The following is a 72,089-nucleotide window of genomic DNA, read 5'->3' as shown; positions in this document are numbered from 1 at the left end:
TCTATGTTTCAGGGTGGTTGTGTCGGAGGTAATCCTTTTAACTCTTGCCATCTGAGAGTACGGTAGATTCCTTATCAAGTTCGGTTCGTGGTGACTTGAGTGTAATAGCATATTGTTCCTGTCGGTAGGTTTGACATAAAGGTCCGTGCTGAATCCATGTGGGGTTACTGTTACTTTTACATCTAGAAAATTGACCGACCTGTCTGAAATATCCCAGGTTAGTTGGATACGTTGGTCAATTGCGTTGAACTTGGTGAGTTCAGTCCTTAATGTCTCTTCCGTGTCGGTCCAAATGATGAAGTAATCATCAATGTATCGGGTTATCATTTTCAAGTGGTCAGTCCATGTTGTCTTCTTAAGAATGTGTTGGGTTTCATACCATTGCATAAAGATGTTAGCATACACAGGTGCAGCTGAATTGCCCATAGCCATCCCGGTAAGCTGTTGGTATCAATCTTCTTTGACTCTGAAGTAGCTATGGTACAAGGTGAAATGCATTAGTTCCATAAGGAACAACTGTAGGTCTTGGTCTAGGTCTGTGTTTAAAAGGGCTGATTCCATAGCTTCAATCCCCATGTCGTGGGGTATGCTAGTATATAGACTACATACATCCGCAGTGCATAAGATCACTTTTTCTGTGGGGTTCAATGAGATTTGTTGTAGTTTAATTAGAAATTGTGTCGTATCCTTGGTGTACGTTTTCATGGATTGTACTGCTGGTTGTAAATATTTGTCAATCAGTTGTCCAATCGGTTGATGTAGACTTCCTTGGGTGGAGACGATTGGCCTCATGGGTGGATTCATGATGTTTTTGTGAATCTTTGGTACCATTCTTAGTGTCGGGCTTCTAGGATTGGTGGTTATGAGGAAGTTTTTTGTCCTCTCTGTGATAGTACCTTGTTTGAATGCTCGGTCAATGGTGGTCTTTAAAATCTTGAGATACTCCATGGTGGGATTGAAGTCTAGTTTGATGTAGGTTGTCGTGTCCATGATGTGTTCTGTTACTTTGTTGTCATACATGTTGGTATTCATGATGACGATCGCTCCCCCTTTATCCGCTTTGGTAAATGTTATTCGTTCGTTGGCTGCCATTTTTCGTAGTGTGTCAAGATCTTTTTGTGTCATATTTCTTGCTTTGGGTCTGGTATGTTTGATTTTGCTGAGGTCCTGTTTGACTATATTTTCAAATAAGTCCAATGTCTTATGGCTTATGGGTGCTTGAAATGAGCTATGAGGACGAAGTCCCAACAGTTGATCTTTCTCTTGCGTTGGGCGATCCGGTATAACATCATCGAAAAAGTGTCTGAGCCTGAGCTTTCGCATGAATTTGAAAAAGCTTACTTCGAGTTCTAGATGATCGCTAGAAGTAGTAGGTACAAACGAAGTCCCTTTCTGCAGTAATTCCAGTTCATAAGAGCTGAACTCGTGGTCACTAATGTTAATGACTAGTTGTTCTGAGGTTGGTTTTTCTTGGTTTTTTTTTCTTTCTCCTTGGTTGTAGCTGTCGTGCTCCGAGTATTTGGAGGATCTCTTTCTTTTTCCTTTTCTTTTCCCTCTCCTGGGTCTCCTTTTTGGGCTTGGCCCTGGTCTAAAAAAGGACTGCTGTCGGATGTTTTGCTGGTAGTTGGTTCCTCAGTTAATACTTGGTCTTGTGGAGTTCGTGTGGGTTGTGCCTTGCGTGGTTTTTGGCTGGCTTCACTATCCGTGGATGAGGTATCTGTGTTGGAATTGTAGGGACGATTTCTACGTTTTTGGGCATAGATGTCTGCCCATGAGTAGACCTCTCCTAATCTGTAATCCAAGGTGTCCCGCTTGAATTTACGGATCTTGCGATCATTGATCTCTCTGGATGGCGTTCAATTTGAGTTTTGATGTCTTCCAATCAAGAGTTAAAAGGATTACCTCCGACACAACCACCCTGAAACATAGACTTACAGAGATGACCAACAAATTCACAAACAGAGGTTATCCAAAATCCTTAATTGAAGAAACCAAAAACAGAATTGAAAACATGGACAGAGCTAAACTCTTAACTCCCACAACAAAAACGGAACAATCACGGATAGTGATGGTGTCAAAATATTCCACAACCAGTACAAAATTCAAACAAATCATTAAGAAACACTGGACAATCCTAAACATTGAACCGGATTTTAGAAATTCATTCAGCCAACCTCCGCTATTTGCTTACACTAGTGCAAAGAACTTGGGAGAAATCCTACAACAAAAACCCGATGAAACTGCAACATACACCGGCACTAAACCTTGTCTTAATTGCGGTAATTGCAATAACATAATAAGAGGGAACATCATCCACCATCCAAGACAAGGTAACCCTATCAAACTCAAGGTGAACGCAACCTGCGACAGCAGCAATTTGATATATGGCATAAAATGTCCCTGCGGGATGATGTACATTGGTAAAACTGAACGACGAATTAAGGTGCGCCTTACGGAACACAAGTCTAACATCCGACTCAAAAACTTAAAATCGGCTCTATCTGCACATTTCGTTGAAACTCAACATAATGTCTCCCAAATCAAATTTATCATTCTTGAGACTGTAGCAAAACAAGAAGGAAGAGACAACAACAAATACCTCTTAATGAGAGAGAACCACTGGATACAGAAGTTATCAACCCAAAAACCGATGGGTTTAAATGAAAGAATTGAACTGTCGTGCTATCTTTAAACTAAATTGTTCCTCACACTGATTTTGCTGTTATTGTGCACGTTCCTATTACCTAGATCACACATACCCCTGGTTTCTAATCATGTTTCAGACAATACGATCACCAGCTACATTACTAACTCACTGCGCTTTCTATCCCTCACCCTCCGAGTTCGATCCTGCACTACCATTCACATTTTTCAACCGCATCGACCTTCCTCGATATTATTATTCTCCCGCACACTTTACCGGTTTTTGCACCCTTATATTAATGCCAGCACCCGACTGTCTAAACTTATTTTTAACCCCCAGCCTCGTCGCGACCCCCCGGCACTTTCGTTGCCTATAGTCTTTCTTCCATGTCCTCTAGACGTGATAGACCACGTGATACCCTTTTTTTGAAATATCTAGACGCGGCAAACCATTGTGGATGCCGGCGTTCTGCGAAGACGAGTACCGGACCAGGAACATTTCATCAAACCGACCTTCAGGTTAGTTTATACCATCACCCAGCCCCCATTTCCGAGTGCGCTACACTGCACCCGGAATACACGTGCTAACCGCTCTGCTTTTGCACGATTTTTTTAGATCCCAGATCAGCCTTCCGCGATAGGCACGTAAGTGACACGCCTCCCTATTCTTTTTCACTTGTGCATGTAAACACCACGGATCACCCGTCCACACGTGGAATACTAACATGTAAACCTCGTATTTTACACTCGAGTTCGAACAGCTAATTCACCTGACAAAATGGGCTACATGTAGCATATGTATTGTTTTTATGGACACAGCGATTATTGAAACTAACATTTGTTTATATTATTGTTTGTAGTGTGATTTCCCTGATGAAGGGCATGCCATCTAATGCCCGAAATGCATTGGACACGTTTGAAATACAGTGCCTGATTTATATATTATTGACAATGATTCTGAAGATATAACAATTACACAATTATGAACTTGATCTTGAAATAAAACAATACACACAAATGAAGAACATTGAATGAAAGTCATTGAGAGAAACCATGTCATTACCTGCACACACGGGTTGCAAATTTATATTAGCAGTGTTGGCATTAACCATAGTTATAGTAACAGTAGGCTTACTAGTGAGTCTTAGCTCTTCTGTCAAGTATGCTTCAACCAAGATTGAAGCTAAATATTTAGATGAAAATGCACCATTCTAGAAGCCCTGCAACACAAATTAATGTTACTAATCAAATTAACTTTAAAGCTTCATGTAAATTGATCAGGACTGAGAAATAGTTTATAAAAGAGTTGTATGAAAGAAGGGCAAGGACGGAGAAGAGGGTAAAGAAAGGAAAAAAAGGATTGGCTGAGGGAAAGATGAAGAAGCAGTAAAAAAGTCAAGAAGACACCCGAAACTTAGTCTGATTTTACAAAGCAAGGGAAATGTATGTGTGATAAAGAAGAAAGATCAGGTGCAAAGGCCAGAAATGGTTGGATGGGGTGACTGTACAAAAACTCAGTTATGGGTGAACAGGTTTTGTCAAAGAGATAACCTATTATTAGAGGAGTATACTATGTGTGTGGGAGAGCACTTATTTTCAGGTTTGCAAAATAGAGTAGGTCATTGCTATTTAACTTTAGTATTTCCTAAAGTGAATCAAAAAGATGATGTAGATGATTAAAGAGTAGTAGTTCCTGGAAAGTCTAAGTGCAGTGCTTCAAAAATAGTAGGCAATATATTAGGAGCTATGATACTTTCTATCGGTGCAATTTTAAATGACTTGAAGATAAGAAAGCTGTCTACCTTGGTAGATAGTTTTGCTACTCACTTTAACCACAGTAAATATTGCGCTTATAAAACCAAGGGTTTTACAGAATAGGCTTGCTTTAGACATCTTATTAGCTGCATGATTCACATTCAAAAATACTGCAAGTATGTGCTTGACAAGTAATAAAATCAACAAGCTCATAAATGACATGACAGACATTTCTCATGAGGTGAAGGGTTTAGAGGTGACAGCTGCCTGGGAAGCAATAGACAAACAATTTCCAAAGATTGACAAGTCGTTTATTGGTATCGGTGGAAGAATAATTAATACTATATTAACTCCTATACTAATCCTTTTGATTTGTGTGATAGGCATATTTCTTTTTATAAGAAGGAGTACATTTATTTCAGCAAAGGATGGGTCATATTACAATGGAGAGAAGCAGCTGACAGCAATGAGAGGGAAGAAGAGGAATTGCACGGGGTGTGAACGGGATGACATTCAGTCTATTGTGAGCTTAAAGTGTAGGAGGAACCCAGTAACAAACTGAGAAAAATCGCTCATTTCTTTCTAAAGGGAGATTTCAATTTAGAGGAAATGTGGTTAGTGGTGATTTTCAGAATCATCACCAGAGCGAGAATGGGTGATTTTTTTTATATATATTAAATGTTTATTTAATTCAATATTAACACACAGACATGTTAACCCTGTTTGTAGATTTCTTTTAACGTTTAGATTGATCATAGCTAATGTAGGTCTGCATTCTAAAATGGCTACTGTATTTTTCCATCTTGCTTTGTGATACGTCCTAATTTTACCGCAATGTGAAGAAATGTTTTCTTTTCTTTGTGATACTCATGGAAAGTTGTAATGAATAGCACATTCAAGAGACATCTGGATGACACAGGCTGGCTCCAGTATCTTGTCCTTGTGCAGATAATGTAAGTTTGAAGGGCACCGAAGAAGCCTGTATTGTGAAAGGCCCTGAGAACTGAACAAGCACATAATGTATCATCTAGTTTAATCTGAATGGACCATGTCAGGAGAACTGGGTGTATCAAATGTTAGGATTGTGTGATATCAGTTAGTTCAGAGTAGTTTTATAGTACAGACAGGCTTATAGCAGAGTAGGAGAGTTTCAGGGTACTCTCTTAGATTTTTTTTGTAATCATCCCCTTCATAAATTAGCTAAAGTCAGTCAAGCTTATCTTGGGTTTGCCTGAACTGGACTCCCTCAAGCAGCATCCTTCTTAATTCTGTCAGAAACAGCCCCATTAGGGATTCAGAGAAGGTCTTGCAAATGGGCCTCAGAAGGAGCTCCATCAGACTCGTTATGTAATCATTGGACAGGCTCCTCTTGTACAAACTAAACTTTGCCAGAGGCTATTGCATCCATCATAGGTTTCCAAAATGTTGATTTTCTCTTACCCAGGTGTAAATTATCATAAGGAGGGGGTCTGCATGGTCAGCTGGAACCTTTACCCTACTTGTGTGCGCCACTTGGTCATGACGTGCAATTGACGTGTAACTGGGGGAAGCTGGGGGAAGCTGACTTTCGTTCTAGTAGAGAAACCTTCAGTGCCAGGACGACCTGCATGTCTGGTATTATCTGATATCTTAGGTTTGGAGGATGTATTGTCTGAAGTAAAGGTCGCTCAAGCAAAGGTTGCTCATCACCAAGAGCCAGTGTAGGCATATATTTCTTCGTGCATTGCGTGGGGGCCATGGGCTTTCTATGGATGCGAGCTCTGCAAATCACTTAAACTGAGACAGAAAGGCTAGGCCCTATCTCTGCAGACGGGTTCTGTTTACCTTCTTCACTAGGCAGGAATGTGAGTCTATGGAGCAAGCAGATAACTGTGTGCAAAATACTGTCTTGGCACATCGGGCTGGGCCCCTCTCGGCTGAGCCAGAAGTATGCGAGAGGTCAGGGATACGTAGCTGAGCTGCAGCTTTCAGAGTGTCTGGAGGCATGAAAATACAATTCGGGTCCTGGCTCAGGCTGAGCCACAAAACGGGTTCATCTCGATGTTAAACGCGCGCAATGCAAATACATTGACAACATGGGCCTCAGTGCAGAATTAACGTTTCTTTCATGGGGGATTTGGTAACTGACATTCTAATGCGGGACGGAAATGCAGAGGCATTATTATTGAAGGCCATAGAGGGAAAATGCATGGGTGACATGCACATACACTAAACGTGGGGTACAAGCAGGGGACACATTGACCATGTAAAATTTCATTTTCCTCACCACTGGTTCTCTTCACCAGGACAACCTACTTACCCACCTTAGGAGGATGTGCTTTTAACCATTTATTACATATTATGTGTCTTGCCAAGACCATCAGCCCAAAAAAAAATATCCTTCTGGTTTTCTCCTCTTTCAACACAGCTATCGACACTCAGTACCTAGTGCTACTGTGATTGCTTTACTCATATCCTCTCCTAAACTTTCAGGTCTGGGCAGAAAACAAACATGTGCAAATCATCCTAATTTATAAAGTGACACTTCTTACATGAAAGCTCCTGGAATTCATCCTGTCGTGCGACCTTCTTCGGTGTTCAGTAAGCTGTGTAGTGTAAAAAGATGGTTTATTTTACACATAGCTAGGATAACAGTAGCATATACCACCTCAAATTATGCTTTTCATTATACCCCCACATCCTCATTTGGGAAAGCATCAACCCATTTCACATAGGCTGTGGTGGACCCTTTATCCTCTGTCTTGCATAGTGGATCATACCATTTTGCCACTACTTTCTAAAATATCCTGCTGCTCTCTTTACAAATCCAGATCTATAAGGATACCATACTGCCTTGATGAACTATACCATGAGGCTAGCTGTATATACCTAAACCAAGATAGCCTACCTCCTGTTCTGCTTCAAACCATCCTCATAAATCAGATCACTCCAGCTAGCTGGAGTGGAGCACTTGGAGTATCGTTTAAACAAAAGGGGATGGTGGCAATTCCCATGTTGGTGCCTGGCCTGAATAGTATGCAATTAACTATTTATTTCTGATCCTAAACCAAAGCCCAGCTCCATTTTTTTAAACTTTCAGCCGATCCTTTTTTTTAAATTTGGGAGCACAGAACTTATATTTAAAAAACCATCAGGGCAATTTAGGCTCCTAGTCAGGGCTAAAAGCAATAGCTCCACACCAGTACCGTCTAAAGTCCTAAGTAACGCCCTGAATGCTTTTAACTATGCAGCCCAACAATATTGTTGCAGCCTGTCTTCAGCCTGTACCCCACCCTTCTTCAGCTTAGGCGTCAGTTTTCTCCAAGCTATCCTCACTCCTTTTCCAGCCCAGATAAAGCTACTAAAATCCCCTTGAATTTTCGGCAGTGACCCCGGGTCAAACCATAATGGGATATAACAAAAATATTAGCTTGGGAAGGATGCACATCTTTGCAGTGGTAACCCTGCCAAAGATAGAGAGTGGGAGATTTAATCACTTGTAAACCTTTTGATCTCCATCCCAACCTTTTTCAAGATTCTTCTGAACCACTACTCCCTGATCCTGATATGTTTCAATCCCCAGACATTTGATTTGTGATTTTACTGGTCTTTTCAAAATGGGTACATTCACGGCCATAATCGCAATCTTATCTTGGTTAATATAATAACCTGCCAAAGACCCCAAATGGTGAGCCAAGCTTTGGAAGGTACAGGAAGCTGTCTCCGATTGGGAAGTAAAAATAACTAAAGCATCCTTTTTCTGATAACCACCATGTACAAAGGGGACTATATTTTTTGGACTCTAATAGCCGGTACTAGAGGCTCTATACACAGGTCAAAATGAAGAGGGCACATGGGACATGCTTGCCTTGTACCTCTCCTAATCACAATCTTATCCACAAGCATATTGTTGATCAATACCCCAGCGTAGAGAGTCTCATACACGGTCTTAATTAGTCCGATGATATTATGAGGGAACCCGAATTTCTCCAAACATGTCCATGTTAAAGTGGAAACGGATAAAACGACATGGCTTACCGACATCAGGGCTAACCCCCTCCACTTTATCACCATACGATGAATCTTTGCCGTTGTATTAGAGAAAAAGAGGGTTACACCATTTCAACAATAATAACCACATGACTGTTCTAATGATTTTAAATCAATAACGAGAGTTGTTAAAGATTTGAAGAGTTTTATTAATTATACCTTTCAGCAGACCATTTTTATTGAAAATCACAACTTAGATTCAGATTAATCGCAATAATTAATATATGACAGCAATATAAAATCAATAATGGTTAATAAATTCAGCAAAATATTGCAACAAAGGGCATTCTATAAAGGAATGAATCCCAAGTGTAAGAATCAGGTAGAAAATGGAGTTAGTCTGAGCCTATGAAGGTTTCTAAATTGAGAGCGGGGGAGAAAGCAGAAAGCGTCGGCATTTAAATCAGCTCAATAGATAAAATATATAAAAGCAAGAACTACCCATAAAGAGCAGTTCAGCAAACTCAGTACAGTCTCAATGCAATAAGGTCTGGTTCTATCTTTATGGGAAATCAGGCAAAAAGAAAGTGGTATGCCTACTCTAGGAACACGCACTATTATAGACTTCACATTTCATAAATTTGTAAAATGTTTCACACCTCGTCTTCCCTCATCCAAATAGCCTTCGATGATCTCCTAAGAAAAGGATCACTCCTCATCTTATCATGTGAATGCAATAGTCCTTTAATGATAATGTAGTACTCTCAACAATATGTTATCAACTACTCTTTCACATAGAGTCTGCTTCCTCCGGGCTGGTATGATGGTATTTAATTAGCTAATATCAGCTTCTAACCAGTAAACTATGTAAAAATTGAAACATCTAAAAGGAAAACACTTCTGCAGGATAAACATGAAGGGAAAAGTAAGTAAATTAGAAAGTCAAATTCACATTTTAAACTTTGCAATTAAATGCTTGAACCAATAATTACCTCTTTAACGAGCACAAATTACTTATATGTAGCAGGGATCTTTATGCAAGTGGAAACATTCCAGAAGAATACTTGAAACTACATAAGCAACTTATTTGTACATTTATACAAACGTTCATGGTGTGGTCAAGAAGCAAACTTTTTATGTGCATTCCGCATTTTCTATTCAAGCTTGTTTTTCACACATCATTGCTTTAGCCATTAATGAAGCCTTGTATGAGTAAATAAACATTTCACAGTTTTAGGTATTCTTAATACTTTATTTCATCAAATAATGTACATTTATTCTGTGCATAAATAAAAGACTGACATTATTTTCTTGTTAGTTTTTAATCTGTTTTCCTACCCATAAGTATTCTAAGGTCACCTGGTTGATTAGTTTGGCTGCATCCCAAGTTATCAAAGCCAATGAAACTTGGTATGCACTGGCCAGACCAATGACACCGATAACTTGGTGAACTAGGTGACTCAGTTGTCTCCCAGGTACAAAGCCCTTCTGCTCTTTAGCAACAAATTTACCCAATACCGTAGTCAGCCTCTTAGTCGATTTCGAAGCAAATATTTTACAAGAATATAAATTGGGTTGTTTTGGTGAAAGGTCATTATAGTGTTTAATTGTGTAAGTGGATTTTACGCTGACAATTTCAATATACAGTTTTAGAGTTTTGCACGTGAGTAAAGATAAATTATTGAATGCATTTGAATTGTCTGTGTTTAATTCATTCCATATGATGCTGTGATAAGTTGATTGGAATTTCACATTAAGTGCCAGAGTTGGTGTTGGGAGTTTGATATTAGATTGGATATAGTGTTTTTAAAGATGAATATATTTTAAATAATTTATAAATATATTCTTGTAGCCCTGAAGAAGTCCTAAGTGGGGCAAAACATGTTGGCTATAGCTACAATCAAAACAAGTGAATGAAAAGATAGAAGTGGTCAGGCCAACTAACATGGGCCGACCCCACACCTTTGTTGAGAACCTCCTTATCGACCTATTTGGCAGGTCCAGTTTTACAGACATGGCCATGGTAAAAAGGGCATGCAGATTGCTGTGACCACCTCCGCCGCCAGTGGCCCCATCAGGTTCCCACCAAGGCCCATTATAGCCAGATTGCTGATTTATGGCAATCGGGCTGACGTCATGACTGAGCAGGGAGAAGGTTCCTTTGCGATATCAAAAACATGCTGTCTTTATACCTTAACTTCACCCAAGCAGTCCAAGAGGCACGAAGCAAGTTCCAGGAAGTGAAACATATTCTACGTCACAAAGGTGTATGCAAGGGTATGTTGGATCCTGCTCGGCTAAAAATTGGCTATGACAGGAACTTCAAAATCTTCTCCAATCTTGCAGACCCCGTAAAGTTTTGCAAAGCTCTTCACTACGGAAAGGGGTCACCAACGCAGAAGTCCAAGGCTGCCTCACCCAGGCACTCAAATGCACAAGCACAATACATTGTCTTTGAAATGACTATTGTCATTGCCTTCTAGAAGATGCAACCTCATCAGATGCACTCTATGCACAGCAGCTCTCCTCTCAGGGGCTAAGTTACAAAGTGTTTCCAACCCTATGGTGTGTATCACCACTGTGATTGTTTGTGGAATTGAGCAGGGGACAACACTGGGAGTTGGGGAGCTCCATGAAGTTGGTTATGTAGATAGAAATGTTTCTCTTGTTTTACACATTGTCCAGCAAAGATCACTATTATATATGATTGATGCATATACCCTACCAGTTTTTGATTGACCTTACCACACACAAGAGAGAGAAAGGGACATACCACAAGGCGGTCTGTATGGTAACACTCGTAGCTGTGAGTCACTGTTAAAAGCCTATTATTGTTTTTAACTCAATTTTTTCTGTTGCTAGAATCTTTTATGCAGTGTTACTCATTTTAAACATTACCTGATTCGTACCTGTTGAATTGTAATTATTTTTTCTTTCAAACTTGCCTGCACTTACTTGAATTCGATTTGGTTTCCTTTCAAACGGGCTTGCATTCACTGCCTTTCGCCGATAACCGGCATTGAAAGACTTTGCACTTCCGCTTGGTCATACGCAGTCTAGTGCTTGGGGGGGGGGGCAACAGCTGCTGCACAACAGAGCTGATTGACTGGTAGGCGGAGGGAAGTTGCCTAAGGGACACGCTGGTGCGTACGCACAGCCAGAGAAAGTGACACGCCACAGGGCGGTCTGTATGGTAACGCTCGTAGCTGTGAGACACGGTTAAAAGCCTATCATTGTTTTTAAATCAATTGTTTATGTTGCTAGTTTTTTTACGCAATTTTACTCATTTTAAACATAACCTAATTCGTACCTGTTGAATTGTAATTGTTTTCGCTCTCAAACTAGCCTGCACTTACTTGAATTCGAATTGTTTTAGCTTTCAAACAGGCCTGCATTCACTGCCTTTCGCCGATAACCGGCATTGCAAGACTTTGCTCTTCCACTTAGTCGTACACGGTCTAGTGCTTGGGGGGCAACAGCTGCTGCAGAGCTGATTGGTTGGTGGGCGGAGGGAAGTTGCCTAAGGGACACGCTGGCCCTAACGGAAACCTGGTTAGGGGACTTGTCAGCCCCATACAATATTGCTGCTCTTCCAGAGGATTTTGATGCCCTCTGGCAAAATAGACCAGGGGATACTAGAGGAGGAGGCGGTAGCCATCTTTTTTAAGAAACGCTTGATGGTCACTAAGGCAACGGCCGAGAATTTTGATAATGCAAACATTCTAGGGGCTAAAATCTCTTTTAAATCCTCTTGCATTCTTCTCCTGGTAGTATATCGCCCCACGCAGACCACACCCAGTTTTAACGACCTCTTCCTGGAGCTCATCTCTGATTTATGCTCTAGATATAGACGTCTCCTAGTAGTTGGTGACTTTAATTACCACTGGGACAAAGCACAAAAAGAGGCACCTGCTAGTCAATTAGAGACTGCAATGCTATCAATGGACCTCCACATATTGGTCAATAACCCCACCCACGAAAGGGGCCATACCCTTGACCTTATCTGGACATCGCAGCCTTGGGTGGCTATAACCGACAGTAGTCCCTGGGCTTGATCCGATCATTCATTAGATGTTGGGTCCCGAGTGACAGTCAACCGTTGCAATCTCCACCGGTGTGGAGAAAAGTGAGGAACTGGAGAAAAATGGAGGCAGATCATTTAGTAGCCACCCTGCTCGCACTTGCTCCCTTAAAAACTTCAATAATGAATTTCGATCAGGAGAGGGAAGCTTTCTCGGCACACTTATGTGAAGCCAAAGACAAAGTAGCACCAGTACGGAGGTAGAAAGTCAGAGACAAGAGTTAGGGTGCCCCATGGTTTACCGAATCTCTAAGGGAAAGGAAACAAAATCTCCGTCAAGCTGAGAGGCGGTGGCACAAAAGGTATGACTCGGCTGAGTTGATTACCTATAAAGCCATCCTTACCTCTTACAAGCAAGCTATCCTAAATAGGAAAGCAGAGTACTATGAGAGAAGGATTACAGAGGCAGCCAATATACAGAAAGAGACGTTCATAATTCTGAAACAATTCATCCAAAAGTCTGAGAAAATATCTATGGTCGCACCCATTGATTCTAACGCCTTTCAGGCTTTCTTTCTTCAGAAAGTGAGGGATATTATCTCAGAAATTAGGAACACCTCGACCAACCAAGATTCCTTTTCCCAGATCCAGTCCCCCCCTCCCAGCCCGGTAGACAACTGACAAACTTCCCTAAAATAGACTCGGCCTCTCTGTCTTTATTAAAGAATTGCACCAATTCGGGCTCTTCTGCAGACCCCTGCCCTCCGAGAATTTTTCGATTGGCCCTTCTAGGACTGGAAAAACAGATCCATATGTTTTCAAAGAACTCCCTGGAAACTGTCTATTTACCTGCCAATCTAAACGAATCTAGGATCACCTCTCTGCTAAAGAAGCCAGGTGCGGATGCTTCAACTCTTAAGAATTATAGACCTATCTCCCAGCTCCCCTTCCTGACAAAAGTGATAGAACAACACGTACAGAGGACACTCTCAAAATACTTGGAGGACCACCAGCTACTCCAAGCATGACAGGCGGGTTTCAGAGCCCATCATAGTACTGAGCTAGTGATTTTGTCTGTCCTTGACAAGCTCAGAATTATGGCTGACAACAAACAACCGAGTGCCCTGATTTTACTAGATCTATCGGCGGCATTCGATACGGTCAGCCATAAAAAGCTGTTGTCCCGTCTTTTAGAAATGGGCATCAGCGGGCTAACACATCAATGGGTAGATTAATTTCTATCAGGCCGGACTCAGAGGGTTCAGTTGGGTTGGGTTCTTACTTGTGGCGTACCCCAGGGCCCTGCATTGTCCCCGCTCCTCTTTAACATCTACCTGCAACCCCTGGTGGAGACCCTGGCGCATATGGACTGCTGGTTCTTCAGCTACGCAGATGATACCCAACTCCTCATCTGAATTAACAACTCTAGTCAGGCCCAGGAATCTGCGCAAAAGCTACTCAGATTCACACTGAATTGGATGATGGCCAATTCTCTGAAAATAAATCTGGACAAGACTGAAGTGCTCGTCATCCCCACAAAAACTAGCCTTCGGTGTGACCTTTTCTGGCCACCGGAACTGGGTACTGCCCCCACACCAGTCCCAGTCGGAAAAAAGCCTGGGTATAAAAATTGACTCAGAGTTGTCCATGTCCAGCTAGGTCACCACAGTGGTGGGAACTTGTATAGGGTTGATGAGGCAGCTGCGGAAACTTGCCCCCCTTCTGTCAGCTGCCTCATTACAGGCAATTGTTTCTGCTACTGTCATCTCGAGGCTGAATTATGGGAATGCCCTTTACATTGGGCTCCCCCAGAAACTTATTAGGAGACCGCAGGTAGTGCAGAGTGATGCGGACAGGTTCATTTAAAGACTTCCCAGAAGGACACAGACTACCCCTCTTCTACACAAATTCCACTGGCTTCCAATCAGACAGAGAGCTCAATTTAAAGGCATCTGTATTGCCCACAAAGCAATTTATGGCCAAGCACCAGTGTACATAAAAGAACGCCTGGAAAATTATGTTCCTGGCCGGACGCTGCGATCATTTGAGGCCTGCTGTCTAGTCCTTCCCCGATACATCACCAAATCCAAAGAGGGTAGAGCGTTCTCTGTCATGCTTCCACAAATTTGGAACAATTTACCTGAGCACCTTTGTAGGGAACCGGTCCTCTTCACATTTAGGAAACAACTTAAAATGCTCCTATTCAGGAAGACGTTAGTCACAGTGTAACTTTGTTGCCTTGCCGATTGCTGTCTGTGATTCCTGTCACTCTCTTTAAAAGAGCTTAGAGGCCTGAAGGTGATTTTGCCCTATATAATATACATTTAACATAACATAACATAGCACAACACATGCCTTAAGTAGGTCGCTGACACTCCTCAGCTGCAACATTCAGGGGCTTAATCACCTCTGTAGGAGCCAGCAAATCTGACTTAAGTCAATTAGCAAGGCATTGATATAGAATGTTTGCAAGAGACCCACTTATTGCCCACAGCCAATACCAACTTTGCATTCCAGTGGGGTAGCAATAGATAGCAATAGATATTTTTTCCTATAGCTCCCACACACAAGGTGTTTGTGTTCTTGTCGGCAGCGGGGTGAACTTCAAATTGCACTTCTAACATGTGGACCCACACTTGGCTTGACGGGGTGACTGAGGACATTGAGTAGCGACTGTTAACACATTTGCCCCTATTGTGGATGTCCTAGAGTTTTTTCATGATATTTGGGTGATCCTTAGACTTATAAAAGCAGAGAAGATACTATTGGGTTTGGAGGGTGGAGATCGCAACTTAGCGTTGGACACAAGACTAGACTCCTCTAGCACCAGGAGCTCCACACAACCACTATCTCTACATAAATGAATGGAGATAATGCCCCACCAATACCGGACAGATGCATGACGCTGCTGTTATGCACAGCAGCAGGAGTATACATACTTTTTTGTACCTCACAGGACCCAATCCCATATAGGCTACTTGTGTCACAATTCACTCCCTGTGCTCTCATGCCCACCACCAGGGGGCCAAATTGAGGGGCTTCCCAGTATTCTAATATGTTTCCAGGCACTCCCCTGTATGCATATCCTGACTTCCAGGGATTTGGACATCATTAAAGAATTGACATCCATTCCCAATCCATGCTGGGCTTTCTGGAAGCCAGTCTGCTCATGCTGGAAACTCCATTACCTATAATCCCCTGCTCACTGCTTTGCTGCAGGCCAAGGATGGGTGGAGGAATTTGGCTCACCTGTGGCTGGCTGCTGCTAACCTGTTCACACCTGATGCACTTGAGTACTGTGAGCGCTTTAAGCCCCAGCTCCCATCAGCCCAGGTTTGGTCATTGTAGCTGTATACCGGTGAGACCGATCATTGTTTCCAGTGTTTCGAGAGCTTTTGCTATCCTTATTTCCAGTGTTGCCTGAGCTTTTGATATCCTTGTTTCCTGACTTTGAGCTATAGTTATTCTTTGTTCCTGGGCTTCAGCTATTTCTTGTTCCTGATTTGCACTGCTTGCAGTGCTCTCTTGACTCCTTGTTTCCTGAGCTGTAGCTATTTCCTGTTTCCTTGAACTAGCACTGCCTGCAGTGCTACCTCGACTCCTTAAGCTTTAGTTGTTCCCTGTTCCTGAACTAGCACTGCCTGCAGTGCTACCATGACTCCTGAGTCTTAGCTCAATTCTTGTTTCTGCCCCAGCACTGCCTTCTATGCTACTTTGTTTTCTTGATTCCTGAACCTGAACTATTCTAGTATACCCTTGTAGCTCCCCTTCGGTATATCCTTTTCCAGTCCCTGCCTATCTTCCCATGTATTTGGTTCCAGTTCTAGTTGTTGTCTTTCTATTCTGCTGTCCTGCTTCTGTTACCTTGTATGTTTGTTACCTGCTTCCTGCCAAGTGTGCCCTGTGATTTCCTCCCTTTCCTGTTAAGCACTCCTCCTTGCTAGCTCCTTGTCTATTGTGCTTGTGTTTAGTTCTACCCCTTTGCTGTTACTGCCTTGCGCATTCCTGTTTGATCACCATGATCCGTGGGCACAGCGGACTACCTAGGTGGTGTTTCTTGTTCACTGTGAGTACTGTCTTTGAGTTACAGTTATAAAATCACCATAGGTATAAGTGCCACAGACCCTGCCTTTGCATACATATCCTATATGTGGGTATTTCCAGTCAGTAACCGTAACAGTAATTGTGGATGAGGAACTTACTGAGCTTCAGTCTTACCATGTGGAGCTCCTGAGTGTTTTGCCCCTCATTCCCTTTATTGTTAATGTTGTATTATATATATCTTGCACATCCGTCCTTGGTGTAGTTAGTCTGAATGCTAATTTGCCTTGTGAGTGCCCTTCATTTCTGAGTTTTCGCCATCTTGTACAGGCTTTCCATTTGGATCCCTTTTTCTCCTCTGACTCCTTGTGTGATCCTGGGCAGCGCTGTACTACTCTTTCTGTGCACAGTACATTTTCTGCCCAGTCCCCAGTCCTTGCTGAAGTCCCTGACTGTGTTCCTGACATAGTCCCGGACAGTCCCTGACAACTTAATGCTGTCCGGGGAAATGTTGTTCTGGGTCACCAACACTGCTCATTAACCAAAGACGCTCTCTAACCACTTACCTGTTAAACTTAAACTTGACATCCCATGCTCTACTCTACGTCGCCCTTGCTGGAGATTTCCTAGTGAGGCCCTGTTACACCCAGTGTTTGGAGCGATCTAGGAAGTCATGCTTCAGTATTTTACACACAAATTAGGGTTGGTGACCACTCAGGCAAGCTTCTGGTGGCATTCAACATCTACATTCAGGGCACTGCTATAGCCAAACAATCTGGGATATTTAGAGATATTCGTGGTCAGATGGAGCAGCTCGAACAGGCACCTAAGGGGTTGGAAAGTAATATAACGCAGATATCAAGCAGGGATTACCTACAACACACCACCAGGTGTACAACTGTTACCACGATTTTTTACCACGCACTACACTTACAACGCAGGCATTACCACGCATACCATTACAACGCATTGCGCTGGGGGGCGCTCTAGGATAGGGAATACGTTTAATTTTATATCCAACACCTTCCCTAGTATCCACGGGGACTGGAGTTGGAATATAAAATTATACTTACCACTATCCAGCACCTCAAAGCGCTATGCGTTGTAACGGTATGCGTTGTAAATACCGCGTTGTAATGGTATGCGTGGTAATGGTATGCGTGGTAACGTCATACATCCGAAGGTACAGGGAGGAGAGAGGCCTGTCCAGACACTAGCTAAACTCATGAGAGGGATGAGGACAAAAAACCACTTAGTTCAGCTGCAGACCACATGCTGATTAACATCAATGATATTTTAGGGGAACTAATCCACTACAATCGACAGCTCTACACTGCGCACTCATCAGAGACACAAACCTCCATCCATGAGTACCTAGAGGAGATTGCAAATGTATGGATGGAGGCTTGACATAGGCAGTTTCTGTGATATTCCACTGCATAAGAGGAGATGGTAACTGCTATTGACAGGCTAAAGGGATGTAAAGCTCTTGGATTGGATGGGTTAAGTGGAGGGTTCTACAAGACTTATAAGCACATTTTGCCCCTTATTTATTGGAGGTTTTTGAATGAATGAAATAGGTTTTATAAAGCATGTTACTACCCTGAGGCCTGGTAGCGCTAGGACCAGACAGAGCAAGGACATGGTAAATTAGTGAGTATTAGTGAAGAGATGAGTTTTAAGAAGTCAGCGGTAGGTCAGTAGGTTGGGTTCCCTGCGAAGAGTAGAGGGCAGGGAGTTCCAGAAAATAGAGGCATTCTGAAAGAAGGAACGTCCGCCCCATCTGGATCTGCGTACTTTCCTCATCATGGCGAGGAAGGCGGTGCTGGAATGAAGACTCCTGGACGGTTGGTAGAGGGTAACCAGAGGATGGGTAATGGCAGGTTCAGTTTTCCAGATAGCTCCATGGGCCAGGCACATGGCCTTGAAACGTATTCTGGACTGAATTGGCAACCAATGAAGCTTCCTCAGAGCAGGTTTTGCTGATTGTCTCTGGGGGATCTCAAGGAGTAGGCGGGCCGCACAGTTCTGGATTACTTGCAGTTTTTGGGTGGTGGCCTGCGGGGTGCCCAGATACAATGGGTTCCCATAATCCAAGCGGGACAAGATGAGGGCTTGCACCATAATCCTTTGTGCCTGAAAGGGCAGTAGGGGGAGGATTTTCCTTAACATCCTCATCAGACCAAAGCAGACAGCAGAGAGCTTGGTGGCTTGATTATTAAAGCAAAGGGAGCTGCCAAGCCATATGCCTAGGCTCTTAATCTGGTGCTTTGGGGCAGGCATCGTACTGAGACAGGGCGGTCAGGAGAGGGCCGTAGAGGATGAAGGAGACTTGCCCAGAAACATTAATTCTGTCTTGTCTCCATTCAGCTTAAGGTGAGATAGTGCCATCCATTCGGCCACCACTTCTAAGCAGATGCCCAGATCACACGATGACCCTTCCCGGTGGTTTAATGCAACCACCAGCTGGGTGTCATCTGCTTATGTAATGATTTTTATGCCGAATGGAAGCACTATCTCAGCCAATGGCGCCATATAGGTATTAAAGAGCGTGGGGCTCAGGGAGTAGCCCTGAGGAACCCCACAGCTATGAGGCCAGCGATTAGAAGTGGCAATACCCTCAGAGACCTGGAAAAATCGGTCCTTAAAAAGGACTGAAACCAGGTAATAGCCAGACCTGTCACTCCGAGATTTTGTAATCGCTCAAGCAGGATGTTGTGGTTCACAGTGTCGAAGGCGGCACTGAGGTCTAGCAAAATATTTGCAGCTGCGCCGCCCTGGTCTAAGAGTCTCCTGGCTTCTTCTGTCACTGCCACAAGAGCTGTCTCTGTCCCTAACTTGGAACAGAATCCTGTCTGGGAGTTGTGGAGTAAGTTATTAGACTCTAAGTAGTGGAGTAGGATGGAATTTATGTATCTCTCAGTCAGCTTGCTCAGCCAGGGAAGAAGGGAGATGGGGCAACAATTGGCCATGTTAGAGATGTCTAAATTCGTTTTCTTCAGCAAGGCTCTGACTTGAGCACATTTCCATGCCAAGGGCACCTTTCCTGAAGAGATGGAGGCATTAATAGCATTCAGGATTACCGGGCCGATAACATCAGTGATCAGAGAGAGGTGTTGCGGTGAAGCAGGGTCCGTGGGCGAGCCTGAGGTTACCCTGGCAATAAGTATGTTCAACAAACTCTCCTCTAGCAGAGGAAACTCCGTGAGAGAGCACTGTGGGTCAGGATGGAAACTCTCGATGCGCGAGGTAATAGATTCACTCTGGCAAAGTAGAAAGGATTAGGATATCAGCTGAATTTTTTGATAGAAGTATTCCGCCTGACTGTTGCAGCCAGCTTGTGCGTCCTTTGGGTTGGGGGATTTTTGCGGTGTGTTGATGAGAGATTTAATATGAGAACAACAAGGACTCCCTGATTGAGAATTGATATAATTTCTAGGACAGGGAAAAACAGTTTGTATATAACAATCCTAGGCAATCACAACAACAGCATAGGACTCAAGGTTGCAAAAAAGGGACAAGAAAGAATACACTCTATTATAAACCTATATTGTATTTTAATAAACATACATATTACAATCATAGGTCATATACAACATAATACATACTAAAAAATATACAGTAAAGTTAAAACCATTATTATATGAAACAACAAAATAACAATCAATCAATTAAAAAACACTTAATTAATACCAAAAGTGGCAATTGATTTAATCGACGCGCGTTTCGGCGTTAAAAGAACGCTTTCTTCAGGAGCCACAAACAATTCTGAAATACATAATAAAAATAAAAGACAAATAAGACTTCATTATTTCAATTATACAAAATCCATTGCAGAAAAAATACAGTTAATAAAATTCATTTAATTTACATGTGTAATAACTGGAGTCCACCTTAAAAGCAAACCTTTCCCTACCCTGTTAAGATAATAAATATATAATAAACATTTAGCTCGACATTAGAATAAAGTATCAGAGTAGTCGCATTCCAAATTAATTTAAATGAAAGAAAAGAGTTGATAAGGTTACTGGTAGTCATAAACTTATTTGAAAATGGGAGATCCCAAAATTATGATGTACGATCTCACAATATAGAGAACATCAAACCAAATAACTTTTTTTGAGGTAGGTATAATGAATTCTAAATATCCCTCGAGTAGTCACCTAACTGTGGAGTAAAGATATATAAAAAACCCCATGTAAGATTGCACCTGCATTATGCAAAACTTATTATATAACTAGAAATCGACAGGTTAACGTTAGCAGAATAATTTAATCTGCTCACCTTTTTGGAGACTAGAGTATTCAAACACACGATTGTAAAATGACCATTCATATGTATCCCAATGAAACGTGCTTTAAGATGCTGCACACGTAGTATCTATGAAAGGAATACAACACAGAACGTATGTCGTATGTGTTCTTTTGCCATAGAAAAGCGGAGGGCATACTCGATCCTACTAACCTATGAATCAACAACGGATAAAGTGTCACTTACCAAAATGGGGCTAGAGACAATTGCCTATCCCTCCCACATCGCGCTGCTTGTGGACACAGCGCCTCTTGGAGCCTTCCTACTTCCTCCTGCCAGACTCGGCATTTCGGGACCTCGCCGGACCCGCTGCGCAGGTCCCGCATCGCCCCCTGACACAGGCGTCAGCTGGAAAGAATAGCAGGGGTGCTTTGTTGGTAACCGGCAGGGCTGCGAGCATTTGCAGGGACTCCAAGGACCAGGAGTCCCTGCGCGCCCTTGGGACCAGCTGGGCTGCTCTCCCTGCCGGCCCGCCCGCTCCTGAACTAAAAGTTGGCTGCACCTGGGACTGAGTGCTTTCCCTCCCACATCGCGCTGCTTGTGGACACAGCGCCTCTTGGAGCCTTCCTACTTCCTCCTGCCAGACTCTGCATTTTGGGACCTCGCCGGACCCGCTGCGCGGGTCCCGCATCGCCCCCTGACACAGGCGTCAGACTACCTATCAGCGAGTTATTTAAAGAAGGCGTAGACCCCGCTGCGCAGGAGGGCGCCGGGAGAAGCCCGGGACAAGGGCGGGACCGTCTGTGATACTTACTGAATCAAGGAACAGGTCACGGACATGCACCATGTGAAACTCCATCAAGGGTGGGGGGAAGCAACACTGGGACTCTGGACAACTATTTCAAATCTGCTAAGGGAGAAGGGGGAAAAGAAAGCTCCTTAGAGAAGCGCAGGGCAGAGCGCCGCCGCTCGATTGAAATTATGAAAAGTAGACCCCTCAGCGAGATAATCCCTTATCCCATCTCCCAAGAGGAAGGCACCCTTAACGATAGCCAGGATCCATCAACCCAAGATGGTGTCCCCCTACTATTACGGGATAGCATTACCATCCCTGGTACATTGTCCGAACAGATCATGGAGGCCATTCCACCCTCAATCTCTACCAATATGGCTGTTGATTTGGTCACCCAAACCCCCCCCGCCAGATAAAATCAAGAAAAATAAGCCTAAGCAAATTGTTGTGGCGGAACTGCATGGCCCCCCACCCAACAAGCGCAGAAGGAAGACGAGAGGGGGACAGGGGAAAACCAAAATATCCCACTTAGACTTTGGCAAGAAACACAAGCTTGCACCCATTCCCGTCAGGGTTAAAGAGAGTGGGTATACCGTTACTTCTCCTAAGGATACAAGCGCTATCACTGTTGTTACTAACAGTGATCCAGTGGCCAACCCGCCCAACATAGCTCCCCCCCTTACATCTCTAGGGAGTATAGAATTTCTACTCCGCTCACTCTTGCTGCCCATTAGCGAAAGCTTGAAAAAAGTCGAGATCAGGCTTACTATCCTAGAGGCAACTCTGACCACCCTGAACACCTCGATTAGCAAGCAGACTAGAAAAACGGGGCCCAATCCATCCTTAGGAAACCTCCCTAACAAACAAAATCCTCCCTCTAATACAGGAGACTCACGGGGTGCTAATGTAGGAGCTCCACAGGGCGCCGCCACTGCCCCCCCTTTGCAGCCACTAATGGCTATCCCTGTTCCGACCCCACGAAGCACTTTAAATATCATGCCTCGCAGATAATAAACCCTGCCCCCCATAGTCTAGAGCCAGGCATAAATTCTGGGTTACCCCCCATTGCTAGTAATTCCTCTCCCCCTCCTGGCCAGCCCGCTCAAAGACCACGGAGACCAGATCTGCCACCGGAGGCTAATAGACTTATGGTGGTTTTAGCGGGTGCCCCCTCTTTACAAAGGGGTGAAAACAAAGATTTCCTATCCCTCAAGAAGAAAGTCATTAAATGGCTGAATTGGAACAGACCCCTACCACCACACTTTAATAATGAGATCATTATGGTCAGAAGGGTGCCATGGTTGGGGAAGACGAGGAAAACAATAATAGGGGACTGCATAATGGTGACCTTCAGGGACCCTGGTACTGTTTTACATATTTGCGCAGGGTCAAACAGATCATTGGATTCCACCATACAGACCTTGCCAGTCTCCTTCTTATTTCCACCCATCCGCATGCACTATGACCCGCCGCAAGGCAATTGGACAAGGGTGGAACGGAGACCCAGACACAAAGAATATGTACGACGTCCAGATTACCAGCCACCTGAAACACCCTATTTCCACTTCAACCGCTTTAACTGCTTGAGCGGGCTTGACGGGGTTGATTGACTGTCCTCCAACAATCTTGCGACCTTGGACAATGGTTCCCGTGATCTCCCTGAGCCATCTGGATTCACCGGTGATAATGTTCCCGATTCAACAACTGGTATAACACCCGCTCCCCCCACTCTTCCATCCCGGCAACTTCCATCGTTGAACATTTGAGACTAATCTGGTGGAATGTGGCCGGATTAGCTAATAAGCTGGCCGCTCAAGACTGGGGAACGTACATTGAGACTGGGGATGTTTGCATGTTCCAGGAAACCTGGGCAAGGGAAGACTATGGGTACCAAGGCTATCAGTCATTTTATATCCCGGCCAGGTGGGAGGGCAAAGGACGCCCTTCAGGCGGGCTCACAACCTCGGTGGCATCCCACCTAGGTTGCGAGGCCACATGGTTACCGACCCGCTCCGACGATATCCTTGTGGTTCTATTGTCCTGGCCAAATCAAGCGAAACTCGCCTTAATAAACATCTACTCTAGGCCAGTTGGAATTGCCAGGGAATCGCCCACCATAGACGAACTCTCGGATTATCTATCCGAAATTCCAAGAGATCTACCCTATGTAGTGGGAGGGGATCTAAACTCCCATTTTGAGCCATTGCCAGGCCTTTTAGAGGGCTTTCCAATGGAAGAAGAGGTCAGGTGGTCAGTGCCTTCGGTAGAAGCTCCCCCCCCCGAAGGCATGGACTCCTGTAGCATTGCAGATCACAGCTCTTACCCTAAAGTTTGGAATTAGAGCCTGTAACGGGCGTATTAGATCTGACATACCTAGCAGAACCACCTATAATAGAGTGGGAAGAGAATCTCGCTTGGATTATGTCCTGGTATAGATAGCGAACTGGCCAGCTATTCGGGACTTTAGGGTTATGGAAAGGCTAGACAGCGATCACAATGCCCTTGAACTTGACCTCATTCACCCCGGCCTTCAAACCTGTATAACGTCTGGGGAGGGGAGCAAACCTGAACTTCTACTGGAAAACAACAGGAGAAGAATCAGGTGGGAACAACTGGCCGCAAGCGAGGAGAAACTCCCGAGGCTTTACGCAGGGTTAATTCCCATTCTAGAAACTGTGAGAGATTTAGCCACCGGGGTGGGCAATAAAGATTCACAGGCCAAATTATATCAGGCCCATGAGGACCTTATAAAGGCTGCGGCCCCCAACCTCTTCAGTAATGTACAGAAACCAAGGAGGGGGCAGCCATATAAATCCTCATGGTATAACACAGCCTGCAGAAGGGCAAAGGGGGAACTCCTCAGATCCATCAAGGAGGGTCTAGGTGGGGAGCAGCTAAGAGAAAGCAGACGGGCATACAAAAAACTGATTGCGCACGCTAAAATCGAATGGGAGGAGAATCAATGGGAAGAGCTCACTAAGTCCTTAGCGACAAAAGATCATCGAATGTTCTGGAGAATAGTAAACGGGGGGTCGGGGAATCTCCATTCGGCAATTGAGCCAAACATTGCTCCAGAGGTGTGGCAGGCACACTTTCAATCCCTTTATAGTTCTGAGCCGGGAGAACCTACTAACGACACCGGCGTTGGTTTGCCTGATTACGAAGGGGATCCAATAACATTGGACGAGATCAAGGTTGCAATCGCAGGACTCACATCGGGAAAGGCGCCAGGATTAGACGGCCTACCCGGGGACCTGTTCAAGCAGGAGCCCAATGTCTGGGCCCCCTACCTTGCCGCTTTGTTTAATGGAGTCCTCAGCGGCATGGAAATCCCCAGTACTTGGCTGGGGGCGGAGGTGGTCCCCATATTCAAAAAGGGCTCGCCTCTTCTCCCAGTCAACTACAGACCAATCAGTCTAATCGATGTGTCGCAGAAGCTGTTTGGTAGGGTATTGCTGAACCGGCTCCAGGATTGGGCAGAAGAGTTGGGTGTTCTTAGCCCGTACCAGGCGGGATTCAGAAAGGGAGTCTCCACAGTGGACCAGGTTTTTCGATTGAATATTATTTACTGGAGGGCAGCGATATTCAAGGGCGGCAGCCTATACACAATTTTTGTGGATCTGCGGGCCGCCTTCGACCTGGTGCCCAGAGGGAAACTTTGGAACGTTCTGGCTGAGATGGGCGTTCCCCCGGACATCCTGATAATCTTGCAGAGATTACATCACAACAACTATGCTCGAGTGAGGTGCGGGAGGTCCGGGGCACTGACGGATAGATTCCCCGTTGACCGAGGGGTTAGACAGGGTTGTGTGCTGGCACCAACCCTGTTCTGCCTCTTTGTCAACGGGGTAATCGCCCACTTAAATGCCACTGAATACACTGACGCCCCCAAATTGAACGGCAGCAGGGTGCCTGCAATCATGTTTGCAGATGACACCCTGCTGCTGTCCAAAACCCCAATGGGGATACAGAGGATCCTCGATTCATTCGTGGCCTTTTGCACTGATAGGGGCTTAGAAATTAATGCGGCTAAAACCAAGTTTATGGTCCTGAACCCAAGTCAAAAATTGCGGCCGAATCCATTATTGGGAGCCTCACGGCTCGAGAGAGTTTCCACCTTTGAATATCTTGGTGTAACTCTCAATGAAACTATGTCTTGGGGATCACACCAGAGCAGGGCCAACCTCAAATTGGTACAGACTACAGGGGGTATCGCGCGGATGATGAATGGCTCCACATACCGTCCGCTGGGGCCGCTCATCCAGATCTATAAGGCACAGGCCAGGGGTGCTACTATGTATGGGGCGGAATTGTGGGGACATACATCTTGCCGCAGTCTGTCCTTAACTGAGAATAATTTCATCAGACAGATAGTTGCACTTCCGCCCAGCACCCCGCTCCTCCCCCTGAGGCTAGATCTGGGTCTGCGACCAATAGCTGACGAACTAGGTTTGAGACCCATAGCCTTCTGGCGAAGGCTATGGAGTAGCGAAGAACTCTCTGCCTATGGGGCGGAACTGATGGAGCTATTGACCCACCCGAAAGTGCTATTGATCCCCTGGATAAAATATATCCAAAAATCCTGCATGTCCTTGGGGCTTCCTGACCTTTGGTCCAACCCTGCTAATGCCTCATTAAACATCTCAAAGAGAGCTCTCGCCATTGCTTTTCACGAACAAAAACTAGCCATGGCCCTAGACAGCCTGGGTGAAGGGTCGCTAACCTCTGTATTTGCGCAAAGTAAGGACTCGTACAGGTTTGAGAGGGTTTTAGACGCCATCTCCCCCGTGCTGGCCAGGAAGCTGTTTCTCCAATGGAGATATGGCACACTGCCCCTACGATCTTTTACCAGCTCCTGGTCATCACCCCCCTCCACTAAGCAGTGCCCGGCCTGCGCTGGTGCGGAGGAAAGCGATCTACACGTGGTCCTGTTTTGCCCAGCTTACAAGGCAGCGAGGAAATATTGGCTCCTACCACTGATCAGAAACCTGGGTTGTAGGGAGTACCTCCCAATGTACAGAATTTTAAAAACTGATGCTTCAAGCCTAACTGTGTTTGTATTAGCAAAATTCCTCACCAATGTCTGGCACACTCGCACCCGTATTTTGAAGACGCAGGCTCCCTCCTAATGTTAAGGTTTACAGTTTTAAATGTAATTTTATTAGTACGTAATTCTAAGGTTTTACACTGTATAAGTATGCACTGATTGATTATATATGTTGATTTTAATGTGATTATATATGTTTTATTGTATATCTTTGATGGCCAACGGCCGAAATAAAGATTGAATGATGATGAATTGCCTATGATTGGTATATACAAATTTTTCCTATCGTCTGCTAAGTTCTGTTCTCCAACTCCTTTCCAGTTTCCAACACATTTGTTTAAGCTCTCTTAATTTGGGAGAGAACCAGGGTGCCAGTTTTTGTTCGGAAAACTTGTAGGAAAGTCTCTTAGGGAGTAGTGAGTTGAGTGACATTTGTATCCAGAGATTAAAGTTGCTATCAGCCTTCTCCGGGTCCGAATCCGAGATGGGGGTAGAGGTGGCTAATAATGTGGACCACTGATTAACGGAGAGGTTTGACCATTTCCTTTCCAGCAGTGGAGCAGTGCTCTGCATGGCAGAGGGAACTGGGGATTCCCATACCATGGGGACTAATAAGGGATCAGTCCACGTGAGAGGAATGGGGATGTCAACTAAAAGATTCTGATCATTACTGAACACAGAGTCAAGAAGATGCCCCTTGATATGCGTGGGGGCAAAGCCCTTCAGCACAATTTGGAGCGCTGAGAGACTGTTTAGTAGTTCTGTGGCCAGAAGGTTAGAGGGGTCGTTCACGTGGATGTTAAGATCCCCTAGAACCGAGGGGGCGTGGCCAGCAGCATGGAGGAGTAAGAAGTGCCTCGGCTCGGCTCCCGGTATGCTGCACTAATCCAACGTTCATTTCCTTCCAAAACTTCCTAAAACAACCTAAAACTGTAGCCTAGACTACCCCCGATACCTTCACTGCAGCACATCCGAGTATTTTGCCGGACTGAGTCCGACAATCGGCCTGGCAGAGGAGAACACCGAAGCGGGGTCGCCGCAGCAAGATGGCGACCGGGCGGAATCCATCGGCCCGGCTCTGACTCCACCCCGGCATCGGAGACTCTTGCTGTGGGGCTCCCCAGATATCGGAGCCGGAGGGCAGGCGAAGCCGGTTGAGGAGGAATCGGGCACCCACACCACACCCTTGCATCCGGTGAGTGCCCGCCTGGAGTGCGGCGGAGACTGGCGACCAAGTCGGCCGGAGGGGACGCCCGGAGGCCCTTACCCCAGGAGAGGAGATTGAGCCGGCTGACCGAAAACGGCGGGAGGTGTCACAGAGGTGAAGGGCGAGACACACCCCGACCCCAGGGAAGGCGACAGTGAACCGGCCTGAGAAGACGCAGAGGAATATCCCTCACGGCGCTGAGAGACCGGCCTGCCCGCGTGGCTGCCCCCTGCCTCCGGGAACCGCGATACTGCCTGAGAGGGGGACCGACTGCAGGAGACCCACTTCGGCTGCACGGGCTCGAGATCCCTGAACCCATCCTGCTGAATCCTCCGGGGACACCCGGTCGCCATTATTTGGTGAAAAGACGACACACCACACGGGGGAAACACGGCCTGGAGCAACACAGGCGCTCTGCATATCCCCAGGAAAACCTGGCCATACAAGGGGAGCAGCATGGGGAAGAGAGACCCGTCCGCAAGGCCAGCTAGGCAGAAACCACCGAGAGCTACACCACGACGAGGGCGCAAAAGGAGGTGACCCAGAGTCTCCCGGGAACACACATGGACAAGGCCATGCTTCTGGAGGCGATCCAGTCCTCCAGGACAGATATCAAGGACTCTAGAGCTGCACTTGAGACCAAAATAGGCGAGGTGGGCTCCGAGGTTCTTTTACTACACCAAGACTTCTGGAATCTCACCGAGAGGGTGACTACGGCGGAATCCAGAATTGGTGAGACGGAAGACTCTATATCAACCCTCCGTAAGGAAATGGCGGAGTTGCAGGCGTCCCACAGGCAACTGTTGTGGAGGGTGGACGATGCCGAAAACAGGGCAAGGCGAAACAACCTTCGATTCGTAGGCTTTAGGGAAGGCATTGAGAAGACGGCTGTAGCGGCCTTCCTTCAGGACTGGCTACGAACCACATTCCCGCAGGCCCAGTTTTCCAACTGCTTCATTATTGAAAGAGCGCATAGGGTGCTACTAGCGAAACCGCCGGAGGGTGTACGACCGCGGGCGATAATTGCGTGCTTTTTGAACTATGCCGATAGAGACCTTATCCTCCGAGAAGCCAGAAGGAAAGGAGAACTTAAAATCGAGAACACAAACATCATGATTTTCCCTGATTATAGCCAGGATGTCCAAAAACAGAGACAATCATACGATTCGGTCAAGGCGAAACTTCGAGATCTCCATATCTCGTACATGCTGCTCTTCCCGGCGAAACTGAAAGTACTGTTCAAAGGCAAGTCACATTACTTTAACCCCCCGGAGGAGGCCTGGCAATGGCTAGAGGAGAGACCCCTACTCCGAGAAGCTGAGGAGGAATGCCGCAGAATCCGAACAGAATTGGCGGCGGCAAACTTTCGGAGGAACTCGCCTAAGACTCAAATGTCCCAAATCCCGAGAATGCGGCGGAGCTCACACCCGTCACCCTATCCGGACCCTCATCCGGCTGGCTGAGGGAGAGGAGGCCGCGATGCGCCTCCCACTGATCCTAGGGATCAGGGATCCAGATTCGGATGCCTAGCTCATCTACATGATACTGAAACGGGAGGTCTGGACAACGAACATTTGTCGGATGTGGAGGATTCTACGGACCGCTCAACACACACTCTGGTCGAGGTAATTCGTGAGCAGGGAGCTTTTGGCGGAACAGATGAACAGGACATTGAAACACAAGACTCTCAATCATGAGGAAGTTTGGACCCTACATCCGTAGCAGCAGCACGCCGCTGCTGGTGCCGCGCAAGTTATAAGCACTTTTCTTTCTTTTTCTTTTCTATTGACTCAGATCACTGTTCACGGGGTAATGCTGATAGTCCTGTGGTCTTGCTCGACTCCGGCAAGACGAGACACAATACACAGGGCACCCACAAAGACATTAGCCCTATTGGAACTCACGTTTGAACCCCGGGTATAGTTTGATTTGGGATCCAGTGGGTGGGTGACAGACCTTTACCGACTGAAAGTCCTATTGGTTGATGGTTGCACAGATGGGCTGGATGGGGGGAAAGGTGGAGAGGGGGGAGGAAGGGGGGCGACAGTTGAAACAGTTCTGTTGGGGGTATCTTGGTTGGAGGGGAGGGGGGAAAAGTTGGTTAACTGCAGTCAAGTATTTTGGTGCCTTATGCCGCGCCTCCGCACTGAACGTCATTCCCACGCCACTAGAATTGCCCACGAACATGTCTCTACACAATTCACGAATTTATGGGCCGCCCAATACACGGGGGCTGCCTGCCTGATTACACGAGACCCAAACCATGTTAGGTGACCATGAAACACATAGGGAGGGCGAGAGAGGGATTAGCATCCTGTCCTGGAATGTCAATGGCCTGGACAGTAAGATTAAGAGGGGCCTGGTCAATTCGTATCTGAAACGTCTAGGCCCGGACATCACGCTGCTACAAGAAACCCATCTCAAAGGTACTAAGAGCGCCTTCTTAGCCAGAGGCCGCTTTAAGCTACTAGCGCATGCAGGATACACATCAGACTCTAGAGGAGTTGCCATTATTCTGAAAAAGACCACTCCATTTACTATAACACAGACATGGACTAACCCCCAGGGAACATACGTGGCTATCAAGGGGATGTGGAATAGATGTGCTTATACTATAGTTTCAGTCTATGCTCCGCCGAAACTCCAAGCACCCACATTGAAGAAGGTAGCGGATATATTACTTGAAACAGCCAATACCATACAGATTGTAGGGGGAGACTTTAATGACGTGTTGGATGCCACGCAGGATAGAACAGGCACGGCACAGAGGGTAGGGACTCAGACCCCCTTGTCCCAATGGTCGACTAACCTGGGTCTCACAGACGTCTGGAGGTGGCTACACCCTGAGGCGAGGGTTTACTCGTACTTCTCGGGAGCCCATAAGGCCTTCTCGAGACTGGACTATGTTTTTATGGCCCGACAGCACTTGACGATGCAGGACGTAACAGAATATAAAGCAAGAGGAGTATCAGATCACTCACCACTGCTGATCAGACAGGGAGCGAAACGCCATGGTGACATGAGACAACTACGATTGACGGCATGGGATCTGCAGAACTCAAATGTCCTACGAGGTCTCAGAGCGGATATCAAAGTATATATTGCTGAAAATGAGGGCTCGGTGACCTCGAAAGTGATCTTATGGGAGGCTTTAAAGACAGTCATGAGAGATAGGGCAAAAAATAGACTAGCGGAGGAACGAAGAAAGCTCCACTCTGAAGCCGAACTCATAGAACAGGACATACTAACCTTAGAAAGGGAATGCCAGACCTCGAGAGACTCAGTGGCACTTAGGAGACTTACGGATAGGCAATCACAATATAGGGAACTTATGACAGGAGAGGCGAAAACACAAGCACTAGCTACCCTACATCGCCTATATGATGTAGGGGACAAGTCTGGTAAGCTCCTGGCATTTCTCAGCAAAAAAGAACGTGTGGAGAGATGGGTGGAGCAGATTAAAGACCCTCAGGGAACGATACTCCAATCAGACACACATATAGCTGAGGCGTTTGCAGACCACTATGAAAGCTTCTATGAATCTAGGAATTTAGGGACACGTGAAGAGGCCATGCAATATATGGACCGATCCAAACTCCCGACTCTGTCCGCTGAGGACGCAAAAACGATGGACTCTGATATTACCCTTGACGACATCTCTGAGGCCCTGGCCAAGCTGCGACCAGGGAAAACACCTGGACCCAATGGCTTCCCAGCCGAATTCTTTAAACGTACGGCTGACCTCTTAGCGAAACACCTAAAGGGCCTATATGAGGATGCCCTGCAGGAGGGGAGACTCCCCCCTGACCTGACCCTGGCTACCATTATTCCGAAGACGGAAACAAAGCTACTGGCCAATATCCTGGCAATGAGATTGCATTTGGTGATATCGCAGCTGATACACCTTGATCAGACTGGATTCATACCAGATAGGGGCACCAGACTGAACCTCAGACGCACTCACAACTGGCTGCAAGAGGTCTGGACAGAGAAGACCCACACTGGTTCCTGTCCCTTGATGCAGAAAAAGCCTTCGACGCAGTACATTGGCCGTTCCTAGAAGGCGTCCTACAGAAATTCGGCTTCGAACCGAAGTTCCAGAAGTGGGTGCAGCTGCTATACACCGAGCCGAGTGCCAGGGTGAGGGTAAACGGAGTCCTGTCGCGTGAATTCCGAGTGCGAAGAGGGACCAGACAAGGGTGCCCCCTCTCCCCACTTTTGTTCGCCCTGACTATAGAGATCCTGGCGGATAGGATTCGCAAAAACTCAGACATTAGGGGATTTCAACTGACCGGAGGAGATGTGGGTGAGGAAAAAATCTTGGTCTATGCGGATGACGTACTCCTGTATGTTACATCGCCGCAGACGTCGATCCCACAACTATTTCATGAACTGGAGCAATACGGTGACCATGCCCGATACCGAATAAATTGGCACAAGTCTGTTTTATACGACCCCGCAGGGAGGGACACATGGTCGGACCTTCCAGGAAGGCTACTCACTACAACAGAGGGCTTTCAATATCTAGGGGTATACCTCACCCTGGATAGACACATTTCGTATACACGTAACTTTGAGCGTATCATGGGGAACTCCATTGCAGATATGGACCGTTGGAGACTACTCCCACTCACTCTCCTAGGCCGAGCGGCTATGTACAAGATGATTATTCTCTCCAAGTACTTGTACGCCCTTCAAAATGAATATTATCCCCTCCCCCCAAAAGTCTTCTCCAAAATACATGCAGACCTACGGGCCTTTATATGGCTGGGTAAGCAACCTAGGGTAGCATTGACCACCCTACAGAGGCACCAATATAGCGGGGTGATCTCACTCCCGAACCTGGAGGCATATTACTGGGCGGAACACTTGGTCCCGATCAACAACTGGATACATGCGCAGGCTGACCATCCCTCATATGCACTAGAGCGCCACAAGCTAGCACCCAGACATATTCGCAGAAGGCGGTATCTCTAACGTATAAGTCCCTTACGAATAACATGTTAGGTGACCTGGTCAAGATTCGACAGCAATGGGAGGCTGGCGTGGGTGGCATGGAAGACATTGATTGGGAATTGGTCTTAACACATCCCAGAGAGGTGGCAGTTAAATCCCGACTCCGCCTTATCCAATTTAATGTATTACATAGAACCTACTTTGAGTGCGGCTCCAGAAAATGGGGAAGACAGATGATACTAAGTGCTTAGGATGTCAGGACCCCAGGGGGGACTTCTTTCACGTCTTGTGGTCATGCACTAAAATACAGGGATACTGGTCTGACGTTTTTACGGAACTATCCGCAGTCCTGGAGAGCCAAATACAAGCGGACCCTAAGCTGGCCCTATTGGGCATGACAATTGATGTAGACCTGCCACGCCCTCTGCTTACCTTCCTGGTACTGGCCTTAGTAGTGGCCAAGAGGGACATAGCGAAATACTGGGGGGCACCAGAGATACCACTTTTGGAAGAATGGAGGAGAGGTCTAGATATGTATATGGCGGCTGAGAGAGTCACATATAAAGCAAGGGGGTGTCCTAGGAAATTTCGTAAAGTGTGGGGGAAATGGAGAAGCTATCACGGATTGGATTCTGGAATGTAATGGGTCACTACGAGAGGCGCATATTGGAAGACAGAGGGATCGTACGATGACTGCACTGTTGATGATGATATGGAGGGTTGACCTTGTAGTCTTTTTATGTGTAGACTGTATGCACCAAATTGGGTAATGACTGGGGGGACGGCGGGAGTGGGGGGGGGAAATGTGCACTTTAATATTGAAATGACTGCAATGTTCAGTTTTGGAGAAAATGCAAATAAAAATGGTTTAAAAAAAAAAAAAGATCCCCTAGAACCGTAAAGTTGGCTGGGGTTAGAGCTAGATCTGCGACACAGGACGGAAGTGTATTAAGGAAGTGACCGATGGGACCAGGGGGGCGATAAAGAAACAGACCAGAGAAGGTACTAGTAGATGAAAGTTCTAACGAGAAGTTTATGCCTTCACAATCAGGTAGCTCCTCAATAGAGGACCGGCAACAGAAGTTGTCTTTAAAAATTATGGCTAGACCGCCACCTCTTCCAGTCTTGCGGTCCGCTCTATGTATTGAGTACCCCAATTGCAAGATCTGTGGGATAGCTGGGTCCGCTTCCTCCTCTAACCAGGTCTTGGTCAGGAATAGAGCATCCGGTTTAAGATCTTCCATGAGAAGTGTCAGTTCCACTGAGTGTTTAGGGAGGGAACAACAGTTTAAAAGGAAAAATGTTAATGGCAGTTTGGTCGCTGGGGCTTCCTTGCCATGAGGAGGAAGTCATAAATTGCAATGGGGGCAGGTTAAGGAACTACTGGCGGGCGACAATGAGTGTAGACATTTGGAGACCGGGGTAGCTCTTAAGGTCACCAAAGTTTGCGCACTATAAGTAAGAATATTTTTATGAAAACTACCAGGGGTTCTGGCCCCTGGTCCCGGATAGGGCGCGGACGGGCGCAGACGGTCTTGCCTTTGGCACGCCACCGGCACGCCCGCTACGGGCGTCAACTGCACGTGCGTATGGCCAGGAAGCTAAATAGTGCTGGGGGCTCAAAGGCTAGTGCGCTAACCCCACCAAGAAGTGATTGTTGCTCCCAGGACGCCCTCCGAACAATCTGCACTTCCTGCGTTGGACCGGGGCTGGGGAGAATGATGAGGTGAGGTGCTTACGGTGCAAGTGCAATTTTCAAGTACTTTTTAAAATAGGAATGTTAAAAATCACGAAAGCGTCGCAATAATCACCACACACACGCTACAGCTAACAGCATCCCCTGCCACTGGGTGTCTGCCGTGTCAGCTGCGCGTGCGCATGGGCAGGAAGCTAAATAGTGCTGGGGGCGAGAAGGCTAGTGTGCTAACCCCACCAGGAAGTGATTATTGCTCCCAGGAAGCCCTCCGAATAATCTGCACTTGCCGCGTCAGACCGGGGCTGGGGAGAATGTTGAGGTGAGGAGCTTAAGGTGCAAGTGCAATTTTCAAGTACTTTTTAAAAATAGTAATGTTAAAATCATGAAAGCGTCGCAATAATCCCACACACACGCTACAGCTAACAGCATCCCCTGCCACTGGGTGTCTGCCGTGTCCGCAGCGCGTGCGCATGGGCAGGAAGCTAAATAGTGCAGGGGGCACGAGGGCTAGTGCGCTAACCCCACCAGGAAGTGATTGTTGCTCCCAGGAAGCCCTCCGAACAATCGCCACTTGCCGCTTCGGACCTACATTTACTTCCCACCCGTCTACACAGTACGCTTAGTGCCAGATGAGGTCAAATATCTGGTATTATGTTACACAGAAATAAAGATATGATTCTATGAATGTATTATGGAACACATGTGGATACGTTATGCACGTAAATAGAAGTTACAACTGTCTCTAGAAAGGAGGGTCACAATTATCAAGATGGTAGTGCTTCCCAGGTTGTTTTAAATTTTCATCAACCTACTGATCGCTTTCACCCTCAGTTTTTCATCACACTGAGAGGTCTATTATTCAAACTTCTATGAGTGGGAAAGCAATCATAAATCAGTTGGAATATAATTACATTGTCAATGTTATCTATGAATCATGGATATAAATGACTACATTCAATTCCTCCATTGAGTATTCCATGCATGAGCGACAGACTAGGATAGAGGCCTCTAGATCACACCTCTGTCCTATATGTAATGCAGAACATGCAGGTATTTATCATCAGGCTTGGTCATACCTAACCGTACAGCTGTCTGTCTGGAAGTGATAGATGCAACCACTGCCATGATGTGATTCACTACAGACCCAAATGCATTCACTGTACAACTGGTATATATCAAGAGAATTCCTTTTGGTGTCCACAAACTGGCTGCTGTGGCATTCTTGTTGGCTAGAGAAGGATCGGCATGCACTGGTGTGGACCACATTGCCCCTTGAAACTGGACTGTCTCTCATACTTAGCCCTGTACAACGAAAGTAGTGAGACATGTGCTGAACTGCAACCCTGGTCCTTTCGACCAGAGACATTAGGGGTCCACATATACTATGTCTCCTCAAAGCGTTAGAAGATGGTGGGGCACAGTCAATAGGACCTCAGACATCATGATAGTGGCTGACAGCCCTGATGTTTGGGGCCAGTTACACACACTCCTAGCATGGTATGCAAACCTTGCTGCAGGTGGACATTCAGAGAGAGATGTCCCCGGGGACCGTTGGCTTTCTCATTGCTCAAATGGGGAGCCTCCCCACTTCTTACGTAGACTCAAATGCAGTTCATCTCTGGGTTAGTGTTGTAACAATGTCACATTGAGCGTCATCAATATATAAGCATGTGTTTGGACACGGAGAGCCTGCTCACCCGCCCAACGTAAACTCACTGACTGCGGTTTGTATGTTGGTGCATGTACCTAGATCTCTGTTCGACCTGAAACTCTTTTGTTGTAAGCAGTCTATTTGAAATATGCTTATGAAAAATCAATGAGAAAAATATATATCTTAAATTGTTATTAAAACAATCTAACAGGAGTTGCACAGGGGATCATACCGGTCACTGTTAGAACTCAAAAGACTACCTTTCTATCTGTTGCTGTGCTAGGGAACACTGGAATACTGGTTCCTTGCAGATCACAAGGGTCACACCTGCAACCGTCTAAATTGCACTGATGACCATATGGCAATCTCTGAAGCTTGCCACAGCCCGCAAGACAAAGGGAACATTAGAGAGGTGATGCAAAAGGGTTTCTGAATTACCCAGAAACCTCCTTTGTTCATGTCTCTTTCAGCAACTACAGCTCAGGTTTAGCTCACTCTAGCATTTGAAGAGTACAAAGGCATCTTTGCACACCTGGGGACCATTTTCTGGCTGTATATTGGTGATTCAGTCTCTGCTATGTTTAGAATCCTAATCCATATAGTTAGCAAGTAGGGAGCTTTTTTTTCCCTTGGGCCATCTAGTGGGAGTCAGACTCCTTTTTTTTAACACACTTTATTGATGACCATGTTAAATCACATCCGGAAAAAGAAAGGATTCTACAGAAATAGTTATTTTGTTTTTTCCCCCTGTATCAAAATTACAGTACATGTAATATTCATAGGGTCTGTGCCAAGTGGTCCGTGGGATATAAGAAGCAAGAGTCTCATTTTCCTGTGGCACTGTTGGTAAAACATCATTGGTTGTGCAATGTAAGTAGATTCAATACAAAGGTGTGCACATTTACATTTAACTGAAGGAACTAATACAAACGCCTTTCCCACCCGCCCTAACCCTCCCACCCCATCTCCTGGTCAGGCCCACATCAACTTTCACTCTAATCGAAGAGGTGCTGATAGATGTATCGTTCCAGGGAATGCAGTTTACGTGACAAGGCCATTATATGGTCGGGTCTCAGGGCCTAAAGGGTAGGAGTCATATGGTAGCCTTGAATGTTACGGGGTTGGGGTAACCTGTGGTGGAGACAAGTCAAGCGTTTCCAACTCAATCATCAAAGCCTCCCATTCAATTGAGATGGGCTGCTTCTTCAGCCCTCTGTCTTCTTCTCTATGAAGAGCTGCACCCTCCACCCATCCCCATTGAAACATGTCAGCTTGCAGGTGGAGATCGCCGGGCATCTAGGGGACTTCCACCTCATTGTAAGAACTCTTATCGCCAAGATGAGTGCCAGATCTAAAAAATTTAACCGCACCTTCTGCACTTGTGAGCGTCTACGGAGGCCTGTAAGGCAATTCAAGGCCTCGTTCGGTACCAGGAGTTGTCACCTCATATAGTACATGGTGGATTCCTCCCCAGTATTCTCGTAAGCAAGGGCAGGACCATAGCATATGGATAAAATCTGCCTCATCTCCTCTACAACGAGGGCAACAATGAGAGGAGTCTGGGAACATGCAGTGTATTCTGTGAGGGGTTAGGTATGATCTATTAAGGACCATTGTCTGGATACATTTTAATTTCGCATTACGCAATACTTTCCTGGGGTGTTCCAGCATACATTTCCATGCTTTGTCTGTAATCTCCACGCTAGAGTCTTCGGCCCAGTGTGCTCTAAGGGAAGTAAGTGTAATTGCTACGTGCGCCCGAACTCCATTGTATAACCATCTTACCAAATGCCACCAGGACCCATGTAGTAGAAGAGGTGTACTAGGTTATGTTGTGGGGGTTCAGTTCTTTGTGGGGCCCATGTGGTTCTGACATAATGTGTCACAGTAGCATGTAGTAAGTATAGGCGTGGTGGAGAACCCATGGCCTGTACAAAGGAGTCATGATCTAGCATGGTGCAGTCGCCGAAGAACGCACCTACGTCCTCCACCCCACTGTCCGTCCAGTCGTAAGGGACCGTTGTGGCTGTATATACTAGGGCCTTCTTCCAGCAGTGTAGGACAATCTTCAGTAGGGGAGGGCAGCCTGGAGGAATCTTAGCCTTTGGCAATATTAAGGAATGTAGCTCGCCCCGATCCAACCTCTGTGACGTAAATCCAATCTCCTGTAAGTTTCTACCAGCAGTCCAGTAGGATAACCATTGGAGCTGACTTGCATAGTAGTAACTTCTAAAGTCAGGAACCCCTAGACCGCAATTGCATGTCTCCAGTTGGAGCTTCCGAAGGCTTTTTTCGTCTGCGGCCAGTACCCAAAATGAGATTCACCAATATGGTGTTCAATGTGTTAAAAATGGATTGTGGGAGTACCACAGGCAAATTCACAAAATAGTATTATAATAAACGAGGCATCATCACCGTTTTGGAGATGGTGACTCATCCCATCACCGATAGTGGCAGAGAGGACAAGAACCCTACGCTAGCCCGGCGGCCCGTTAACGCCCGGAGGAAGTTACCCTCAATCTGATTTGCCTGCGTCCTATAGACTTGAATGCCTAAGTATTTAAAGGTGGTAGGAGTTACCGGTAAGGTGTAAGTACCAAATTGCAGGTGGGGTAGATGTGGCGTCTCCCGAAAGAAATAACTTGTCGATTTCTCAGGGTTTATGGCCAGGCCGGTCAGGCGTTCACAAGTGGCAAATATATTAGGGATCAGGGCATTATCGGCTGTCAGGTCCCTTAAGTATAAAAGTATGTCATCTGCGTAGATAGATATTAGATGGTGCATTCCATCAATGGGGATGCCAAACCTGGTCGCTGAGTCTCGAAGAGCTATAGCTAAGGGTTCCAGCATGAGCACGAACCGTAGGGGGGACAATGGGCATCCCTGCTTTGTGCCTCTATGAACTATATATTGGTCTGAGATGTGGTGACCCGTGCGAGCTTTGGCCGTAGGGGATGTATATAATAGGCAAACCCATTTGAGATATGTGTCTGGGAATCCGAACCGTTGCAATGCCGCAAACATGAAATCCCAAGAGAGGGAGTCAAATGCCTGTCTAAGGTCTAGTGCTATGCACCCTGCGTGCTTATTAGCTTGTGGGTTGGCCTTCATTACAGAGTGTAGCCATCGAGTTTTTAGGGAGGTGCTGTGATTTGGTAGAAAGCTGCATTGGTCATAGTGAATAAACGTATTAAGGTAGGGTTGTATGTGATTAGCAAGGGCCTTACTGAGAATTTTATATTCAGTGGATAACAGGGAAAGGGGTCTATAATTAGTCATTTCTAGGCTATCTCGTCCTGGTTTTGGTATGGATGTAACTAATGCTTGCATGGTGGAATCCGGCAAGTGCCCATTCTCAAAGGCAACCTTATATACTGCCTCCAGTACTGGATCCAATGACTCAGAGTAGGAAAGGTAGAACTCTACAGGGAGTCCATAAATCCCAGGCTTCTTATTATTATGATTTCAACCCTTGATTGCAGCACGGATTTCTGGTTGGGTTATGGGGCCATCTGTCTTTTTGGGCGTCGTCTGGCAATATTGGGAAAGGGAGATCCTGCAGAAACTCTCTGATGGAGGAACCTTCAACAGCAGGGGGGGGGTTGTTAAGTGCTGCCAGGTGATCGTGGAAGGCTGCATTTATTTCGTTCTGTGTATGGACTATGTGTCCTGCCGGCGTGCGGATTCTAGATATAATTGGCAGGTCTGGTCTGTCCCTGACCAGGCGGGCAAGGAGTGCACCGGACCTATCTGCTTCTGTGTGTTTTTGTTAAAGAAATGCTCTGTGGTCTATTGTCCACAATGTTTCTAGTGTTTCAGCATGGTCAATGTGAGCAGATTGCAATGCCTCCTGTTTGTTTGGATAAGACACTGCCTCCTTCTCCAGTATGTCTAGCTGCTGTTCAATGTCCTTCAAACGTTGGTGTGTTTCCTGCCTAGCCCCCACTAGTTGTCCGATTGCCGCTCCCCTTACCAATACTTTTAGAGCATCCCATTCGATCAGATTGGAGGAGGCTGTGTCCCAGTTTTCAGTCAGATAGTTAGTAATAGTATTGGACAGGGTTGTGTGGAAGGGAGCATCTTCCAGTAGTTGTGGGTGTAATTTCCAAATGGGAACTGGGGTGGGCACCATGCCCCAACAGAGTGTGACTTCCAGGGGTTTTGGTCTGAGAAGGTTTTTGAAAGATATGTGGAGTGGCAGATCTTGGTGACGATGAATCTGGAGCACAAGAACCTATCAATTCTGGTATGGAGACTGTGTACTGCAGAATAGATAGAAAATTCTTTGTGTGTAGGGTAAAGGCATTGCCAAGCATCAGAATGAGTCCAGCCTGTTGCCCAGGTCGTGAATTGATCAGCTAGCTTGCTGGCGTTTGTAGCATGCAGGGGTGGGTGTGACCTATTGAGTGCCGTGTTTAGTACAGCATTCCAATCCCTTCCCAATATCCAGGGGATACCATCCCAGTCCGCTAGCACTGTACCCAACTTGCTCAGAAATTCGTCCTGTTCATAATTAGGGGCATAGACGCTGCCAAGGACCACCAGGGAGCCATCAAGGGTGCCTTTCACTAGAATGTACCGTCCCTGGTCATCCACTCGGCGCTCCAGCTCGAGAAATGGGACCCCGTGGCGTATCCAAATGGTCGCTCCTCTAACGAAAGCAGAATAGTTAGTAGAGTACATATGTCCCCTCCATTTTATGCGCATCTTCTGGGTTTCAGAGTCAATTAAATGGGATTCCTGAAGGAATGCTATTTGTGTTTGACGCCGGAGGAGTTATGTATGAATACGGTGTCTCTTCTGAATGGCCCCCAATCCCAGTACATTCCAAGTAATTAGATTGTATGACCATATGGTATTAGCATTCCCAGGCATGTTCCCATGTGTAGTGTAAAGCTCCCGCATATGTGGAGCCAGTAAAGTTGGTCTGACCAGGAGTCCCCTGTCCCCAAAACCATAACAAACTTGGCACAGCGCCGAAACTGCACTGGGCCCAACAGTGGTGTATTAGTGGTACAGAACAGATAACGGTGCATATGCTAACGGGGAGATAGCTAATCTCAGAGCTGATTATGATCACAGAAGGGTCTGCAACCCGACGGCTCTACGGTGTCCCTCTCCGGGGGGAGTGTATGGCCAGGTGTGTTGGGGATAGTGCTATCAACCTCAAAAACGTCCTGGATCCCCTATAAACTAGCATAGACCCTGAAAACACAAGGGTGCAATATTTATACCGATAACACTCACAACTAGAGCTCTGTACATTAGGAATCAGAACATATTAGGTGAACAATGTTCATGCAAATTTCTACAATCAAAAGGATACAACAGTCTCTCAGTCACAGGGTCCGTGTCAGCTGCAATGGTCATTATCGCTGTCCCAGTCTCAGGTATCATTGACTTGCTAGCTGTGTTCAGTTATCAATCATGCCATCAGCCGCCCTAGGCGTGATCGTGGGGAATAGGGTTATGCTGTGTTCGGATTCCGAATGAAGGGTGATATCCTCTGAATCAGTAGAAATTTAGTTTGAGTCTTCATGGAATGCACCAACAGCTGCTATTGCCCTTTCTTGGTCTCGCCGTTGTTGTTCTCGTGATGGGCCAGCTCCTCCTTTACCCTGGTGTGGGTTCTGGGAACAATGAGAGGACCATTTTGGAAGTTTGTCTGAATTCTGTGAAGAGAAGTCTGGATGGCTGATCTGGCTAGAACCGATGAACATCACCTCCATCTATTCCTCGGCATCCGCTCGGCTTTCAAAGAGGTTGGTCTTTTTATCATGAATAATTTTCAACCGGGCTGGATATAAGAGTGCATATTTGAGTTGTGCCTTCTGAAGTTTTTTCTTTACAGCCTGGTAGGATGATCTCTGTCTCTGTACTAGAACGGTGTAATCAGGGCAAAATGATACACCCCGATTTTCGAACTGGATTGGTGCTTTTTCCCTTGCCTTCTGCAGTAAGACCTTGCGGTCTCTACAGTAGAGGATTTTCATGATCAGTGGGCGGGGAGGCGCGCCAGGTCTTGGTGGCCAAGTCGGGATTCTATGGGCCCGTTCCACACAGAAGTACGGAGAAAGCCTCTCAGATGCCACATGGCCCCTGAACCAAGTCTCCATAAAGTCTGCTGCCTTACTTCCCTCGCAGCATTCCGGCAGGCCAATAACGCGTATATTATTGCATCTGTTTATACCTTCTGCGTCTTCCACCCGGTCCATAAGCGTTGTCATCTGCTGCTGTAGTTGTTGTAAGGAAGACGAGTGCTCCGTAACTCTGGGGGTGAGGTCCTCGATAGTTTGCCATGGTCCTTGACTGTATCAGCCAGTTTACTGTGGTCCGCTCTTAGTAGTGTTAGTCCTGTGGTGAGTGTACCCATCTGCAGTTCCATCGCCGCTCTAGAGTCCCGGATCTCCTTAAGAATAAGGTCCAGTTTATCAGGTAGTCCCTCTGTATGCCCAGTAGATGTTGTCCCAGGCGAGGAAGGCCGACTAGTGTGATCTGTCATGGTGGGAGAGGGGTCGGGTCCTTGCTGTCCCTCCAGTATCTTCGCTCATACCCTGCCCATGATACAAATTTGCAACCAGACTCAGTGCTGGTCTGTCTCTACGGCGTAGGCTGGGCGAGTGTGGGCGGTATCTCAGTTAGCTGTATGGTACAGCTGCGTTGCCTCCCAGTCTAGGCCCTCTGTATAAATCCAGGTGGGGTCAAGGGGCCTAGCGAAAAGGGATAGTGGTGTCCTAAGGTCTGGAAGTATGACCTCTGATTCGCGCCCACCAGCGTGTTCTTCCCTACACTGTAGATTCGTCACACATCATTACGGGTTCCCACTGTACCGGCTGTACTGACCGCGTCGTCCCACCGAGTGGAGGGCGGATGCAGGTAGTCAAAAAGAAACGTGTCCTATATCGCTGTCTCTCAGTAAAGGGTGGTTGGCTGCACGTATGGTACTAAAATATTACTTTATGTAAAAAAAAAACTAGAAATTTAAAAAAAACAAAGCTTGAAGTCATGTTATAGTTAGATCTGATGAAAAGATCTCTTTTGTTTTAAAAAACCTTAGAAAGTCACTTAAAAAAACAAAGGTTAAAGTAAAGTTATAGTTAGGTGAATATGTCAGTTACAATATTAACGTTTTGAACTAAAAAAATGACAGAAATTCACCAGTAATGGCTAGCAGAGTTAACTATAACTTATGCCCCCGCCATGCACTGTTTAGGTCCTCAGAAATTACATCATTTGTGACGTGTTCCATGACACCATTTATGACATTACTGATGACATCTCAAATGCCATCCTTTTTTCTGTGAAAATATTTTTAAATAATTCACACCTAACCTCCCTCTGTCACTACCGTCTGATAAAGGCTTGCCTCCATTTAGCACTGTCCTCCACTATCCTAAAATAACCCTTAACTCCTTTTCCCACTACCCAGTCTAAACCCTAAAATTACTCTTACCTCCCTTTACCACTACCCCTAAATCCCAAAGTTACCCTTACCTTCCTTTACCGCTATCCACCCCTGGACCCTATAATTACCATTACCTCCCTTTACCACTACCCACCCCATAACCCTAAAATTACCTTTACCACTACTCACCAATGAACTCTAAAATTACCTTTAACTCAACCCAATCCTAAATTAAAAATGGCTCTCTTTTTACCATTACCCAACCCTTAGATAGCCCTTACCTCCCTTAACAACAACCCGCACCCAAACCCCTGTTTTAATAACATAATAATTATGTTATTTAAAAGAAAATACCTGTGTGATAAAGGCAGGATTGGCAATGAACGACTTCACTTTAAAGGTTGCTACCCTTCACAGGGTAGCACTTGGCTCCATAGGAAATATCTATCTCCACAGTTACCTCACATTTTTTTTTAGAATTTGTCTCTTAAAAGATAAAATTAGCATAAGCATAAATAAAATTGAAATTATGTATGATACACTTAGCTCAATAATTGAAGTTTATGCGTCATTGCAGTTGTGAAATAACAATACAGTTGCAGAATAATCTCAGGTCTGAAAACCAAACTTCTGGTCAGTGGCTAAACACATTGCTAAGAGGGCCTCATTTTATTGACTTGCTAAATAGCTTAGACAGCCCAAAAGAATCCAAATTTAGGACCTGATGTTGTACGCATCACTGAATCCAAATTTAGGACCTGATGTTGTACGCATCACTGCGGCACGTGCATGAACCCAATTTCGGCGATAGAGATGTGCATTGTTTCGAAACGTGTCCTTTTCTCACTTTGTAAAGTGCGAGAAAAACTTTGCAAAGTTTCACAAAGCTGTGATGTTTATTTACGCACTGTGAAATCAATCAGGATATGCGGAAGGAAGGAAGGGATGGTGAGAAACACGTGGAGAGAAGGAAGGGGGTAGGCTAGAAAGAATCGGAAAAAGAAGATAAATTGGAAGGGGAAGGAAAGACATTTTTAAGAGTAATGGAGACGTGGCTGAGACAAGAAGGAGTGATAGGAGGAGAAACAGCTGTGTTGGGAGATAGAGAAAAGAAAAGCGAGAAGGAGAAACAGTACAGTTAAAGATAGGAAATGGAGGATGAAAATATAAAGGGGAGTGAAATAAGAGAAAGGGACAATTAAAGAGAGATGGGGAGGAGTAGAAAACGAAGGGGAAAGAATGGGAGAGAAGGTAAGGGAGAGAAGGTAAGGTAGTAAGGTGATCTAGACACGGAGAGAAAAAGTAGAATGTAGAAAATAGTGGAGAAAAGGGGAAGTGTGTGAGTTGGGGATCAGAGAGTGAGAAGCTTGGGAAAAGTAATTTCAGCAAAAAAGAAAATGGTGTTAAAGATGTAAGGAGGAGAAGAGTGAATTGAAAGTCAGTCGACTGTGCTGAGGAAAAGAGGAGAAACAGGAGAAAAAGAAGCGAAGGGTGAGCAGAATGGAGGAACAGATTGTTAATATGAAGGATTGCTTGAAAAGGGGAGAAGAGAAAGAAGATTAAGTGGAAAGAAGAGGAGAAAGAGAGGCAAGTCAAACAGAGAATGAGAAATAAGAGAAATGGAAAAGGAAAAGGAATAGGTGCAAAGAAGGTAGCCAAGGGAGGAAAAAGAGCAAGGCAGTATGAAAGAAGTGGAAAAGCTAAACGTGGAAATAAGAGATAAACAAGAGAAAGAAACACGAAAAAGGGAACCACGGCAGGAATGGAAAGATGCAGTCAAAAGTTACAACAACATTGCAAACTTTCACCCGACAGCCCAAGGGAGTAGTTGTCTTCGGAGGTGAGTCATCTGACCATCCACTCAATGTAGAATAGGCGGTTGCGGATGGCTTTTTTTCCCAACTGCCCATCACTGCCAGGTCCTGGTGGTGAGGGACAGTAAAAAAAAAAAATGTACCCCACACTGTGGGAGCAAATAATATGGGATGGGCACCATTAATTAGGTCAAGCCTAGCGGCAGCGCACATGCACAGCACGCTCTACGAGGCTGCTGTAGTGGAGTATGGGAGAGAAGCCAGTGCCCACTGTCTGCCCATATTTTTCATTGCAAGTGTAATTGTCTTTGGTAAATGCTGCCTTCGGATTCGTTAATAGGCTTGTAAGTCCCCCGTTAGTATGGCCTTGTCTTCATTTGTACACTCCCATGGTTACTGGCCCCTTTACTTCGGTTGTGACACGGGACCTGTTATTTAGTCTGTAAGCACTATTTACTTTTTTGAGTTTCTCTTACCGTAGGCGGGACATGCTCTGCTTCAGCTGAAACCACTTGTGTGTTTTTTAAGCAGCACAGCGGCCCCCGTAACACGGGCACCCACTTTCAATCATTTTAACCCAGCATTATCTTGTGTCTGATTCAACCCCCCTCCCCAGTAAAATGGATTTAGACATGATTAGCAAATTAAGTCATGTGAATACCAGATAGCACATAATCCTGTGCTGACGGGCTGAAGCTGACAACAGTACATCTGTGTTACATGTTATCTGCACTAAAGACAGGGTTGTTTTTAAAAGACTGTTTTATTAACAACACCACCACCAATAACTTCACCACCCCCAATACCCCCACCACCAATACCACCACCACCATCTCCACCAACACCAATACCACCACCACCAATACCACCACCAATACCACCAATACCACCACCACCAATGTCACCACCACCAATACCACCACCACCACCAATACCACCACCACCAATACAACCAATACCAATTCCACTACCACCAATACCAATACCACAACTAATACCACCACCACCAATACCACCACTTCCACCAATACCACCACCAATACCACCACCATCTCAAATACCACCACCAATACCAGTACCACCACCACAACCAATTCCAATTCCACCACTAATACCATCACCAATACCACCACCAGTACCACCACCAATATCACCACCACCACCAATACCACCACCACCAATACCAATACAACCACCACCAATACCACCATCAATACCACCACCAATACTCCACCACCCCAATACCCCCACCACCAATACCACCACCACCATCTCCACCACCACCACTACCACCACCACCAATACCACCACCACCAATACAACCAATACCAATTCCACCACCACCAATACCAATACCACAACTAATACCACCACCACCAATACCACCACCAATACCACCACTTCCACCAATACCACCACCATCTCAAATACCACCACCAATACCAGTACCACCACGACCACAATTCCAATACCACCACTAATACCATCACCAATACCACCACCAGTACCACCACCAATATCACCACCACCACCAATACCACCACCACCACCACCAATATCAATACAACCACCAAAAATACCACCATCATTACCACCACCACCACCACCAATACCACCAAACCCCAATACCAGTACCACTGATACCACTGATACTACTACCACCAATACCATAACTACACCACCAATACCTTCATCACAACCAATACCACCACCACCACCAATACCACCACCACCAATACCACCACGTTGTTAGCGTTTATAGCTTGGATCATATGTAAAGATCACTTCACACTTTTTATCTGTGTAATGTACAACACTTACACATCTTCTTCACTGTACTATTTATCACTACTTTGAAGACATCGCAGGCCGGTCTCTTCCTCAGATATTTACAATTAAGCATGGGCGAATTTTGCGGATCTCGCGTTCGCGAATTTTGCGGATTTGCGAACTCGCAATCCGCAAAATCCGCGAATTCCCGCGAATTTGCGGATTTTTTTTTTTTGTGTGTTCGCAATTGTTTCTGCCAGTTCGCGAGGATTTGGTACTAGTTCGCAATTGCGAACTTACTTGTCGGCTCGCAACGGTCGCGACTATGTTGTTTCTACGTCTGGTTCATCATCACAGCCTCCCAGCACCCTCTGTTTTACCACTGGCACCCTCTCTTTGACCCATGCCACCCTCTGTTACATCAATGCCACCCTCTGGTTCATCATCACTGTAGAAGATGGGGGGGAAATGCAAGCCCACCTGCCCTGCTTGAACTGACATGAATTAATTTGGGGTTAGTTTATTAACAACACCTGCCCTGCCCCAACTGACAATAATGAATTAGGGGCTAATTAATGTGTCACTGAAAGAATTTAAAGTTCCAGCCTGGCACCTGCTTGTCTGCTCCTTTAGCTGTAAATCAGGACCTTTGTGGCATACAGTTAAGGTCAGAGCAGGGTCACACAATAGTTGCAAGCAGGCAACCGAATTCTGGAGGGCCCCCTCAGGAAGCACTACAAAGAATCGTTACAAATCATGAGGTTGACCTTTTGCACCTGCTCATTGCTTTTGCTTTTGCTGAAATCGTTTTTCGGTTTTTTTCGCGCTATTCGCGGGGCGCGGCGTCGTGCGAAACCGACCGCGGAAGCCGCCAATTCGTGCGAATGAGCATTTTATTTTTTTGCGGCTTGTTGTTTCGCGAGTTTTTTTGCAGTATTCGCGAGCCGCTTGCAGCGCAACACGCGAATTTACCCCAAGGTCGAGTACGGGCGCGGCCATTTTGTTTGCGTGACGTATTTCCGTTTCCGCCCGCTATGTATAATCTCGCGCAGTAAGCGCATTGCGAGTAGAGGTTCGCACGAGATTGCGCGGGAAATCTAGAGGTTCGCACGAGATCGCGAGGAAAATCTCGCGCGAACTTACTTTCGCGCTCGTGAACGGGCGCCGGCCATCTTGTTTTTCATTCATTTCCTGTGTCTGGGCATGGTGTTTAATCCTCTTGGTATCTTTGCCATCCTTTGCTTGTTTTCAGGTTTTTTTTTAACGATTTTGCTTCTTATCTATCCCTCTCTTTTCCTAGCTGTATATTTTTGTCTTTTCTGCTATTTTTCTTTACTTTTAAACTACTTTTTTAAACTCTTTTCTTTTCTTCTTCCCTATCCTATTCTTTCTTAATTTTCTACTTCTTCCTACCTTACCTGCCCAGACCATGGTCAAGCCAGGCGCCGTGAAGCTGCCCAGGCACTTGAGGGCCGCAGCGGCGGCGGGGAGTAGTGCTGGACCCAGTGGCAGGACAGCATGCGGGAGATTGAGGGGGGAGCAGGTGACGCGACGGGAGATATTCAGCCCGGAGGAAGTGGGCGCGCTGGTCTACTTCGTCCAGCGCCGCCTGCCCAGGACCATCGCGGGAGGCGGCAGGATCGCGGCCGGCGGCTACAACATGCGGGAGCGCCGGAAGCGGTGGGAGAAGGTGTGCTGGGCCATATCCCACCTCTACGGGGTCCAGCGCACCTACAGCCAGGTCACCCATCGCTGGACGGACCTCCTGGACCGCGAGCGCGACCTGCTGGACCAGCTCGGCTTGGAGATCCCCGGGCTTGGTGAGTAGTAGTAGCCATTTAATCACTCACTACTATGATGTTTTCTCCTGCTCTGTGTTGTTGTATTGCAAATATTTGTTTTTTACATGGAGCAAGCCAATAATGCCGCTGATGACGATTACATTGTAGTTAAATTATATTTCAAAATCTTCTGTGCATTTCAGGTGCACTGCTCTCCTTCTCAGTGGCGTTGCTACTATGCTTATTTGTTTTCTATTTCGTGGTCTCATTGGCCTGAGTAACTATTATGTATGAGTGTACTTTACAGAACTGCGTAATGCTAGACACTAGGGGGCAGATTACATTTACAAGCCCCTTGCGCCACGTTTACGTTGCCTTGCGTGACGCAACAGCGGCGTAAACGTGCCGCATCCCTGCGAGTCATTTACAGCATGACGCATCTAGGGAGATGCGTCACGTTATAAAGCCATGGGCCTGCACCACAATGGGTGCGTTCCTAGTACGCAGGGTGGGCGGTCCAGCGGCTGTGCGCCTCGCAAAATTGCCTGCGTGAAATGTACAAGATTTAACGCAGGCACTTCTGCGACGCTGCTACGTCAATTCAATTCCTTATGTCTGCTCGAAGCAGGCGAAAGGACTGACACAGCATGTTAAGTATTGGGTGGCCCTGAGCATTACTGGAGTTGCATTGCGTTGGCGACGTGACTCCAGCGATGCGCCGCTCTTACGTGACGAGATGCGTCACGCAAGTGCCTACCCTTGCGCCAGGGCGCGCCGCATTATAAATGATTACAAAAAGGGGTGGTAAGGGACAGAGTCTCTGAATTAAACAGAAAGCTCTCACCCAGTCAAGAGATCAGGGCTAGATCCAACACCGTTTTTTAGCTCACTGCACCATCCCAGTTTCAGAACCTGGCTGTATGCAAATTAGTCTGTTCCTGTCCCAGTGCATGATGGGAACAGGGCAAACCAAACTACAAAAGCCAATTCTTACACTGGGAAGGAAACAAGCTCCCGGGGACCGGTTTCTGGCATTACAGCCGTCTTCGGCCCGGTTTGCTTGAATCCTGATGGTGCAATGAGCAAGGGTCTCACATCTGAGAATACCCTTCCACGCTTAGGGTGGACAAAATATTTACAAAAAGGGGTGGTGAGGGACAGAGTCTCTGAATTAAACAGAAAGCTCTCACCCAGTCAAGAGATCAGGGCTAGATCCAACACCGTTTTTTAGCTCACTGCACCATCCCAGTTTCAGAACCTGGCTGTATGCAAATTAGTCTGTTCCTGTCCCAGTGCATGATGGGAACAGGGCAAACCAAACTACAAAAGCCAATTCTTACACTGGGAAGGAAACAAGCTCCCGGGGACCGGTTTCTGGCATTACAGCCGTCTTCGGCCCGGTTTGCTTGAATCCTGATGGTGCAATGAGCAAGGGTCTCACATCTGAGAATACCCTTCCACGCTTAGGGTGGACAAAATATTTACAAAAAGGGGTGGTGAGGGACAGAGTCTCTGAATTAAACAGAAAGCTCTCACCCAGTCGAGAGATCAGGGCTAGATCCAACACCGTTTTTTAGCTCACTGCACCATCCCAGTTTCAGAACCTGGCTGTATGCAAATTAGTCTGTTCCTGTCCCAGTGCATGATGGGAACAGGGCAAACCAAACTACAAAAGCCAATTCTTACACTGGGAAGGAAACAAGCTCCCGGGGACCGGTTTCTGGCATTACAGCCGTCTTCGGCCCGGTTTGCTTGAATCCTGATGGTGCAATGAGCAAGGGTCTCACATCTGAGAATACCCTTCCACGCTTAGGGTGGACAAAATATTTACAAAAAGGGGTGGTGAGGGACAGAGTCTCTGAATTAAACAGAAAGCTCTCACCCAGTCAAGAGATCAGGGCTAGATCTTTGGACTGGGTAAGAGTGGTCTGCTCAATTCAGACACTCTGTTCATCACCACCCCCTTTTCTGAATCGATTTTGGCCACTATAGGTGTGGCAGGGTATACTCAGACATGAGTCCCTTTCTCACTGCTCCATCAGGATTCAAGCAAGCCGGGCCGAAGACGGCTGAAATGCCAGAAACCGGTCCCCGGTAGCTTGTTTCCTTTCTGGTGAAGAATTGGCTTGGTAGTTTAGTCTGCCCTGTTCCCATGATGCACTGGGCCAGGGACAGACTGATTTGCATATAGCCATGTTCTGAGCTGGGATGGGGCAGTGAGATAAATAACGGTGATGGATCAAGCCCTGATCTTTGGACTGGGTAAGAGTGGTCTGCTCAATTCAGACACTCTGTTCATCACCACCCCCTTTTCTGAATCGATTTTGGCCACTATAGGTGTGGCAGGGTATACTCAGACATGAGTCCCTTTCTCACTGCTCCATCAGGATTCAAGCAAGCCGGGCCGAAGACGGCTGAAATGCCAGAAACCGGTCCCCGGTAGCTTGTTTCCTTTCTGGTGAAGAATTGGCTTGGTAGTTTAGTCTGCCCTGTTCCCATGATGCACTGGGCCAGGGACAGACTGATTTGCATATAGCCATGTTCTGAGCTGGGATGGGGCAGTGAGATAAATAACGGTGATGGATCAAGCCCTGATCTTTGGACTGGGTAAGAGTGGTCTGCTCAATTCAGACACTCTGTTCATCACCACCCCCTTTTCTGAATCGATTTTGGCCACTATAGGTGTGGCAGGGTATACTCAGACATGAGTCCCTTTCTCACTGCTCCATCAGGATTCAAGCAAGCCGGGCCGAAGACGGCTGAAATGCCAGAAACCGGTCCCCGGTAGCTTGTTTCCTTTCTGGTGAAGAATTGGCTTGGTAGTTTAGTCTGCCCTGTTCCCATGATGCACTGGGCCAGGGACAGACTGATTTGCATATAGCCATGTTCTGAGCTGGGATGGGGCAGTGAGATAAATAACGGTGATGGATCAAGCCCTGATCTTTGGACTGGGTAAGAGTGGTCTGCTCAATTCAGACACTCTGTTCATCACCACCCCCTTTTCTGAATCGATTTTGGCCACTATAGGTGTGGCAGGGTATACTCAGACATGAGTCCCTTTCTCACTGCTCCATCAGGATTCAAGCAAGCCGGGCCGAAGACGGCTGAAATGCCAGAAACCGGTCCCCGGTAGCTTGTTTCCTTTCTGGTGAAGAATTGGCTTGGTAGTTTAGTCTGCCCTGTTCCCATGATGCACTGGGCCAGGGACAGACTGATTTGCATATAGCCATGTTCTGAGCTGGGATGGGGCAGTGAGATAAATAACGGTGATGGATCAAGCCCTGATCTTTGGACTGGGTAAGAGTGGTCTGCTCAATTCAGACACTCTGTTCATCACCACCCCCTTTTCTGAATCGATTTTGGCCACTATAGGTGTGGCAGGGTATACTCAGACATGAGTCCCTTTCTCACTGCTCCATCAGGATTCAAGCAAGCCGGGCCGAAGACGGCTGAAATGCCAGAAACCGGTCCCCGGTAGCTTGTTTCCTTTCTGATGAAGAATTGGCTTGGTAGTTTAGTCTGCCCTGTTCCCATGATGCACTGGGCCAGGGACAGACTGATTTGCATATAGCCATGTTCTGAGCTGGGATGGGGCAGTGAGATAAATAACGGTGATGGATCAAGCCCTGATCTTTGGACTGGGTAAGAGTGGTCTGCTCAATTCAGACACTCTGTTCATCACCACCCCCTTTTCTGAATCGCATTATAAATGAGGCACATCTGCCGTGTCGCAAGGGTAGTTTTGCGTGACGCATTTGATCTGGCGCATCTCTGGAGATGCGCCAGAACGCGTAAGTAAGTATGCCCCTAAGGGGCAGAATTGCAATTACCGTCGCATCCCTGCAAAGTAGCAGGGATGCGCCATTAATTGTGCGGCCCGCTACCACCACCAAACATGGTGCGCCGTATTTGCAATGCGGCGCACCATGGGCCCAAAACGTCACCGAAGCTTTACTGCTGTAGTTGCGTCGCAACGATGGCGCAGCTCCATCAATGCTCTGGGGTACCCTATCTCCCCAATGCTGGGTCAAGCCGTACGTCTGCTTCAAGCAGGTGCAGGGTTTGTGTGACGCATCATTGTCCTAAAGGTGACTGATTGATATTTTGTAGATTTCCCTCAGCCACTATTAGGATGTGTTCCAGCGCAGGAATGCCCTCCCTTGCGCCGGAACGCCCCCTGATGGCGCAGGGCTTTATAACGGGATGCATCTCCCAAATGCGTCACGTTGTTATAATATTATACGCCGCACCATGGCGCCCTTTTTTGTTTAGCTGCTGCGTCACAAAAGTCACGCAAGAACGGCGCAAAAGAGCCGCAAGGGCTTAAATCTGCCCCTTCCTTTGTACCCCTGACAATAAGAAAAATAGTGGCGGTGGATTGATAGTTTGACTATTTAAATGACTGGTAATGTAGCAGGCAACTGTTAGTGTTGTCACTGATCTGACTGAAATCACAATGGAGTTTGTCTGTCACTTTGCGTCTTGCCTGCGGACTGCTGCCTGCCAGTCCTAGGTGAACGTTTCAGTACTTTGTTTAGTGAGTTACGTGACTTTCGAAGTCACAGGTCCGCAAATAAATGAAAAGTAACCATAATCAATATAATTTCGCGGAAATATTTTGTTATTGTTCTTTTGAAATGTTTGATTTGGTTGACATTGACAAGCAACAATCATCCATGTTTTCTGTTCTTTCTTTCATGTTGTACGTCAGCTCCCCCCAGGGGCGAGAGGAGGACACAGGAGCAGCAGGCGGCGGATGCTGTTCAACAGGGCCAGGATCGGGCAGGCGAGGGCTCCTCTGCTGGCCCCAGTAAGTTTTCATTTTAGACTAGTACCTATTTTTCCTAGCGTTCCTCATTTGACTTTTTTCAAAATTGTCTTTGCTCTTCTTGTAGACTGTATCTAAATTCTTATCCTGCCTCTACTATGACTCCCTGTGGTATTACTAGATTATTCTTATTAGTCTGTCTGTGTAGCTAACTAAGATTGCACGGTTGGCGAAACTCCCATGATTCTAGTCAGCAATAGCTCTATCAACTTAGTGCAGTCCTCTGGGATTGTCCATAATGTCTTTTGAAGTGTTCTATCTGGACTCATGCTTGCAAAAATTGCAAAACCTTTCGCTCAGTCACTCTAGTCTGGACCAAAAAACACAGATTGTATTTAAGTTTAAAAGCTTTATTAAAAGTAAACACATTTATTAAAATGAAGTCATAATAAAACTAAACGTTTAACTGATAATGGAAAAGTGGTTAGTGCTGACGATTAATTGAAGACATTTCTTGTGGTCGAGCCGAGCTCTCACCTGGTTTCAACTTGATCTTGTTGTTAGAAGTCCATCTTCTGTCTGTGTGGAGAAAAATGGTGCGTGTTAAAAAAACAGCCTTCATCAGTTGTGCCAAAAAGTGCAGCAAGACAACCTTCCCTGGAAAAAGGGACATTTTTTTTAACTTTCACGTAGACAGTCACAAATTACATTGTTTTCACATGTCTTCATTCCTAGACCAAAGACTAGTGACTAGTGAGTGCTTTATTCTAACATTCTTAAATGTACTTTGTAGGTGGAACATCTGGTGGCGGGGCCAGTGTGGAGGTGGTGGTGCTCGACACGGAGGCGGAGGGCGATTCTTCAGGGGAGGAGGCGGCGGCTGTGAGAGTTGAGACGGTGGTGGTGGCGGCCAGAGGTAAGCTCTTATATATTCCTTACTTATTGAGATTGAAGACTAGCTGGGAAGGCAAGAATATGAGATGCATGGCTGGGTGAATGATGAAGCAATGATGGGTGGAAGGACAACAGCCTGGGTGGGTGACACAGAAACTGTATGTGTCCATATACCTGGATCATGCTACTATCTGACTCTTAGATAGCATATGTGTATCTAGAGCAGGGGTACTCCTAGTACGGCCCGCGGGCCGGTGGTGGCCCGGCAAGCCTTCCTTGGCGGTGCGCAGACCTTGCAGACAATCACTGCTCCCCCGGCCCCCACAGAGCAGAGGCTTTTTTGTATTTCACCTGTTAGCGCCCCTGCATCTCCACTCTGACAATCACTGCTCCCCCGGCCCCCACAGAGCAGAGTGGAGATGCAAGGCCACAAAGAGGTGAAATAGAACAAAGCCTCTGCTCTGTGGGGCCGGGCAAGCAGTGATTGTCAGGGTGGAGAAGCAGGGGCGCTACAACAAACAAAGCCTCAATAATATGTTAATGGTCTTTTAAAGACCTGTTAAGTACTTTGGTGTTGTTGTCTGTGTGTGCGCGTTGAGGAAGCGGTCTCAACCCGGGCTGAAGGCTGACACAGATAGACACACACACAGTGAGATGACAGAGGGGGAGGGAGAGGGAGGGCAGGAGGGAGAGAGAGATGGAGGGAGGGCAGGAGGGAGAGCAGGAGGGAGAGAGATGTATGTAAATGCTGGGTCTGGTGGCTCAGTGGATGAGGGCATCTGCTGCAGGGACCTATGTGCAACCTCATGGTCACAAGTTATCGTTTTGCTTTAGCCCCGCCCCCTCTGACTCCGCCCCCACCAGTGCGGCCCTCGGCCCCAAACTACACTGTAAATGTAGCCCCTGAGAGAAAGTTTGTGAGTACCCATGATCTAGAGAGAGTAGACGGTCAGTGGATGAACTAAGTGTAACTTTGAAGAGCATGTAACACTGCACCCGCACGTCCGTTCTAGTGTAGGAAAGGCAAGGAAAAGAACTTTTAATTTTGTCCAAATACTACCATAAATAGTAGCAGTAGTTTGTATTGCAAGCACTGCATAGATCCGGTTATTATGGTGGCCACTCCCTACCTCTCTTAATAAGTTTAGTAGTACTCAGTCATTCATGTGTGGATGTATCACTGGTCACTCAATAAAAAGCAAAGCACCTAAAGTCATCCCATATATAAGCAAAAACATCCCATGTGAAGTGATAGATAATCAGATTATTTATCTTCTTCAATTTTCCATTTCTAGTACTCATTTCCACTGTAGGGTGAAAGTTAAATTAATTAAGCAGTAGCCCTTGAGTTGTAACAGAGTATTCTCAGTGCCACCCGTAATAGAAAAGTAAGAGCTTCACCACCTGCATGTACTGGACGGGTACAGTAACGCAACGGCAACGCAAGTCTAGGTCACTCCTCATGGCGTGCGTCTCTTTTTCTCGGGTGCAAGTTTACTGCGCTGGCATTATGCCGGCTTGCAGAAAATAACGTACCAATTTTCCAAAACAAGAGATAAGAAGAAGAATAAGACTGGTGTACTTTCATAGTCGACTCCAATGGAAGTCCACAGTGCTCGTAGAATTTGTTCCTTAAACTCCCACTAATGTTAGAGCAAGGATGAAGAAGTGTGAGGTTAGATAGATACTGGCCTCAATAGTTATGTAATGCGCTTGCAAGTTGCTAGTTGTAGTGCAACACAAATTTCTGCTGAATGATTGAGTTAATCTTAAAGAGCATTGGTTACAGACTATGTCTTTCTTTCTTCATATAGGTTCTCCTTCCAAACGAACAAGGAGGAAGGAGCTGGCTAGAGCGGCCCGGCAACGGAGGATCGAGGCCACTATTGCGGAATATCGGCGGCTGGTGGCCCTGGAGGACGAGGAAAGTGTGCAGTCGACAACAACAACAACGTCGTCTGCATCGGCCTCCGTGGCCCCACGGGCTGCCACCCAGCACAGTGGTCCACCCAGACTGAGCCGGGCTGCCAAAGGCAAACGCCACCGCCGAGCAGCAAGGCCAACAGCTGCCTCTCACAGGCATTGCACCTGCAAGGCAGTGAAGGCACGCCTGCGCCGCACTACCCTGATGGTGTCCCGCCTTCAGCAGGAGCTCGCCTTGCTCCGCGAGGAGCATGATGCCCTGGCCCAAAAAGTTAACAGCATCCACCCATAGTGTCCCTTGCCCCTTTTTTAGAGACTTTTGGGGGGTGGGAATTGGGAGTTGGGTTTTTGGGGACTTTTGAAGGACAATCGTTGGGGTTAGGGAGGGTCTTGCGGGAGATTATTTTGTTAGGGATATAAATATACTTTTTCAAACTTTATCTGAGCATACCTGTTTTTTACTGCTTGCCTGGTGGGTGGGGGTTTAACGTTGACTGTTTTCCTGAAAGTTTAGTTCCATTTTCTTCCTTTAAGTGTAAATGCCCAAATGTTTTCAACACTAAGTGCCTCTCACAGACTAAGTGAAGTGAATCCAAGAGTCCTAGGACTTTAGTAGTACTACCTTCAGTCTCTCGTCTCTCGTACTAATACTCCATTATACCCCCAAACCACCAAACGCTTATCTTACCTGTAATTTGTGTTTGAAAGTAGGGCTAGACCCAGGGCTGGCTCCACGGGAAACACCGAATAAGGTTGGCAATCTTGGTCGGATAAAATTTCCTCATAGCGGTGGTACTAGTGGTGTGACACAGTGGCAGTTGCATGCCTATGAAAAAAAAGAAAATGAAATCTGGTTTGTCCTCCTGAGCAATTCAACGGTACAACTGAGAATATAGCAGGTGACAGAAGTACAGTAGAGCAGTGCCACATTGTAGCCTAACAAATGGTAAAGTATAACTACTAATTCGGTTGAAGTTCTTTCACATTAGCAATGGTTCTTTGTCAAGCAGAGTAAGAATATATCCTCGGATTTCTTCACCAGCCTGTTGCTATCACCTTATCCTCCCCAGCAAGTGTGTGGATTTATTGCTGTAATAATAATTTAGTCACACATCAATCAAAACCACACAGCCCGGGGGAAGAGGGTTAGGGTTTGAAAAATGGATGGGTACGGGGGTTTTTGGGAAAGGTTTTGGGAGACAAGAAAAAATAGCACAGCATAGACAAACTATTGTGAACATAAACAAATCTTTGGGTACAAACCTATCCATCAATCTTTGAAAGTGCATGCACTACTGCATGCATGTCAGTGAAAAGTAAGTAGTACATTCGACAACTGTGGAAAGAAAGAATGCGACAGTACAGGGCCTGTGTGGAATTATTGATAACGATATTCAACATAAGGTCTCTGTAGCCAGATACCCGAGAGCCTTGCTGGTCACTATAAATCCATTCACAACAACACTCAATGGGGTTGGTCTGGAAGGTGTCAGGTTTACTCCCCGTGATCCAGTCGATGCAAATATGGTTCCACCTCCAAATGTCACCAACACCCAGAAGTGTAAACACAGGGTGTTCGAGCCATTAGGCGGGGGAGAAAAATAACAAACTAAAATAAAAAATGTGGGATGGGTAAAGGTAGGGTCAGCAGGGAAAGGATACCTGTAACAGAAGACAAGACAGGCATCAGTGAAGTGCTGTCCTAACATACAAGGGTACTCTCATATAGTCTCACTAAATAACCAAGGAAGTAGACAAGTACCTGAGCACCAAGAAAACATGACCTTGGATAGGAAATACTATAGCCCTTCTGCCACAATCTGTGAGGAAGGCCTAAGAAACACATAAACATATAGTTAACGAACACACTCCTGTCGCACCAAACACACTTGTGTTATACTAAGACATCAAACCCACTACTCACAACATACCACAAACATGGTAGAGGACTCAATGTACAAAGGGGGTTCCAAATAGTCAAAGCAAAGATGTATGGTCCAACAAAAAGGAAGAGGGAAACGGTAGTGTGTAGGAAGCAAGAACTACAACACTGCGCTCTCTAAGTAATGACCCAGTAGAGAATCTTTGGTGAAGGTCAAACAGAAAAACGTAGTTGCGACCACCACTGAATTCTGCCAACAACACACCCCACGGTGCACTACACAAAGAGAACTGGGGTAGCCTGTAGTTACCTCACTACATGCCCAGTTATGGAGGTCCTTTGAAATACACAGTTATACAACGGAGACGCGTAGTTGTCCTTACTACCGCGCTCCGTTTTAATAGTACAAAAACGATCCCCGATGTGAACGCTAACACGTGGTATAGACCGCCACTGTGCTCCGCCACACACAATTCAACCAAACAGGAATTCATCAAAGGTAGAATTCTGTTAGAAAACAGTCACAGAACCTCCCTTAACAATCCGTTCAGGCAGTAATCAGCTGACCGCACGGGCGGCCGAAGAGTTTAGAGCGGCTTTACCTGAAGACGCGTGAAGTCCGTCTACCGCCAAGGACAGAACACGGAAGCGCTCCCCACTGAGCCTCAGGGGGGGGGGGGAAGGTGATAGTCCACAGGAGACACGATAGAAAAGCATGCAGAGCGTCCGCTCTCATGCCGGTGCAGAACAGAAACCAGAATAACGCGCAACAGGAAGCGCGTCTGTTCCCCAGATAAACTTCCTGCAAGTCTCCCGCCTACTCATGGGAAATGTAGTTTCATAGTACGGTAGGCGCTTAGGGGCTGCGTAACCTGACAGAAGGTATAGTAGATAGAAAAGGAGAAATTGCTTTTTTTCTAGGTGTCCCCTCACTCACCAGGGTTGCCCCTTGGTGACATGCTTCATCATTGGGGCCATCCCAGTCCTCTACGGCCTGGGGCGTGCTGCGACTTGCGAATTACGTTGGAGCACTTACAAATGACTATGTGTGGTGCAGATGTGATAGTGGAGTGGACTAAGTGATGTGTTAAGGGATCAATTTAGAAGCCTAGAGAGAGCCAAGAAATGCAGTCACAGTCAGAGAAAAAGGCAAGGGATACTGTATCTATGTGGTTGTAGTGGTCCTGTTGGAAGTGGTAAGTAAGTTGCCCGCAGAAAAAAAATCCTCCTATTAGCGGCACTCCTCCATTGCAGCCGACGCTTCGTCCATCGATGTTGGTCACCAGAAGACACCCTGTAAAAAAAAGCACAGCATAGACAAACAATTGAACATAAACAATTCTTTGGGTACAAACCTATCCATCAATCTTTGAAAGTGCATGCACTACTGCATGCATGTCAGTGAAAAGTAAGTAGTACTTTCGACAACTGTGGAAGAAAGAATGCAACAGTAAAGGGCCTATGTGTAAATTATTGATAACGATATTCAACATAAGGTCTCTGTAGCCAGATACCCGAGAGCCTTGCTGGTCACTATAAATCCATTCACAACAACACTCAGTGGGGTTGGTCTGGAAGGTATAGTAGATAGAAAAGGAGAAATTGCTTTTTTTCTAGGTGTCCCCTCACTCACCAGGGTTGCCCCTTGGTGACATGCTTCATCATTGGGGCCATCCCAGTCCTCTACGGCCTGGGGCGTGCTGCGACTTGCGAATTACGTAGGAGCACTTACAAATTACTATGTGTGGTGCAGATGTGATAGTGGAGTGGACTAAGTGATGTGTTAAGGGATCAATGTAGAAGCCGAGAGAGAGCCAAGAAATGCAGTCACAGTCAGAGAAAAAGGCAAGGGATACTGTATCTATGTGGTTGTAGTGGTCCTGTTGGAAGTGGTAAGTAAGTTGCCTGCAGAAAATAAATCCTCCTATTAGCGGCACTCCTCCATTGCAGCCGACGCTTCGTCCATCGATGTTGGTCACCAGAAGACACCCTGTCCACTGCCTGCCTGATGCTGAATTGTGGCTCGCTACTGTGAAGCCTGACTCCATCCTTTTTTCCCCATTGCAGAGACTGAAACCCGGCCTGTAATTATTCAACGAAAAACAGGAAGTGATATAATATTACAACACCACTGATAAATAAATATAAGGTATGTAGGCTGTGGAGTGCAAAAAGTCACAATTTGATTTTCCTAGTAGACAGTACAATATTTTTGAAAGTGCGTACTCTGAGTCACCTTTTGAAGGATAAATAAGTATGGGCAAATTAATGTAGCGGATCTTGCCCCTCAAGCTAGGTGTACTGTAAACTGTGTTTTAGAACAAAATTAGATCTTCCTAGCAGTGCTCCCACCCAGACCCTTACTAAAGCCAGTCGCAAAAATGTAGAAGACCCCCAATCAAATCTCAAAAAACGAGGCCTAGCAGAAAACTGGTGACAAAACTTACTTTGAAAGTAAAAGTAGGCCGAAGTACCCCCTTCCTAATTACCCATTACCCACCGTGGATTGCATTCAAACCACTTGCAAGCAACCAAGCAAAAGTAGCCATAGCCAGCATCGCTCCAAGACTCGAAATCCCCCCCACTCAAACACATGCAATAGAAATACTGCTAACCCTAACGAACGCTAAGTTAAGAATAGTGGCAAAGGCTTTCTTTAACTATGCCAAATCCCCCCTTTCCCACCATGGATTTTCTTCAAATGACTTGCAACCAAAATTACACATTCTCACGAGTGCTCTAAGACCCCAGAACTCAGTTGGAAAAATCTAGAACACCCCGAAACACATGCAATCCTGCTGCTAGGGCTAACCCTAACGAACCCTAAGTTACAAAAAGTGCCAAAACTAAAGGCTTTTCCGCGCGGATTTTGTCCCAACCACTTCTACCCGGTATTAGACCTTCCCAGGAATGCCCCAAGACCCGGCAACCCACCCGCCAAGAAGCATAACACCCCCAAATAGGCCAAAAGCAAAATCTCATACTTGCAATATTTCTGGGCCTTCGGTCCAAACGCGCTGCGTAGCTAGGCCATAAGTCGGGGTTGGCACAACGGATTTCCTGAAAAGCAAATGCAATCAAGATTAGAGTGTCCCAGCAGTGCTCCCAGACCACGAAACTCACCCACAAACAGACGGAACCCCCCCTAAGAGCACCTCAAAGGCAAGCAAGTCATCAAAAACACAAAAAAAATTCCGCCTGGGATTTGGTCCAAAACACTTTTATCTGGTATTAGAGCTTCCCAGCAATGGCCCCAGAGCCGTCAACCCAGGAGAAAACGAGTAGAAGACCCCCAAACAGCCAAAGAGCAAAAGTACAAAAATGGGGACTTAGTCAATTTTTCACAAATTTCCCAAATCACTCCGCGCGCGCTCTGCAGCTAGGCCCTAAGTCCCCTCTGCCACCATGGATTTGCTTCAAACCTCTTGCAAAGTAAAGTATATATAGCCAGCAGTGCTCCCAGACCACGAAACTCACCCACAAACACCAGGAAGCCCCCCAAACAGGCCCCCGAAAACGCTACATAGAGCAAAATGTCAGAAATAGCCCAAAAAAAAATCGGCCTGGATTTTGTCCCAACCACTTCTACCCGGTATTAGACCTTCCCAGGAATGCCCCAAGACCCGGCAACCCACCCGCCAAGAAGCATAACACCCCCAAACAGGCCAAAAGCAAAATCTCATACTTGCAATATTTCTGGGCCTTCGGTCCAAACGCGCTGCGTAGCTAGGCCATAAGTCGGGGTTGGCACGACGGATTTCCTGAAAAGCAAATGCAATCAAGATTAGAGTGTCCCAGCAGTGCTCCCAGACCACGAAACTCACCCACAAACACCAGGAAGCCCCCCAAACAGGCCCCCGAAAACGCTACATAGAGCAAAATGTCAGAAATAGCCCCAAAAAAAATCGGCCTGGATTTTGTCCCAACCACTTCTACCCGGTATTAGACCTTCCCAGGAATGCCCCAAGACCCGGCAACCCACCCGCCAAGAAGCATAACACCCCCAAACAGGCCAAAAGCAAAATCTCATACTTGCAATATTTCTGGGCCTTCGGTCCAAACGCGCTGCGTAGCTAGGCCATCAGTCGGGGTTGCCACGACGGATTTCCTGAAAAGCAAATGCAATCAAGATTAGAGTGTCCCAGCAATGCTCCCAGACCACGAAACTCACCCACAAACACCAGGAAGCCCCCCAAACAGGCCCCCGAAAACGCTACATAGAGCAAAATGTCAGAAATAGCCCAAAAAAAAAATCGGCCTGGATTTTGTCCCAACCACTTCTACCCGGTATTAGACCTTCCCAGGAATGCCCCAAGACCCGGCAACCCACCCGCCAAGAAGCATAACACCCCCAAACAGGCCAAAAGCAAAATCTCATACTTGCAATATTTCTGGGCCTTCGGTCCAAACGCGCTGCGTAGCTAGGCCATAAGTCGGGGTTGGCACGACGGATTTCCTGAAAAGCAAATGCAATCAAGATTAGAGTGTCCCAGCAGTGCTCCCAGACCACAAAACTCACCCACAAACACCAGGAAGCCCCCCAAACAGGCCCCCGAAAACGCTACATAGAGCAAAATGTCAGAAATAGCCCAAAAAAAATCGGCCTGGATTTTGTCCCAACCACTTCTACCCGGTATTAGACCTTCCCAGGAATGCCCCAAGACCCGGCAACCCACCCGCCAAGAAGCATAACACCCCCAAACAGGCCAAAAGCAAAATCTCATACTTGCAATATTTCTGGGCCTTCGGTCCAAACGCGCTGCGTAGCTAGGCCATAAGTCGGGGTTGCCACGACGGATTTCCTGAAAAGCAAATGCAATCAAGATTAGAGTGTCCCAGCAGTGCTCCCAGACCACGAAACTCACCCACAAACACCAGGAAGCCCCCCAAACAGGCCCCCGAAAACGCTACATAGAGCAAAATGTCAGAAATAGCCCAAAAAAAAAATCGGCCTGGATTTTGTCCCAACCACTTCTACCCGGTATTAGACCTTCCCAGGAATGCCCCAAGACCCGGCAACCCACCCGCCAAGAAGCATAACACCCCCAAACAGGCCAAAAGCAAAATCTCATACTTGCAATATTTCTGGGCCTTCGGTCCAAACGCGCTGCGTAGCTAGGCCATAAGTCGGGGTTGCCACGACGGATTTCCTGAAAAGCAAATGCAATCAAGATTAGAGTGTCCCAGCAATGCTCCCAGACCACGAAACTCACCCACAAACAGACGGAACCCCCCCTAAGAGCACCTCAAAGGCAAGCAAGTCATCAAAAACACAAAAAATTTTCCGCCTCGGATTTGGTCCAAACCACTTTTAGTGCTTCCCAGCAATGGCCCCAGACCCGTCAACTCACCTGCAAAGAGGTAGAACAACACCCCCACAAGTGCTGAGTCTTTCTTCATTGGGCGTAAACCAGCCCTCTGCTTTGATGGAAATAGGAGTCTGGAGGAGGAGGATAGAGGAGCATGTTCTTCTGAACTTGTGAACCTGAGGAATGCAGACTGCGGCACCTTCAAATCAATTAGCAAACAAGTGAAGACAGTTCTGCTGATGGGCTTGTTTTTGTGATTATCTGATTAAAGTTTGAATTATATTAACTGTGCACAACAAAGAAAGACAGACACAAAGGAATAAAAGTGAATAAGGATGAAAAAGAAAGTTATTGATTAGTTGTCTCATTTTCAGGGCTCGGTATCACGGTCCAGGAATAAGAATAAGGCTTCGTCATCATACTCTGCGAATTCAGGCAGGGTGAGCTCAGTGTCACCTGACAGAGTAGAAATTCCCTCATCTATGTTGCTGCCCACCTCCTCTTCATCCGGCACGCTCTCTCGTACTCTGAAATCTGGTGGTATGAGGTGCTGATTCATCTTGATCATTGTTAACCTCTCCACATTTTTGGGCGAGAGGCGGCTCCGTTTGGGAGTTACAATCCCACCAGCCGCACTGAAAACCCGTTCAGAAGACACGCTTGCGAGTGGGCAAGACAAGTAGTTTAAAGCCAGGTTGGTGAGCTGTGGCCACAATTCTTTTTTCCCATGCCAATACGCCAATGGGTCAGAATTAACATAGACCTCTGTTGAGTCATTCAGATAGTCCTTCACCATCGACTCAAGGTCCTCATCCAAGGTTCCTCCACTTTGCTTAGCTCTTGCTGTGCCTCTGACCTTTTGAGAACCAAACCCACGCAGAGCTAGCCAATCCTCTTCAGCCTCCAATGTTTCTGTTGTCTTTCGTGCAGATGATCCGGTTGCCGGTGTCTTTAACGGCTGAGAGGTCACTTGTGCCACAGCCACAGGTGCAGAAGTGGATTGTTTTGACTGGGGATGGCCTGCTGATGTACTGCCATTTCCTTCAATTTCCAGCCGTTCTGTTTCAAACTTCTTGGCTGACAAGGCTAGCCAACGTTTGTACTTTGGAACATGTTCATCATCAAAAGGAAAGAATGCTTGGCCTGCCAGCGCCTTTTTGTAGCGTGGATCCAGAATAGTAGCACAAATGTAATGCTGTTCTGAGTGGATCTTTTTAAGACGTTCATCACCTTGTAGGAGCTCTAATAATTGCTCAGCCAGAAGCAAAGAGTCTTGGTTTTTATCTTTTCGAAACACAGAACACACCTCCTTCAGTTGGTCCTCCAGCATGTACAACAATGGGATAGCTTTTCCCAAATTAGAGTCCTCCTTGCTGACTGCACGTGTGAAGAACTCAAAAGGACGAAGCATGCGTGTCAGGCTTTCAACTATGTTCCATTGCGGCCCACCCATCCTCAGCTCCTCTGCTGTACCCTCTTTAAGGAAATATTGATCGAGTTCCGCATACTGCTCATACAGACGCTCAAGCATGTAGAAGGTTGAGTTCCAACGTGTTACCACCTCCTGGATGAGTGCTTTCACTGGCATTTGATGTTGATATAGCAGGCTCCTCAGCTGCTTCCGGGCCTTAAAAGAATGGCTGAAATGCTTGCACATTTTTCGGCAGGTGTCCAATACACTGTACGCTGCACTGCCTTTATTACCCAAGAATTTTTGGACAACCAGGTTTATACAGTGCGCCAAACACGGCACTCTGAAATAGTAACCGTCCCTCATGGCCTTAACTATATTGGCGCCATTGTCCGTGGAAACATAACCAACCTTGCGTTTTAGTGGGGACAGCCAGTTAAGGACCTTTGTGTTAAAGACATCCAAAATGTTTTCTGCTGTGTGACGTTTCTCCAAACCAAACATGGCTAGTGTTGCATGTTTCCGAGCAGCTTTAAAAACAATGTTCGTGTCAACACCTGCGTTTAGCTTTGATTTAGCCCCTGAAAAAGAGGCCCAGTGTGCAGTGATGCACATGTAATCAGCGCCTGCGCCACTGGTCCACATGTCTGTTGTCAGATGTATAGTGTGAACAGCACTCTTCTGCAAAGCTGCCCCAATCACCTTCAGAACATCTTCATGTAGTGCTGGAACCGCAACTCGGGCAAAATAGAACCGGCTAGGAACCTTCCATTTAGGGCAGAGCGCTGTCACTAATTCTAGAAAACCAACCCCTTCTACAAAAGAAAAAGGGAGAAGGTCCAGAGCTAGCATTTTAGCCAGCTTAGTGTTATACAGACGGGTCATTGGGTGGTTGCGTTCATATTGCGCTTCTGTAAACAACATCTTTTTAATGTTGCCCTGGACCAATGATTTACGGGATGATGATGATCTCTTCGACCCAGTTACGCTCGCTGATGAACTTTTCCGCATTGATGTCTCACTCTCTCCCACACTCTTAGTGTGGCTCCCATGGGGTGTGCTGCTGACATGGGAACTGGGTGTAAGTGAAGTGTTTGAATCGTCTTCTTCTACCTCCTCGTCATCAGCAGATGAAAAATCAACGTTTTCATTACGTGCAATTCCGGCTTTCTTGACCGCCTCTAGGTGCGGAAACCATTGGACAGCGTGCCTTCTCTCAAGATGACCTCTCTGGCCTCCGGTACCATAGTTAGAACCAAGCTTACCACGACTAAATCGAAGCTTACAAAGGCTACAAATGGCTACGTTTTCCATTTTTGGGCAAACACTAAAGAAGTCCCAAACTGGAGACTTGAAATGTCTTCGGGGGCCGGAGGAGGCGGCGATACTGGTGGTGGTGGTCCTGCTGCTAATGCCAGATGAAGTGGAGGATGTGGATTGCCGAACTTCAGTACGTTTTGCACTTTCACCACCACGAATTGAGGTCGAGGACGAGGTGGGTACCTTCTTGCGAAGAAATATGGAAGCGGTAGGTTTTGGTGTACTACTTAACTCCAAATCTAATGATTCCATTTCCATTGCCTCCTCGCCGACATCATCATCACGCTCAGCAGCTTCTCGGGATAGGGTCAAAATGTCTCTTTGCTGCATGCCCGGTGGGGCTGCAGTGACCTTTGTGATGACTGGCTCGTCGTCATCGTGAGAGGCTTCATCACCAGCAGTATCTGTCACTTCTTGTTGAGCCTCATCACACTCCATAGGTTTGAGTTTTTGGACGACCTTCCTTTTACGCTTAGGTACCGGTGTCAGATCATGGTGTGCCTCACTGTCAGACCGCAGTTGTGGTTCCCAAGACAGATCACTTGCATCAGAACGAGGTGGGCTTGAAGAAGATGTAGACACCCCCCTTGATCTTTTCCTTGCTAGGGATGTGGAAGACAATGAATGATCATCAGGAGGAGTGGCTTCCAATGATACCTCGGCTTCATTGTCGATTTCCTGATGTGCCCCTACTTCGGGAGGAACAACTATTGTGGGCACTTGTGAACCTCCATGCACCTTTGCTTGCGCATCTCCTTTTGCTGCCTCTCCTTCCACATGTACTTGGGCGTGTACTTGCACATGGTGTTGTTGTTGCGGCTGTGGTTGTTCAACACTTGTCAGATGAGTTACAACAACCTGTGTTGATTCAGGGACATTGCTGCTACTTTCTTGCGATGAGCCAACATCACTGGTCGATGGTGATTGGAGAAGTACACTGACTGCCTCTGAAGCACTCAAGGGCTTTGACTTAAGTTGGCGTGGTGGTGGAGGCACTGAACCCAATGGAGCAGGGGTGCTGCTCCCAGCTTGGTCCCCAGCAGATCCTGCTGCTGCAGGCGTACTTTTTTTTTTGCTCCCAAAAAACGTGGCGGGTGGCACACCAGCCTCCTTGGTAACTTGCTTCTTCTGCTCCTTACTAGCAACTTTCTTGCTAGAGGAGCTACGGAGAACTTTCTTTGGGGGCGGGGCCATCTTCTTCAGAGCAGGTCAGACAGCAGGCCGCAGTTGCACGAATTGTAGAGTTGTCTGAGGCCAGACGTGACGTCGCGTGACGTTATGCTGCACACACACACCGCTGCAGGACTTCTTCCTGGCACTGGTGGTTCTCTTGAGTCTTGTGCACCTAAAAAAAATGGAAGACAGAGGAACATCAGTTCAGTTATAGAGCACAAAAAAATCGAAAAACACTGCAAAATCAGCACAATCCCATTCCATCCATGGCCTCCATGATGTTTAAATTCAAGACAGCCCACAGAAAGACTAGGCCCATGCTAGACTCAAATACCCCTGGTGAAAAGGCCACAAGTACAGGCCCAAAAAACGAAAATCACTGAAAAATCTGCACAATCCCATTCCATCCATGGCCTCCATGATGTTTAAATTCAAGACAACCCACAGAAAGACTAGGCCCATGCAAGACTCACTACCCCTGGGCATAAATAAAGGTTGAAAAGTAGGCAAAATGGTTGGAGGCCTAACAACAAAGCCTGCATTCAAAATGGCCACTTGCCTGCCAGCACATGGCCAGTGCCTGTAGCTGCACTCAAAATGGCCACCAGCCACATGGCATGTCCCTCCCCATGAACACCCCCAAAAATCGAAAAACACTGCAAAATCAGCACAATCCCATTCAATCCATGGCCTCCATGATGTTTAAATTCAAGACAACCCACAGAAAGACTAGGCCCATGCAAGACTCACTACCCCTGGGCATAAATAAAGGTTGAAAAGTAGGCAAAATGGTTGGAGGCCTAACAACAAAGCCTGCATTCAAAATGGCCACTTGCCTGCCAGCACATGGCCAGTGCCTGTAGCTGCACTCAAAATGGCCACCAGCCACATGGCATGTCCCTCCCCATGAACACCCCCAAAAATCGAAAAACACTGCAAAATCAGCACAATCCCATTCCATCCATGGCCTCCATGATGTTTAAATTCAAGACAGCCCACAGAAAGACTAGGCCCATGCTAGACTCAAATACCCCTGGTGAAAAGGCCACAAGTACAGGCCCAAAAAACGAAAATCACTGAAAAATCTGCACAATCCCATTCCATCCATGGCCTCCATGATGTTTAAATTCAAGACAACCCACAGAAAGACTAGGCCCATGCAAGACTCACTACCCCTGGTCATAAATAAAGGTTGAAAAGTAGGCAAAATGGTTGGAGGCCTAACAACAAAGCCTGCATTCAAAATGGCCACTTGCCTGCCAGCACATGGCCAGTGCCTGTAGCTGCACTCAAAATGGCCACCAGCCACATGGCATGTCCCTCCCCATGAACACCCCCAAAAATCGAAAAACACTGCAAAATCAGCACAATCCCATTCAATCCATGGCCTCCATGATGTTTAAATTCAAGACAACCCACAGAAATACTAGGCCCATGCAAGACTCACTACCCCTGGGCATAAATAAAGGTTGAAAAGTAGGCAAAATGGTTGGAGGCCTAACAACAAAGCCTGCATTCAAAATGGCCACTTGCCTGCCAGCACATGGCCAGTGCCTGTAGCTGCACTCAAAATGGCCACCAGCCACATGGCATGTCCCTCCCCATGAACACCCCCAAAAATCGAAAAACACTGCAAAATCAGCACAATCCCATTCCATCCATGGCCTCCATGATGTTTAAATTCAAGACAGCCCACAGAAAGACTAGGCCCATGCTAGACTCAAATACCCCTGGTGAAAAGGCCACAAGTACAGGCCCAAAAAACGAAAATCACTGAAAAATCTGCACAATCCCATTCCATCCATGGCCTCCATGATGTTTAAATTCAAGACAACCCACAGAAAGACTAGGCCCATGCAAGACTCACTACCCCTGGGCATAAATAAAGGTTGAAAAGTAGGCAAAATGGTTGGAGGCCTAACAACAAAGCCTGCATTCAAAATGGCCACTTGCCTGCCAGCACATGGCCAGTGCCTGTAGCTGCACTCAAAATGGCCACCAGCCACATGGCATGTCCCTCCCCATGAACACCCCCAAAAATCGAAAAACACTGCAAAATCAGCACAATCCCATTCCATCCATGCCCTCCATGATGTTTAAATTCAAGACAGCCCACAGAAAGACTAGGCCCATGCACCACTCACTACCCCTGGTCAAGGCCCCAACAACAGGTCAAAAATCGAAAAACACAGAAAAATCAGCACAATCCCATTCCATCTATGCCCTCCATGATGTTTAAGTTCAAGACAGCCCACAGAAAGACTAGGCCCATGCACCACTCACTACCCCTGGTCAAGGCCCCAACAACAGGTCAAAAATCGAAAAACACAGAAAAATCAGCACAATCCCAATTCATCTATGGCCTCCATGATGTTTAAGTTCAAGACAACCCACAGAAAGACTCAGTCCACCCACCACTGAGTACCCCTGGGCAAAAGGCCCCAAAACAGCCCAAAAATCGAAAATTCCTAAATTTTAGTTGCAGCAACTGTAATGCCCCAAACAAACTTACTTGTAAAATTTCTAATCCAACAGTGATCCAAAGAAAGTCAAAAAGGCCTCAAATCCAAAGATCCAGCAGCATCCACAAAAAGTAATCCTTCCAGCTCCACATCCAAATGAAAAGTGACCAGGAGATGGACAAAGCACTGGGAGGAGCCTGCTGAACAGGAACAGGAAGTTGAAGACTGTGGGGCACTTCCTTCCTCCCACCCCCCTGCCCTCCTCCCCAAAATGGACTCCTCGCTAAAAAAGTGCAGGCAAATGTCAAACTAAGGAGTTATTCACATAAAAATCATCATTTCTAGAAGGTTTATGCTGCTTGCTGGTGGATTTCTTGTGCAGAATTGCAAATTTATATTTTCGCTCGCCGCATCTCAAATCTCGCAATTGCGAAGTACCGCGAGACGTGATCTCGCCGTACTCGCGTTGACAAACTATCGCTGGCAAGCCGCGATGACGTAATCGCGCTCGCCAATTCCCGCGGGATCACACAGCAAGATCCAAAATGGCGCAGCACTCGCAAACTATCGAAAAAAACAACTCGGCAAACGATGATAAACGCCGCGCGCCGCAAAAATTGTATCACCAACGCCGCGCGCCGCCAAAAAAATCCGCTGCGTGCGAATTTGCGGATTTTGCGGGAAATCCGCAAATCTCGCGGATTGCGGATTTCCCGAAAATCCGCAAAATCCGCGAGCGTAACGGATTTTCCGCCCATGCTTATTTACAATCTAACAAGCGGTCGAGAAGGCCCTTTATTGCAGTGCAATAGGTCTCGTATTTGCGAGAGTTTCAGCTGTCAGTTTTGTAAATGACAATGCCTTTTATTTATGTTTTAAAACCCAAAACATAAATAAAAGGCATTGTCATTTACAATGCCAATAGCTCAAACTTGCGTGAACATGCAACCTATTCTATTGCAAATGCATGTTTTTCCTTTGGGAGTTTGTTTTTGAAGACTAAAAACCTTCGAAAAAGTTGACGGCTGGATATCATGTTTGATGAGTCATTCGTCAAACGTTTCCTACATTGACAGTAACTGACATGACTGCAATTCCTGCCAATGTATAGAGATGTCCCAGGGGCTGGTGGACATCTCTAACTTTGGTGGGCATAGCAAAATCAGGGAGGCATGTGTTTAGTCATCTACCACCCTGTCTGCTTTTACTCTATATGGCAAACCCTAAACCATTCCCTTAGATTTCAACCAAACAGAGCTAGTGGATCCAAGCCTGACAATGGCAAATAAAATCTCCCTCACTAGCAGTCCTTCCAAAACGTTTTTGTAATGCTAATTTCTTGAAAACTAGTGAATGGATTTACAACAAAACCAAGGAAAGGCACATTCTTTAGCAAAGGTGTATACGCCAAGTTTGGTGCAATTCTGTTCAACATTTTTTCTGGAGTGAAGAAAGAGCACAGTTTACAATGGGAATGATCCTATTTTTTACCCCCCCTCCTTCAGTACACTCCTTGACGGATCTGCATGAAACTTAGCATACTGAATCAGTGGCGGCTCCTCCAGTATGGCAGAGGAGCGTTGACTCACCGCTTTCAAGCAGTGCATGAAGAGGAACCATACCATTTTTAAAAAAAATTTTTTTTTTATTGTTGCATCATAGAACATGGGTACAGTGTGAATCATCTGCTGGCGTGGCGTCAACATTCAGCCAGGCGCGCAACATTTCTTTATATAAACTGGTGTAATTAGGTACTTCCTCCAGTAAACAGTGCAGATCAATCAAATAGGTCTTCAGGCTGGGATACAGTAAACGTGCTCCGTAAGGGGGACGGAGAATAACAGTGGGCATGTGAATTCCCGCCGCGAGGGCGTAGGATCGGGGTCTGTACAGTTCGCATAGCGGTGTTACCAGGTAACGGGGGGACGAAACTGTGGGGGGGAAGCATATAGGCGCTAGCAGGGTCATGGTAGAGGGAAACAGGTGTCGGGCGTCGGGGGGGAAAGGGGTTCCCCCAGTATGCACTCACAGTGATGTAGGGAGGTCAGGGGGTGGATGTATCCCACGCATGTGAGTAGTGGGACGGGTGATATGGCAGCGGGGCGTTGACGGGGAAGTGTGAAGCCCCGGGATTCGACACTGGGATG

This window comes from Lissotriton vulgaris, chromosome 2_1 (genome assembly GCF_964263255.1).
Source record: "Lissotriton vulgaris chromosome 2_1, aLisVul1.2, whole genome shotgun sequence".
Lineage (NCBI taxonomy): Eukaryota > Metazoa > Chordata > Amphibia > Caudata > Salamandridae > Lissotriton > Lissotriton vulgaris.
This window is presented reverse-complemented; position numbering follows the sequence as displayed.